Raw genomic sequence first — 72,089 nt, 5'->3', positions numbered from 1 at the left:
ATAAACATTTAGTTGTGTGTCAGTGATGAGATTGTACGAAGATCTGTGGGCGTGCGCGCGCGTGACTGAATCTACTGGAGGGCTTATTGCACGCCCACTCTATATATTTTTTTAAAGTTAACGAGTGATTACTATCGAATCTTGCGGGTGCCAAGTCGCCTGCTTGTAAATGTTGCTGACACGTGGATGCTGCCTCAGTGGGTCCCTGGAGATTATCAGATTAAGCTGAAAACAATGCCCTCCCTGTTTTCAACTCGCCTTCTCAAAACACAACAAGATTTAGGGAGAGAGAGAAAAAAAAACAGGCAGGTAACGCACACCTTTCTCTGTTTTTATGGCATAATTAAACTTTGTGATTGATTTTGTACTTGCGTTGTTTTCTTTCGACATACTCTCCTAGATCCAATGGGTTTTTTTGCTCATTTTTATTTAGCTGCCAAATTTCTATAATAATAAAGGTGTTAAAATAAATCCTTCATTGCAGTGTATTTAATTCTCCCTGCAACGAGTATGTCTGCGAATGTTAGCGGAATAGGAGGTGTTTGTCAAAGGAGGCAAAAAGACCAGCGAATGGGCAGCGACGGTGGCCACCTCTAAGGTGCAAAATAAAAAAAAACAGGACACATCATGGGAAGAGGAATATCTCACAATAACTAGAAGAGTGCAGAACTACAGTGCATGCAAAAACATTGTCTTGAGCGGTTTATTATGAAGAAACTGAAGTAAAAAAAAAACAACCTGGACTTTTCACGTCTCAAAAAAAAAAAGACTTGCATATTTTCCAGTACAGTTAAACCTCGGAAAGAGGACGATCCTGGGTAATCCAGGACAGGTGGCAACCCTAGTGGGCATTTGTTTTTCAGGAACTACGGGATGCTGCACCCCCACCCCCACCATAAGCAGACGACAGCAGACGCACACCGAGCTCTCGCCAGCCGATTGATTAAGGCCGTGCGGTTGAATGGCCACGCAAAAGGAATGGGTCCGATAGCCTCGCGAAGAACGCGACAGCGTTGCGTGTTTGTCGTGCTCTCGTAAAATCTAGCCCAATTAGGGCTTCCAGACCAAGTAATCAGTTAAAGCCGCTATCCTGAATGATGCACGTTTGACTGCCTCAAAAGTGGCCAAAGCCTCTTCAAATCATCTAATTAGTGTGACCAATGGGTGGGAAGTATGGAAGATTATCCCATGGCCTGCACACCCAGTCCTTAACCCAACGGTAATCTCTCCATTGGGCTGTTTTGCTGAGATCAGAAAATCTTTTCTTGGGCCAAACACTGCAAGTGCAAGCCCATGACATTGTTAAGCTGCCTTAGAAACGGCTTATTTGTTAGTCTTTAGACATGATGTACATTTTGAATGTAGTCAGTCTCTTGGGAGATGAAATACCTTCGCACTTAACTTTGTCTTAATTTTATTCTAAATAAGACAATGTATGCGTGTGTGTGCAATTTTATACACTAACATATACAGACTGTAAATTAAACAGGGGTTAGTTTCAAAAAGAAGGCAGATGATCAGGACAAAATACAAGTAACACGTATCAGAAACAGAATATGTCTTCATACTGGAGGAATCCACAGATGTCCAGTTATATAAATGTACTGAAAAGAGAAATATGTGTAAGTGCTCGCTGTCAAAAACGATACGTTTGAGTGGGACGTGCTTTGCGATGGACCAGCACATGCCATGTTTGCAATTGCCGTTATATGCATGATAAAAAAGGGATACAGATAACGTGAAATTGATCATGACTCACGCTATGCAACTGTAACCGTTTGAGTAAGCATGTACACATTTACAACTAGATGGCAAACATCTGTAGTGTTGGATACAATGTTCTTACATGTATCAAAACGGTACCTTCAGAATATATGCACAAAGGTGGAGTTTTACATAGTCAATCAATGCAACAATACGTTGCCATCATTGTAGCTCATATTATGGTTTGGTGTCCCTTGAGTCAATTGTTTTAATTTATATTCTACTGAGAAGGCAGTGGCTGAAGGAAAATGAAAAATATCAGTGATGTAACAAACAATTGCCTCGGAAGTAAAGCTGTTTGCGTTACTGCTGGCAGTACTGTATATACCGTATAGTTATCAGCTACAAATAATGGAATGTAAAATAATGCGCTAAGCCTGACCATATTACCTTAAAAAATATTTTAAGTACCGTATTATAATTCCTTTTGTAACATTAGAAACCTTTGAATATGCTCAAACAGAAGGCTTAATTCAAATCCAATGACCAGTTCGCATTCACATTTACTGACTGCGGGCTCCAGCACGACAGAAGACGCTGGGCGAATGGCTCTGCAGGCACTGTCGGTCGCGAGGTGCCTTGGCCAACTCAAGGCCACGTGCGTCTGACGAGAGAAAATATTGGTGGTTGAACTCGTCGTCAAAAACGTGCATTTGGCCACAACGTGCGCTTGGATCATTCGTGTATCTCACGTGAACGTGCCCTGAGTCTGCTTAAGATATTAAACATTATTCTATTACTGCACCGTTTCTTACTTTTTAGTTTTTTATTAGTTTTCGTCGCGCTTTATGAATATAACTATTACGATTGTTGCATGTTTATTTTCTGCCTCGTACTTTTGACTGAATATTTTTCGCTTCGCAGTAATTTCCTCCACTGGAAGATGAAGGCCTCCGTTCAACAAGCTGTACTTGGAGGCTGTATGATTCTACTGCGCAACGCTGTTCAGTTCAGGTGGAAGTGCGGGTTAAGAGTGAAGTGGTGGTTGCTGGTGGCGGCTAGCCTCTGTATCTCTCGCCACCAATGTCAACGGACTCGAACTGGGGGTTGTTGGGTTAACAGCAGCAGCGAGCTAATTGCTGCGTCACCTCTCCACCCCACGTGACTTGACCACGCATCGTGTTCATGACACGACAGTTTTAGGTAGGCTTAATAGAGACTTTAAAAAAAACAATTCTGTATGATATGGCGTTTTGTGACGGGTAATTGTCAACTACTCTCACCCAGAATATGTCTAACGGGCCCACCTTCTTATTGAAACACAAGGAAATGTGTTAATAGGTAAAGGTCGTACATTTTTTGATAACGCCAGGAAGCAATTGCATCCATTTGCTGAGGGTTCCACGGGATCCTAAATACACATTAGCGAGCGCGCGCGCACATTTACAGATACAGCTCCTATAACTTTCTCAGCGAGATGCAGGGGTCGGAGAGCCCTTGGCACATCGATAGACCAGCTAACAACCTAACAGCAACCCTAACTCCAGTCCACTCCACCGTCACACTTATTTTCTGCAATCACTCAGAGCGTCCGTCAGCGTTGCAGAACAAACGTTATTGCGTGCTACGAATTGCTGTCCAAAAAGCCGAGAGCCGAGCTAAGTGTAAGTGGATGTCACGATGCGACTCGTGCATGTCCCAGGTCTGGCACGTAGATCTGGTCGTGATTTTTTTTTATCGATTGCCTTTAAAAAAAATGTAGCCTGATTGAAATTTTTTTTTTAAATAATGTAAATGTCAGCGGTGACTATCCATCCGGCATAAACTGGTGGTTCAACAAACCCTCTTTGATTAAATGCAAGAGCTTAAAAAACAAATCTCGACTGCAAGCTGAGCTCCTTTTTTTTTGTTAAATCAGAGTTTGAATGATGCGGGCTACAAAACAACAAAAAAGGGGGATCCTATGAATAATAAAAGAGGGAATGACTTTATGCTTCAGGCCGGTGGTGACTTTTTTTCTCCTCCTACTCCTCCTTCGTCTTTCTGGCGACCACAAAGACGCCTCTGTCTCACGGGCAGAGGCGAGCGACGCGGATACAACATCACCCCCGCCCTCACAGTGGGGCCATTCTGTCGGCCATTGTGTGTCTGCAAAACCTTCTGACCCCCACGATTGAATAAACGTCGTGCCCCCCCCCCCCAGGCTAAAAAAAAACCTTTCTAAGGTGGGGGTTTGGTTTTTGGGGGGCGGGCGGGCAGGCGGGCGGTGGAGGGGGGTAGACTTTCCTTAGCACCGTTTCTCTTTTTTGTTGTTTTCTGTTCGGGGGCTTGATAAAGATCCTTTTCTCTTATTCAACACAGGATTGAGTCAACTGCATTATAGACCATGAGCAGACTTTTTTTTGCTCTGCCCCCCCATCCTCCCAACCCTATGCCCCCCCCCCCCACCTGCCAAACATGCATAATTCATTGAGCTCTTCTGTGTGTGTGTTTTTTTTTTAAGTCCCACCTTCTGCTCCTCCTGTAGTTTCTTACGTTGCTGGCTGCGGCATAACTAGTCATGTCATGATTGTGGGAAACGTTGGCAAATGGCGAGCTTCCCCCAAGGACTGCCCCTGAGCCCGTCTCTGTACGCTTAAGCATGTGGGCTCAATTAGTACAGAGCGCCATGTGGCTGTGACCGTGAGATTGCTACAGTCGGTCCGAATCTACTGCAGATCGTGACACCGGTTGCCTTTGTGTGTTTCTGGGGTATTTTGAAAAAAAAAACGGCCAAAATTTCACCGCTTTAAATGCACATCCTTCGTAAAAAAAAAAGTGTGGAAATAAATAAAGAAATATATGTGATTGCAAAAAAAAAGCATCAAAGTGATTTCCTGCTCAAATGAGCGTTGAGGCATTGGCCGTCGCCTATTTACAGCGCTGAGCCGCTGAGTGGTGGAGGTTCCACGCTCTTCTGGCGAGGGTGCAAATTGATCCATAGGACAACAACCACAACTGTTGGCTTCCCTTCCCGGTGCTGTGGATTGTATCAACCCCAGAGAGTTGATGCGGCCGAGTCAAGCCCCAACCAGGGTTTGAACCCACAACCTTCTGACTTTGAAGGGCTAACTCAACCACTGACCCATCTGGCCAGTTATTTAGTTCACGTACAGCATACCACAAGAGGTGGTTTAATGCGTTGAAAAGGTCAACATTTATTATTTATACTGGCTCATAGTATTAATTTACATTCGCAGTATCAAACCCTAACACTCTACACTCGTTTTATATGGCTTGGGTATATATATTTAGCCGTGAGCAATACATACCTTTTTGGCCATGCTAACTTTTTAGCAAACATGTTTTATCATCATATACACGTGCAAAATAATGCAGTTAGTCGCTTATTGAAACAACAAACCCATATTCTTGGATCTTTCGGTAAAGTCACGTAGAAGGGAAATAATAAAATAATGAAAATAAAACATAACAACACAAGCAGCCGTCCTCAGGTAAAGAACAGAGCTGTAGAAAAGACAGCCGACCTAATGAAACACTGCTAAGCTTGGCAGCGTATTTTTAAGCTGGGTGGGAGGAGCAGAGCGCCTTGTCTAAACCATGAGGTTCCGTGGTGGGTGCGGTAAAATGTGTGAGCTCTCTCACCTTTTCCAAGATGTGTGGCCGGTGTAGAAGAGTAGGCCAAGTTCCGTCTGCAGTGAGCTCTCCAGAGCTGTACATCAGTGGAGGCCTCTCCGACAGGTGACAGCAGGAGCCTGAACAAATCAATTGCAGGGCCGCACGTTTCCCCTGCCTTTCTTTTCACTGACCATGGGTAGCTCTGAAGAAGGACGCTTGTGTTGCGCCCGAAACGTCGTGATTTAATTTAGTTGTTTTCATTTATTTTATTTTTTTTACCTACGTGACGTTACCGAAGAAACCAAAGAGCATGGGTGGCTCTCTAACAAATCGGAGTGGGCCATCGTTGTGCACACTTCTGATGTTAGGTGAGCAGGTGCTGTTGAAGCTGTGGAAGCTCAGGTGGAATTCAGAGAGAGCAGCACGGAGTGAGTCACACTGAAACAAGATCCCTTTTCGCCTCTGGAAAAAAAAAACTGCCTTGCCAAAAGCCTTTCCTTGTTTGCCACAGCCATAACAAGGATGTGGTTTTAGACTGAAGTTGGGATAAAACAAACAAAAAATACAGGTTGCCATATTCATATTTTTTTATACCGTCCTTTTTAATGTGATTGGGCAAATGTGTGTTCTAACTTGGAAGAAAAAAAACTGTACTTTTGTGAAATTATATTAAATGTCATTCGATTTCAGTGCCAGCCTATTATTATGAGGATATGAGAATTTACAGTGATAGGTGCGGATGCCTGGTTGAGTGTTGTGGTTGTATTGAAAACGCCAGACTTGGCACTTACATGGATACGAGTACAATAATTCCCTCTCTATAACCGTTCGTTTATTTCATAGAAACCACAAATGCAAGGAAGTAATACAAGAGATGGGGAAGTTGATACGCAGCTGAGTGAAAGGGAGGTTTGGCCAAAGTGTGCACACGTTTTACCACGCTGTACAAAATTTAATTTGCTCACTCCGAACGGTGAGAACCGTGAACCTGTACCACCGGTGCACTTTATAATTACCGTGCCGTGTGCGAAATCGGCACAAACGTGCCTTATAAACAGGTTGGGGACAGGTATTTAATGATTTGTTATTTTACAGCACCAACATACTCTAAATGCATTCATGGCACGAGATCCTGAGAAACGAGAGAGCCCTCTCTAATGCTTAGCACATTGACAGTGAACGTATCGGTCATAACAAAACCCGCCGCTGCCTTTAAATGGCCCGCAATTAGGTTTAAGTTCTAGGTGGTGAAATGTGCCTTCTGATTTGCTGCCGCCACTAATTCTGGTTAAAAGTACGCTTTCCGGTAAATTCCCCGGGTGGATTCGACCCCCGCATATGCAGTGCTACCCGCAAGCCAGCGTGTGGTGTACCGTAGCAGGAGGCGCACAAGCGCCAAGCCAAGCCGTAGCCTGATTGAACCCTTGAAATGGGAGTGCAATTATTGCGAAATATTAAACGTATTATTATAATTATTATTGTCCGGAAGTGAACAAAAAATGTTCGGAATGAAAAATACTCAACTGCTCCTCCCAGGAACGAGGGTGGAAACTTTTGGCTTATTGTTTCATTTATACAGTCGCCCAGTATTTCGACAATTCATAAAAAGGCCACGGTGGCAAATGCGTGTATTTAAACTGCCCACTTTGTGCGACGTTAACGTCTGGCCGTGGTGGGCAACGAATGGCGAAATTGAGTGGGTCATTACGTCCAGAACTGCTCCGTTGCATTGTTTCGCTCTACCGATGCATGGAGACACAGTGTACAGTTGCAACTATAAATAGATGCCATATGTCTTGAGGAATGAAAGGGGTGGTGGTGGTGGTGGTGGTGGTTTTGTTCAGGGCAGGACAGTTGCAGTTTGGCCACCCTAATTTGGGATTTGGTTTATTTACGTTTGATTCCCAGAGGGCCCCGTGAGCAATGGTCGAGCTGCACCTGGGCACTTCGCAGGAAGGACGACCCCCACGAGGGCAGCACCATCTGCATGGTCGCTAATGTGCATTGGGCATCTCACCCCACCGCAACCAACTCGACTTTGGAACCCACACAGCACAGCCTCCGTTCAGACTAGACGAGCAATGATTCCCTGTCTAAGTGATTTTATGTCACTATTCGGACTCACAATTCAATAGCAAATAAAAACAATCGTTTCGCTTTGACCGTCTTAATTTTTATTCTCGCTCTGCTGGCTTTGCACAGTTATGTTTGCTCCGTTTACCTAAATGTGTACGTATGTTGAACTTATTTTTCACCGTTTCGTAGCCAACCGTGCTTATCGAGCAAGAAAATGTATTCATATGCATGGATTCTGTAATGTTTTCCAACACGCGTTAATTGGCAACAGTGACGATACGGTGCAGGCCACACAACGAGATGATGCCACATGCTGTCCCATAGTCTGCTTAAGTTGATGTTTTTTTATCGCACCAGAAATTCGTCTAATTAGCCATCCGAGTAAGCTACCGCTGTGTGACATAGGAAAACATTTATAAACTACACAGAGAAGAAATGTTATCAGTACAGTGGGCAGCTTTCATGGTTGTATATACAACAGAGGAAATGTTGAACTTCTGAGTAATGTGTGAGACATACAGTGAACATCAGAGAGAATCGCATCATAATTAAATTAACGTCGACGGAAAAACTACTTTTGATCGTGTATGACAATAAGCACTTTGGATAATTATGAAGAAATTTCTGGACAGTCACGATACTATCATGTAAATATATTGTTCAAAACAACAGCCCCCCACAGTTAAGGGACTCTTTTTGATGATGATGATGATGATGAGTTTCTGGTCAATAATTTGTTTTATCTTCTTGGTTCTTTCGGTAAAGTCACGTAGAAGGGAAATAATAAAATAATAAAAATAAAACATAATAAAAGAATATAACATAATAATATTATTATGTTATTTTATTATATTATTCTATTATATTATTATTTTATTATGTTTTATTTTTTATTATTTTATTATTTCCCTTCTACGTGACTTTACCGAAAGAACCAAGAAGAGGAATCCCTGCAGTCACGAAAGCTTTAAATCGAAATTTGCTTTATCTTTTGTAGCAATTTTATAGCAATTGTGCTATGAGTTTCATGCCATTAGATGATGGAAGTGGATAGAATAAAACGACTTTTAAATCCCTTCAAATGATCTTTGGTCTTCATAGTAGAGGGGTGCACTTTCCCACCCACCCGACCATAGAGAGTAATGCTCGTTGCATGACAGTTTTAAATTGTCACAGCTGGAATTTATCCAAAAATTCAGGTCAGAACCAAATGTAATGTATGTACGTATGCTGAACGTACATACATTACATTTTTGCACCGTACGTAGACGACGGTGATAATTGGATGCAATGAGTGTTTATTGTTCAGTCATTGCTCACCAGGCTGAGACGATTAACTCACTACACTCGGAAGCCTGGTTAAATGATAGGTGGCTTACCTGTATTCAAAACCAAGATCGCAGTGGTGCCAGCTTCTTGACCTTTGATCCATCTGGCCACCTCTGAAGAATTTCTGGTCAATCTTAAAGTTTGAATTTGTTTTGCTGCTACACCAGCACAAGTGAGCAGCCAATATAAATAATACCAAAGTCTTTAATATACACCATACAGCAGATGCCATGCTTTAGTAAATTTACACGAAAATAATCTGCAGTTGCAGCAACAGAAGTAGCACCTTCTTCATGGAAAGTGACACAGCAGCAAGCATCATACCCACCTCGACGTGCTGACATTTGACGTTCATTTTACGTTTTTCGTTTTCTCTGTGTGCCAATGTGTGTGTCTCTGTGTTATCTCTCTGCTTATGTGTCTGTCTATGTGTCTCCGTGTCTGTGTTTTGTCTCTCTCTCTCAAATTTAGCACTCTTTGTAAGAACGTAATCAACCAGGTAGGATGTTGACTGTTGTGTTAGCCGACTCTCTGTATTGTATTGCATTATATTTCTACGTTTACTAGGTGTGTTTTCTTTTTCATTTGTACCTGATGATGATTGCTTGCGTTGCAATCGAAACGTCGTATGCTATTATTTATATTTGTTTCTTTCTAGTTGACTTTACCGAAAGAACCAACAGAGTAATAAAGAATGTTTCTATCCATGGGCTATCCCGAAAACTGTGGGGAGTTTTGCTACCCCCCCCCCCTCTCCTCTGTCTGCAGCCCGACTCTGCACTTACGTTGAGGCAGCGCGTCCGTGCGACACAATCAGCACATCTGCTAGGGCCACTGATGGGGCTCGATAAAAGGATTTATTTGGGGATTCACTCGGGACGCTAATGAATGCAAATCTCCTATAACCTACTTATCGTTTAGCAGGGGAGCCGCTGTTCCAAGCCGCGCACAGACGCGAGGGAACGGCAAAACAAATGGTTGCTGGATCGGCATATGGCGAGCTTAATTGTGAGAAAAAAATGAGTTTGTTCGAGTTTTCAACAAGCAGATTGCAAATTGATTCTCTTTCTGTTCCAGAGGTAGCCAGCAGGTTTCATATCAATAGTGTGGTGCAACAAAAGTATGTGGTTTAATGACGTTGTATGCAAACTTGTGGGAGCGTTTGTTTTTGTGTGTGTTTTGCTTGCTAGAGGTGCATGTGTGATATACAGTATGTAGACAGAAAATAGTGAGTGGTGTCCATTTTTAACATGGAATACACTATCGAAAATGCTATGTAAACTTAATTTTGGGAATTTATGTTAGCCTCTTAATTTTGTGTAAATATTTAAGTAGCACAATGCATTGCATAGATCATTATCACCAATAATTCATTCTCTGCTAGACGAAGACCTCCCCAAATTGCCACTATCTCTCGTGGTCCGGTGCTGCAACAAACCACCCAGCACCTACACATGGACGGATTTCATCGCTCCGTCTATGCAATGCACGTCCTCTTTGATGCGTTTCCTTCTGTGGCTGCCACTCAGTAATTAGTCGTCATCCCTTTAAGCAACGTGTCCTGCCCAGGCCCACTTAAATATCTGAAAAGTCTAAATTATGTCTTCAACGTGCGTATATTTATCTTATTCACATGTTCCACGTTCTGTCTCTCAGTGTAATCCCAAGCATGCATCTCGTCCATGCCTCTCCATGCCTCCTTATACACTTAATCGACCCATCTTCTTCGTCAGTGTCACTGCATACAAAAATTTGGATTGTTTGTCGAAAAATATGGATGGAACAATGGAACCATTGGTAGCTTATAGGCGCCATGAACCCAGCAACCATAGCTAGCATTGGGGGTATGTTATATATGAACTTGTTCTGATCACCCCGTTGTCTAGCATGGTGAATGATGGTGAAACAACACCCATGACTGACATGGTATGGCAGATGACTTCGTCCAGCAGTTGATTGGCAAAACGTATTACTTTTTTTACGACTGAAAAATGAAGAGCTCGCGTAGCTGCGAGTGTGCACAATGTAACGAGAGTAATCCATTCTCCAAATACTGTATTGACTTCCCTAGCATGCTTGTCTAAGGCTACAAACTGCACCTGTGTCAATGAAGTAATGTCAGAAGGGCAGTGTTAATATCAAAACTGATTAAAATAACAATCGCAACATCTCAGCCGCAAGTGTAATGGCAACCCTGGTGGCAATAGTGATTGACACTCAGTGCAGACGAGTTGTGTGTTTTTGTGATTTAATAAGCCGCAGAGTATAATATCACGGTGTCGCGTGAAGATACTCATTCAATAGCGAGACAGCACCCGAGTGGCGAAGGGCCCCGTGATCGCTGAAAGGAAGGCAGCGCGACCACCCGTATTGTTTAAGTGCGATGCTTTTGCACGGCGTTCGCGAGGGAAGGACAATGGGACCCTGCCATTTCGTTTATTATCTCATTATGCTGGCTGGCTGGCAGGCTGCTGAGAAAGGAAGGGAGTGAGTGCTGGACGGGGGGGAGGGAGGAGGCGAGGAAAACAAACTGAGGGATGAAACCAACGCTGAACAGAGGAGATTAGATAATCAAATAAAGCGGAGTCGGTTCAATGGGCCGGACAGAGTTTGCCCATCTGTCTAGCCGATGTGGGCGTCGGTTTGCAGAACACAACTGTGTTTTTTTGACAGCATATGGCATCCGTTCCGAGATTTGTATTATACTTTGAGAAAAAAGTATGTTGTTCGTTGTTATTGCTCGTCAAAGATCGTAGCTTCGAGAAAGTTAAACGCAAAGACAGATAAATTGCGTGCTAAGACAGCCTTGGGGAGTTAAACTAGTTGTGACTCATTCGAGTAATGATGCGTAAATGAGGCCAGAAATTTCATGAATGCAATTGTGCCGTTAGTCCAGTACCTACTCGCATGACCGATGCAACTATAAACAAAAAAATTGTATTTTATCAGGTAAAAGCCCAGTGAGCTATAAGGGTATTTTTCAGCAGCTGAACTGGCCACAAATTATAGCTCAACCAAGTGGCTTATCGTGTGGAAATTCTATAGCAAGCCAAATACACTAATCACATGTTAATACATGTGGATGGAAAACCTGAGGACCTGGAGAAAAATCCACGCGACCACGAGGGAGAGATACATGCAAACTCCAAATATACAGGCGTCAGAGTCAGGACCGAACTCACGACCTCCAGTATACCAGGCGAGGTAGTTAACATCTCGCCTCCGTAGCACCCTGTTTTTTTCGGCTGCTATTCAAATAGAGCGTTTCGTCTCACAGATGGCTTGAAGCTTGAAATGTTGACCAATTCTTGGGTAGACTCTCTTGCATGCATACATACATACCCCTTACAGCACAAACATGTAAGCAGGCTTGCATTTCAGACAGTTGACGTCGAAAGCTCGCATGCCTTTCTGCAACTTGCTACCAGATCTGTCATACTTTAAATGCCATACATAGAACATTACCCCGACACAAAAAATGTCCGCGGCGAAATATATATTAAAAGAAACAAGCACAAAAAAAAACGTATAGAAATTTCCGTTGATGCCAATTTTGGCTTGGAATGTCATAAATGCGCGTTCGTATATGCAATTTAAAACATTTTAAGCAACAACAAAAAAAAGTTTTCCCTCCAAATTGCTTACTTTGTTTCAACCCCTTGAGCCATTGCAGACCACTTGAAATATTGGCCGCAACCTTTTTTTTTCTTTTTTCTGGCGATGACTAAATCCATTACGGACGGGGCGGCATTCTTTTGCCACTCTTCCGAAGACACGGAATGCGGCGGGGGGGGGGGGGGAAGAAAAAAAAACATCCGGCGGGGGGGGGGGGGGGACCGCTAACTTCGCTGTGGTGCCGGGGAGTTTGCGTCGGAGTGCCGTCACTGCAGAGAGGGAAGCTCCAGGCGGCCCGTTTCTCGATTCTTGGCGCACGATGGCAGCAACGCGTTCAGGCGCTAAATGCCAACGTTTGACGTCTGCTAGCCACGACGATGAGAGAGAGGGCTTCAGAAGAAGCGAGTCCGTGTAGTTTTGCTATCCCTTCCCCTCCCCCCGTTAAAGGAGCGCAAACTCCAGTGGTTTAACTATGTGGACCAGAGTCTAGGGTTGCACGGCTAACGGTCGCACCGTGGCTTTGTGTGCGCCGACCGCTCGCCGGCGCTCTCCTCCTACCCCTGTCGATGTTGTGTTAAACCATGAAGGCTCAAGCTGGTTCATAACCATAAAAGGCGTTCTGCGTGCGTGCGTGCGTACACGTGTGTGTGTTGGGAGGGGAGGGGGAGATGGTGGTGCAGTGGTTAGCGCGCTGCGCTATGGACCCAGAGACCCGAGTTCCATTCCCACTGACGGACACAACACCAGTGGCAATTATGTGAAACGGTCCTGTGCCTCCCCTATGTCGACACAGCCCTAAATTAGTACCTGGTGCAGTATGTAAATATCAACAATGGGGAAACAAAGGCGGCCAGGCGTGGTGCTAATCATCTACCCCTCGTGTGCCGTGCCGGCCTTCATAGGTGATCGCTAACAGCACTTGCCCCAAAAGACTGTGAAGGCTATACGGGACATCTTTGTCTTGTGCATGTGTGAGAGGATCGATGGCTTAATGGGTAGCACACTGGTGCTATAATTCCAAAATTCTGGGTTTAACTCCTGTTCATATACAACGCCAGCGGTTACTCGTATCCCCCCTAGATCAACTCAGCTGTAAACGGCGCACTATATGAAATATTCAGCATTTTGTCATGCTGGCTTCAGTGGGTGCTCGCTAACTGCACTTATCCCTGCTTGTTTGTACGGCTAAACGGGACGATCTTTGCATGTGCTGGATATAGTGGAAGGTCAATGATGAGGGCACTGCCATGCGGATTGTGGCTGACCAGGTTCTCTTCCTGGCCGTGCGCATTGAAGGTAATTGGGACCTGAAACTGACCAACGCCTTAATTCCGTCGACTAGCCTTTAAACGAAGACCTGGTGCGGAATGTGAACCTTGCCTTGTGTGAGGACAAAATGCCACGAGGTGTGTGGGGTGCTAACAAAACGACCCCCGACTTCATTGTTCTGTGGTGGCCCTAGCAGGTGCGTGACAACGACAATGGACAATTTGTTGAAGATTGTATGAGATCTCCATGTGGTTGTAAAATACTCGTCAAGCACGGCGTGTGTGCGTACACGTGTAACACACGAGGGCATCTCCACGCTGTTAGAGTTGTGGAGGATTTTTTTACCATACTTCACAATCTTGGTCAGTGTGGGTTATTGAAGGAGGGGGGTGGGGGGTGGCATAGAAGTATAGTACAACGATGGATTTTACTTGATAATGTAGCTCTGCAGCAGCCCGTGTTATGAATGGTGATCGCCCATTCAAGCACTACCCAGACAATATCTACTTAGCTTCGAAATTCTGACAGATTTTATTCATTCTAGGTGATTCCGTCAATTTTATTTATTTATCTTTTAAAAAAGACATTCTAATAATGGTCTCTATCACAGCCTCAACAGACCTGTAAGGCAAACAGTTGTTGGTGAAACAATTTGTGTGCCCAAACCCTTGTGCCGCTGCAATACACACCACGTGTTTACTTGCTGCGGCAATGCCAACGGTCACCTATAAGTGGACAAAGCCAGGAATCGCGTGACCTCGCGTACCTGTGCACAAATGCTTGCCCAGTTTTTGCTCGCTTATCAAGTTAAGTTTGCGTGACTTTTCCAAACAGGCACTTTGGTCCTTGCTGTTGCATTAAATATCACCCGACACCTACTAACCACAACAACAACAATCGCCATTCGCCACTTAATTGGCGGCGACGTCACCACGGCGCTTGTGCCAGGTTATGTGCACGTTAAGGCCATGTATGTACACTCCACCGTTGCCAAGTGTGAATTTAAAGTGTGTGTGTGTAGATGTTACCGTGCTGCATTAGGTTAGCACACTAAACTTGCAATCGAGGTTTCCAATTGAACGTCCCAACAAGGCATCCTGTCTCCCCAGCAAGGTATATGGGTATACACCCCAGTTGTTGATCGGAAGGTCACGTGTGTGGTGAGGTAAAGTGTGGCTACTCTCACCTCTCCCAAGACTTCTGGCCAGCATGGAACAGGCGGCCACAAGGCCTCTCTCGAGCCCTCTCTATTTGGAGGCCATTTTACAGCAATGGCATGAGCAAGAAAAGTGCAGGATTTCACCTTTACCTTGTATATGTGTGGGCATCTTCTTGGTTCTTTCGGTAAATCACGTAAAAGGGAAATAATAAAATAATAAAATTAAAACATAATAAAATAATTCTCACGACGTTTCGCCCACAACGCAAGCAGCCGTCCTCAGGTGAAGACGCTGTCTCCCCGACAGACCTGTTCTTCACATGAGGACGGCTGCTTGCGTTGTGGCCGAAACGCCGTGAGAATTATTTTATTATGTTTCTATTTTTATTATTTTATTATTTCCCTTCTACGTGACTTTACCGAAAGAACCAAGAAGATGAATCCCTGCAGTCACGAAAGCTTTAAATCGAAATTTACGTGTGGGCAGTTTAAAACAATAACTAGACGGACTCCTCAGTAATGTGGCTTTCCCTCAACAATGCTATTTGGATGCCTTTCCACGTCTGATTATGAAATGCTTAGTAACTGTTACAATCTTGTGCGCTCAACCCACGTTATTATTTTTGTTCAAATCACAAATGAAGAAATTAAATCTAGGTTGTGCGCTTGTGTGTATGTTTACGCGTGTGACTTATTTTTGAAGTGCCGTGCCATAATAGCGTTGATTAATATGAGTTTGTATGAAGTGACCAGGTTGTTCCATCTACCTGCTTATTCTTTCCCCTTTAGCAGGTGTGTGCGCGCTTGGCCACAAAACAGCGTTTCTGTTTTTGTACAAACGCTGACGGGAGCAGCGAGTTGCTCCCTCCACATCTGCTTTACATTTTCTCGCTGTGAAGTGGAGCCTTTGCTGAAGAAGAAGAAAAAGAAAAAAGTTTTTGGTTCAGCTGAAAAAAAAGAGCCTTCCAAATACAACCGTGCTATTGTTACAGGTGGGGGATGGCGTGGCCCGTTTTTCTTTTTTTCTCCAAGCAGGTTCACTGGAGCCTTATGCAAAGCTTGGCTCACCTTGGCTGTATTATCGCACGTGGGCTTTGAGGGTTCCTGATTGACTCGGTGTAAAGATGAGACCACACCGTCGCTTGTTAAAATGCGCGGCCGCACGTATATTGTTGTTGTCGGAAATTGTTGTTGTTGTTGTTGGTTTGACGTTGTTTTTAGGACCCCCTTGCGTGAGGATTATTTTTTCCGCGGTGGTGCTGTCGACCTCCGAATTGAATGCAGTTTGCCCCGAAGCAGTTCTTTGAACACGTGGGAGCGAAACGTCAGGCATCGTGCCGAACACCACGTGGTGCCACCCCCAAAAGCGCATTCGAGAACTTACATTTTGTTCCTACTGTTATGAGTAACGGCACATAATTATAGCTAATAATACTGTAATCTATGGTATTTGTGATGTTATGTTTCGCTGTGTATGCTTATCTTTATTAGCTTTATATTAAAAAAACGCTGTGTTAAGGAAAAAAATACTTTTCTACTTTCATCAACAGTATATACTAATCTAATGTGTTACGTGGTGTCCCTGCATAATGGGTTACTTTTTTAATGTTTGGCTCTGGAAAATAATATGTAAATGATTTACGTGGCAGTGCCACTTGTGCCACCAGTCATTTCGTCCCAGTTTATGTCTTGGATGTTCGTTGACTATTTTATTTTGTGTTTCCCAGTCCCGACGACCCAGTGGACGGATCCTGAAAAAGAAGCCCAACGGTTGAAAACAAATTACGGCAGTAAAACATTTTTTGGCAGCAGTAACTCAATGTTTTAATAATTAATTGCTTGGCTCCGAATGCGATCTTGTTATATTTAATGTCTTAAAGCGCGCCGCGTTGCTGATTTTGTTGATCTCAACACACCTGCGAAAACAAGATATTCCGACGTGTTGCGAGGCTGTTATTTCTGGATGGAAATGTTAAATAAATAGGCGAGCGGGTAAACAAGGTCGTAAATAAATAAACAAATAGTTTCCTTATTTTGGACTTGAGAGGAAAAAAACAGGAATCATTTTTGCATTCGCTTCCAGCGCTGCCGCGGAGTGCGTCGAACATTCACCAGCTCTTTTGCCCCCCCCCCACCAACCCCCACCTGTGCCAATGAAAGTGAGGTTTGTGCTTGGGGCATAATGACCCAGTTTGGGCTGGGTGACGTGGGTGGCGGCTAACACGGCGCGGCAGGGTTGGCGTTCCTGTGCAAACTGTTTGTGGAGGGTCGGTCTGGCGAAGAATGGGCATGAATAATGTATGATGGAGCCCATTTCATGGCAGTTGTAGCCCCAATTGTGCCGTGGTGTTTGTACAGCGCAGACCCATTCACTCGCTTTCGGCCGGAGTAAAACAGTTCCTGATTTATACCTTTTACTGTCGGGATTAGCATCGCTCACTCTTTACACCACATGCTCCTCTCGAGGCTCCGAGCACCTGCCTCTCAGTCCCACACAAGGCTGCAGCTTCTGATTTCCATGGGACACCCTTCATTGCTTGCTCACCAAGCGGCTCCAAACGCTGTCTTCTGGATCTGCCTCCAGGCCCGGGTAGCAGCAGCACCACAGACACGTGACTTTGTGTTCAACCAAACCCTCCACCCCCCCCCCCCCCCCCCATCATCTCTATTCCTAAATTCGCACAACCTCAGTTCGCACAACCTCAGTGATACGTGATAAAAATGATTTTGTCAAGACGCTCTTCGCCCCTCCATCCCAGCATAAATAGTCGCCCCAAGCCTGGAGCGTGCCATTCAGACTCTGTCTACTTGACGGACCTGTTCTCCACCTGAGGACGGCTGCTTGCGTTGTGGCCGAAACGTCGTGAGAATTATTTTATTATGTTTTATTTTTATTATTGTATTATTTCCCTTCTACGTGACTTTACCGAAAGAACCAAGAAGATCGCACAACCTTGCTCAATTCACGAAACGTATTAGCTCTTATGTATTGCACCTTCAATCGTGCTGTTTCTTGTTGTTGTCCGATTGGCAATATGGGCCTTTTGGCCCTGTGCTCAGTGACACGTGATAAAAAAAAACAACTCAGTGACTCTACTCTGTGTAGCTGTCTAATGTGCCGATGACATTTGGCCAGAAGTGATGAGATGATAGTGCAGCTTGAGTCAGCTCACGCATTCCTCAGAAGCAAAGTGGCTTCAATGAATTCCTGTATTAAAGAGTGCCTAAGAGTCCACTAAGATGCAATTTCTTTTTTTTTGCGAGACACAAACTTGGCGAGAGGATGTGACACCAGGATTCAATTGCACAATGATCCTGACTGAGCAGCCTCGATTGAAGCACCCAGTGAGGTGCCACTCCCATTCTTGAGAAGATTTCTTTCGGCTTTAGAGGAAATTCGTTTTGGCACTTTAATGAGAAAAAAAATGACAGAGCTGCGTGGCAATGTACAGGAAAAGTATACGTAAATATACTCGCGCAAACAGTAGAGGCCCACCCACATATATATGCAATACATGCAATGTATATGTTTCATGCATATTTTAAAGTTTCCACATATTTGTACATTTCAGAGGCTCAATTGTGTTTTTAGCTGCATTTCATGGAATTCTACATTCTAACAGGCTAATGGAAACCATCTGAGGTCTCTGTGGCTCAGAGTATATAAATAGGAATTTCAGGTAAGGAATCATTCACTGCCACCTATTCTTAGATGGCTAATTGTTTATGTGGGCAATAAATAATTACAGGCATTTAAAATATATCTATATTCTCAGGACATATTTTCCGAAGATGCCCCAAAAGCAGTTACAAAAACTGTTTAAAATAATCTTTCCATTCTGAATTAAATTGGTTATAACCAGGTAAAGAGACGTTCGGTACAGCATCGGTGATGAAAATGGGACCCTAATATGACATTTGAAGTAATTCTTACTTCTTCATATTTTAAATGATGGTTACTGAGCACTGGCCCAAATAACCAAAATGCCAAGAGGCTCGCGACTCACAGCACTATTGAAGGTGTAACCAGTATTAGTTAACATATTTCTTGAATTGAGAAAGGTTATATGAATCCCATGGCTCTCACTGTAATGCATTTCTCTGGAGCAAAGTCACTCCAGGGTGATGCTGGGCAGGGGGGTGGGGATGTAGCCTTTCTTACAACCTGCATGCCCACAGCATTGCCATGTGTTTGGCATGCCTACACATGGAGCGAGCTCTCACTGGCAAAGCCAAAGGTGGAAGCACTAAAAAGAAATCTTGGAACATGCTGTCCTGCACTGGGTAAGCACAAAGTGCCAGTCGGGCCTGGTTGCTATTTATGGCAAATGAGGCGAGGCATTTCACTTATACATCTTAAGCAATTATTTGGGTAATCAAGCCCTCTGCTTACCCCTCTCTCGTCCCCCTAGCCCTCGAACCACTAACCAGCAGTGCCCCCCCCCCCCCTCCAACCATCATCAGATGCCCCGAGGAGCATAGCTACCACATGATGTTTACTCTGAGCTTTTGCAGTTCAGATTGCCTGGGTCTCCTCCCCAGACAATGTGGCAACATTGTGGAATAAAAACTTAATTTAAATTGCACAGTTAGCCATCTCCAAAGTATTAAGTCATTGTTTTTAATGCAATATACGTTGGCGTATTCTTAGGTTTTTTCGGTAACGTCACGTAGGTAAAACATCAAAATTCATAAAAAATAAAATAAAATTAAGATCACGACGTTTCGGAGGCAACACAAGTCTCCGTCATCAGGTGGGACCGTCACAGCCAGATCAGCTGCATCAAGTGAGGCAATGATTCAAGATGTAATCCCTTAAAAGCGAGTTGGGGGGGGGAGGAGAGGGGGGGGGCCCCCCTACGTGACTTTACCGAAAAAACCTAAGAATATGAATCCTTGCAGTCACGAAAGCTTCAAATCTAGAATAAATACGTTGGCGTGCTTGTTGATACGTAACAAAAAAACTATAATTTAAATAAATAAATGAAGGTTCAAGGAAGGTGGCGCATTAGCAGCCTGGAGTTAGGATGAATATCTACTTTATGAACAAATGGTGGGTTTTAATTCAGTAATTCTGATCCGAGTTCAACAGGAGGGACTCAGCATTTATTGTCGAGGCACTTCTTTACCTTATTTTACAATGTTTACGAAGGAATTTCCAACCTCGAAATCTTCAATCAACAGTTATTTATTTAGGTGTGACTTTATGTACAGGTGAAGCGTGTTACGTATTTTTAGTGTCACCACACATGGCATTATGCCACCACTAAAACATGACATTGTAATTGAGTTGTCTGAATCGCAGATGTACATGAAGAGGTTGAACAGAATAGTGAATTAAATTGTCAGAAAAAACGCTTGCAATATGCGAAATTATATAATAATTGGTAGCACGACTGACAATGGCATAGGCGACTCCATCAATGTAAGGCAGTCTCATATATTCACGAATAATAAAATACATCTAAAATTCAAGTGATAATACAACCACGCTAAGTGTGGTATAAATTCCATGTGGCTGACGTGCAGACAGGGCCACCCAGAGGTCCCTGGAGGCCTGAAGTTGGAGGCCCAGGGCAGAATTCCATGTGAGGTCCTGTTATTAATTGGTGACAATAAAATCAGCTCTGTTTTGGGGCCCTCTTTTGTGTGGGCCCAGGGGCAAAATTTTGCCCCTTTAAATCTCAAACCCCCCAAACTCTGTGCAGTCCTGCATTTAAATGATGGCGTTTTCTGCTGCTTGTTGGAAAGCCATAATTGTAAATTATATATTTCCGGAATTCCATTGTGTTTTTTTTAATGGCCACCACTGGTGGTTATGAATGGCACAAGCTATTGAGCCACTGATAACCAAACAGTGTTTGGAAATGTTTATTTTGAAAGTTTTCAAATCTGGCTAAACGTCTCAATGCAGGAACCTCCTGAAAACGAGTCTTGAGACTCAATATCGCTTTCTTGGAAAAAGGTAAAAACAAACGTTTAATTCACTACAACTCAACTCTTAACCCTAAGGATAGCAGAAGCCACCAAGAAAGCCAAAAATGGCTTTCCTCCTAATATGCATCATTTTTCTCCACAATGTGGCTTTTGAAAATTAATCTTAACATTTTAGCACGCAAACTAATAATACAGATAATTTGATCTGAAGAAAATATTATATATTCATTTTAGTCGTGTATTCATAATAGAGTGTATGGAAGGTCTCACTGCCCTGAGGCTGTGGCCCAGTTATTTTTTTTGTTACAGATTTTCAGCCAAAACTAAGAAAAGTAATCTCTTTCTCGAGCAGGTGCCACGGACCACTCTGATTGGTGGAACAATTATGTCTGGCAAGAGGGACCAGTCGCATGACTTGCAGTAGCAAATCAGATTAATGTCCTATGGTTGGCAGTGAATGTACAGTAACTAGTTTTAGATTTTTTTTTTATATCTGAAGTGCTGTGACAGCTGCTTAATATGAAAAAAAGCAAATCTATTTAAATAATGCCTCAAATTGCAATGTAAAATTATAACAGAGCATTCATTTGCAGTTATAAAAATAGAGGGTCATATATTTTGGGAACAGACGCTACAGCGTATTTCGTATTTACGTAACTTTCGATGCGATTTTTCTTCTTTGTTGTTTTTTAAATTAAGTATGCCATTTTAAAGACTGTCTTTCAAAAGGCATTCGCGAGAGAAAAACATAAACAGTGATGCTTTTTTTTACAGCACTTTCCAGCGCACACGTGCATGCTTTTCCCCGGCATTAATCTCACGTTCTGCTGTTTCACGGATCAGTTCGAGCAGGGCAGGAGGGAAGGGGGGTGTGCTGTGCGTGTGCACGCGCACCTTTCGGCTCAGAAGAAGCCTCTGTGTGCGCCAGGCCGTGCTACAAAACTTGGCGAACTTTGGTGTTGTTCCTTTTGTAACCCAATCCCCGCGCAGGTGTTTTCCGTTGGGCACCGGCTAAGTTTTCAAAATTCCACGCTCACTGCCACTCGGCTCCACTGCACCAATTTTCCAAAGCCCTTAATGCAGGCAGAGCCCCCCCCATCCACCCATCCCAGTTCAAGGCACTCACACCACCCAGCCCCCCCCCCCCTCTTCGTCATCCATAGCCACGGAGCCGCAGAACCCCCCCCACCTCCCCCCATACGCACCTCCCACGATTTAACGCAACTCTGAGCTTGCAGAAACGGTCATCTGGTACCCATTCATGATTTCAAAGTTGGGGGGGGGGGGGGTGTGGAGGGAAGCGCAGCTTTGGTCGCCGCGTGGAGGGGGCGTCGTGGGCACAGTGGAGATGGGACGGTGCGGCTCGTGCGGCGGGGTAGGGATCGCGCCACGCGAGACGCCTGTGCCAGCCGCCCAGAGGTCGCAAACGGGTTTTGATTCCTTACCCGTACCCGGCCGCACCAGGGTCGCAAACGGGTACCCGTACCCGGCCGTACCCGTACCCCTACCCGTACCCGGCCGGGTACGGGTAGGGGTAGGGGTATCAGGTACCTGATTGCGACCTCTGGGATGAAGCCATGTTGCAGGCGCGGGTAGGTTGATTCTAGGAACTTGAAATGTGAGAAGAGACAAGACGTTGGGAAATGAGTGACAAACGGTTACTCACCAGTGACTCACGGCCTACCCGTACCCGTACCTGGCCGCACCAGGGTCGCAAACGGGTATCGGGTAGGGTACGGGTATGGGGTACCCGGTTGCGACCTCTGCAGCCGCCCCGCTTGTTTGCGCAGGTGTGGAGCAGCGACGACGCTGACGCCACACGTGCTCGCCTCTCTGTTTCGGTGGTTGTGATTGCACGGATTGTTCGTGCAGCCTCGCACGGGTTGTTCGTGCAGCCTTGCACGTCGCGCGCGTTCACGGGGCAGCGGTCGTTGCAGTGGTTAGAGCTGCGCTGCGAAACCTGGCGAGCCGAGTTCGATTTCCTGCCCACGGTCAACACCGGTGACGAATATTTGAATCGTGCCTGGGCGTCCCTTAGGTCGACTCAGCCTCGATTGAGTACCTAGTGCAGTGTACAAACATCGCCACCGGGGAGACAAAGGCGGCCAGGCGTGGTGCCGGCCATCCACCCCTCGTGTTGCGTTCTGGCCTTCATAGATGCTCGCTAACAGCACTCGCCCCAACAGTCTGTTAAGGCGATACGGGGGTATTCGTCTTTGTATGTTGAACTTCTTTCGCGCCGTACATTGCCAACCGTACTAATCGGAGTTGCGGAGGAAGAAGAACAACAACAACAAACTAAACACAAAACGGCAGTTCTAAAGAAAGTGCATAGCTCCAGTTGCTTCCGAATATCAGAATGAAGAGCGCTCCAGACGTGTGCAGGAGCGCATGTGAAAGCGCGTGACAGAGTGTCCGCTGTTGTTCAACGTCCAGCCAAAAGCCACTTGCATGCATCCAGCGTGTTTGTGGTGTTTTGTTTTATTCTGGGGGGGGGGCGGGGGGGCTGCTCCTTAGGGGTGACTTATAAATGGCGTTAATGTTTCGACTGCCCAATTTTTCTATTTCCCATATGTCCTCCAGCGGCGCAAAGATTTTCTTTCAAATACAAATACTTTATAGCGTACTGTATTATGAATACCTGCTAAAAATTAGCAAAATACTCTTACGTGTATATATTTTTGTATTATTATGGTAATAATTTATGGACTTTACACTTAAAGTGTTGAAACGAAATGTGGGTACAGAGCATTCCTCTCTGCATTACCCGTGTCTATTATCATCACAGAGTGGTAAGCCTGAAAACAAAAATACACAGAACTGTAATGATCATGCAGAGTATGAACCACGACACCCGCCACTCCACCCCATAGACCAGGAGTCGGCATTCAAAACAACAAGGAAGAGCCATTTTTTCGAATTTGGAACAAAAATCAATATTTCAATCAATCAATTCAACTTTTTTTCTACAGCACTGTTCGTGCAACAAAATGCAATGCATAGTGCTTCACAGGCATAAAACAATAAAAGTGAAATTGTAGGCAAAATAAAATCACGTTTCAAATTTCTAGCAGAGACATAATAAAAACATAACACGTGAAGAAAATCCTAATTTAAAAGCAAGTTTTTTTAAAAAGTAGTTTTTAGATTTGTTTTAAAAGTGCTTAATGAGCCACAATGCACGTGAATACTTTCTACATTATGTACCAAAGCAGCCCGGAAAGAGCCGCGTGCAGCTCTGGGAGGCACAGGTTACAGACCCCTGCCATAGAACATCGCATGAATTGTACATTTGAGCTGATGATGTGAATCTAATGGCTGTCGTTTAGGGTTGTTCATAGCTCGTGGTGCCGCGGCGTTTGTCTTTATTTCACCACACAAAGCGTTATCTGTTCAAGCTCGTGCAGAAAAGACGTGTGCAATTATAAAAGGGCAATCATCCAGTAACTTGTGGACACTACGATGTGCAACTGCATCACACTTTGACCCGTGACACTAGCATTGCTCCACTCGATCTTTGAAAATTGCACACCACTGTGGATGGGCAGCACACAAAGCAAATCTTTGGACATGCCAGATTAATACCATGATGATAATCGTAACTGAAACATTAAAATATTCACCCATTCAATGGTTGCCCATGCTGACACACGTACGTGTGCCAGAATGGGTAGCAGTTCATGAGTACAGTCGAACCATGGACAACATGAGCTTATCAATTCACGAGAAGCTCCAGAGCTTTCCAAAGATGCCTCTGAAATCTCGAAAGCCTTTAAGGGATTGATCTACGATTTTTAAAGTATCCTGTTTCAACCCTGAGGCACACTTCAAAGAATTATGGGATACTGTTTATGTCCCAAACAAACACCTGATTGCGAAACCCACAAAATAACTTTCAGGCTTCAGCCTAGCCTGGAAATAACGATCCTCATTCAACTGTTTCAGAACATCGCATGGCAGATGCGGGCATCGATCATTTGCCGATGGCGTCTCGGACTTACAGCCGCTTCGGAAGCGATCGGCTGGCACGTTGGGCTTGGTTATTTGAGACATGCTATTCGTCTACTTTTGCTGTGCGAAAAAAGACGCGCATGTTACGAGTTGTATTTTTCTAAGTGTATGTTTAAAAAAAACAGCCATTGGCTTAAAGAAGTATACACACGTTTTCACTCAACAAAGTAATGCATACTTCATATACGTGCATTTACACTTTATTTGCTAAATGGCAGCAGTAGCAATGTGTAATTTAATTGCTTTGCAATGTACATTTTTATTGCATCTAATTTCACATTATGTAACGCTAAAGTCCTATATGAGTAAAAGCAAGGCTGACTATTACAATGTAAAGACTGCCACGATTTATAAACGAAGCAGGCTGTGCAGGACAACAGTGTTGTGTTTGGAGAGATGGTGTACGCAGGATAGATGGCGAGTTTTTATGCAATATTCAGTCATCTGTATAGCAGGCATTCATATGGTTCAGAGATAAAGTGACACAAAGAGTGATAAAACAACGAGCTGATGGTTAAAGTTCGCAGTCTGTGTTTTATTGAGGAGTTGCAAGCTACCACTTTGTATGCACGTACTTCAATGTTGTCTTCAATCAAAGTGAGCATCTATAACAGCTATTGTTTCACGTTCAGATTTAGTCTATGACAACACAAACAGCGCTGGGTTCAATTCGTGTGTAATCACAAAATAAAATAATTCCATGGAATATATATATAATAATAGTTAAAAGGTCTTTGTAAATCCACTGCTGGATGAAGGCCTCCCAACGCCCTGTCGGTCGTCGGTGTTGTTTGACCATACTTCACCACAGTGGTCAGTGTGGCTTGGTGAAAGAGTTGGGGGGTGTAGGAATTCAATTATCACCTGCCAATTTAATTGGAATGTTGTTTCTCAATTGTTCACGTTAAACAATAACGAAATTGTCCACAAAAGATTCCCAACATTCCCCCAACACCTTTGCTGCTTTCAGCTCATCGCTGCCGTGTACAGCATCCATCTCAATACCACCAAACAACGGCTCTACCATGTGCCAAGCGCCATGTCTCTTGTATTGGTTTGCGGAGCCACATCAACACCCAGCAGAAGAGCCGATTATTATCAATGTCATCCTTGAACCCAAGTGACAGGAGGAGGATATCAGGGATGTGGATCGTACAAAATGTTGTGAAATTCCCATTCTGTGCGCATCAAGGTGCCATACCCCAGCTTCCCGGGAGAAAGCAGCACAGCAAATGTGGACTCCACATGTTACATCTGTACGAGATCGAGTGCTGCCCCCTCGCACACGTGGTTTTCTCTGGACGCTGCGGTTTCCTTCCACATGTGTAGTGTACTAATTCACGGACACTAGTAGAAGTTACTCTCTCTCTTTTATTCCGGCCTTCACTGCCTTAGGAGATAACCACATACCAGGTCGGGACAGCCAACATGCTGCCAGACCCACAGCTTGAAGAGGGCGAATATCACGACGACGACAAAGGCACAACGAGTTCCATTCCAGATTGCAACAGCCCCGACTGTGAGTCGGAACTCACCTTTTATCCTCCCCTGCGTGGCCAGGCTCCGCCCTCGGCCACGCACCCCTCTGGATCCCCCAGAGGGCTCCATGCCTTGCCCACAGGTTCAACTGGTAGAACGGGCTGCTACCCCTAATTCTATCAATGTCACTACACATGTATAACACTCATTAATTGGCGAAAACGCGTTCCTTCGGATTGGGCAGGTAGGAACTTGGTTGGACAGCGCATTCGTGAGATCCGTGTCACGCGGCGCAAGCTGCATGGGGCTGCGCGTCACGTGGTGCTGAGCCGGCCCGAAGCGCTCTATGAAATATAAATCGAGGGCGTGGCTATGCACGACAGACAGACAGACAAATAATCTCTGGTGGGCAGTGTGGAACTTGTTGTTCCTACCTGTAAAACAATTCCATATTTCAAGGGGGACTACAGAGCTTGCTTGGGCAATTGTTGGCGCTGGCTCTCACCGCCTGGTTGCTGGATTTTTCCCGTTTTGCCTGTGGGTTCCTCCTCGTGCCTCCAAGTCGTTCTCTCTCCTCACGAGAGCGAGCAAATACTGTGCAGCGCACCGCTGGTTGAAATGTATTATCAGTGCCGATCGTGAACAGGCAGCGGTGCGAACAGTCACAGCACGATAGCTGTATCAAGTGATACAGCTATCGTGCTGTGACGGTTCCACCTGAAGACGGAAGCTTGTGTTGCCTCCGAAACGTCGTGATTTTTATTTTATTTTTATTTTACTTTTATTAATTTTTATTTTTTACCTACGTGACTTTACCTAAAAAAACCTAAAAATATGAATCCTTGCAGTCACGAAAGCTTCAAATCTAGAATTAGGCAGCGGTGCGCGTTTCATTTTCTTGCAGTGGTTGAGGCTTAATCTTCGCACCCGTCTCCAGGAGCCGGTGCAGCTCATGGGCCACGTTGTGTTGTTCCGACTACGCGAAGCTCGTTAGCTGTTTGCCACTGGGTTTGGGAGCGGAATTAAAATGTAATGACCCTACTTATATAAAAAAAATTATATATTAAAAAATCTTGAATGGGGGCATTTACAGGCTTGCCTGCTATAACTTAAGAAGTTGAGAGGTGTGTTCGAAGTGGGGGGGGGGGGGGGGGTGTGAATAGCGCGTGGTTGCAGGGTGGTATGATTACAGTTGCACCCCACAAGCTCGACATTGGTGTTTAGCTTCGAGGTGTGGCTCTCCGAACGCCGTGGGTGGACACCACTCAGCTCCTAATATTATCAGCAAACAAAGACTATATACACGTGTGAAAAACTGAAAGTTCTGAATGTTTGTTTTAAACAGGCATGAGGCCAAAATAGAGGCACACGGCGTAATACGCACACGGTCATATGCCGTTCCAAATGGCTTTGCAAGCTGGAGCCTGATTTAGAAAAAAAATGATTGTATGGTTGGTGGTCAGAAGCCTCATTTTTAGAAACCCTCCTCCTTCCTTTCCAGATTACAATCACCTTTTGGCTGTTTCACCGTAGCCCGCGAAGCGCCCAAGGCGTGCGCACGCTATGAAACAAGTGGAGTTGTGTATCTCGTGATTGTGATTTGCCCGAGTGATTTGCAGGAAGCAGCTTCCAATCATGCCTTTTGTTTGGCTTCACTGATGAGCGTATTTAATCTGGCCTGTGTTTTTGCAGTACTTTTAAATTAGCGCTGAGGTTAGCATTGATTGTGTTTAATTCGTTAGCATCTGATTGCAGGCATTGGCAACTGTTTATGCGCTGCTATTTTGCTGTGTTCAGTCGTGACCATACAACACAGCACTACTATGCATAATCTGTAAGTCATTAAGGGGACATTCGATTTTTTTTCATTTTAGCAGTTAACAAAATTGCTGTGCATTCACCACAAAGCCCCACTGCGGATTGCGTTTTGGTTTTGTCGGTGGGGGGGGGGGGGGGTAATTTAAACTTTTAAAGATGCCGAGCACAGCTTTTTGCAGTCAAAAGCGTTTGCGTTATATCACAGGTGTGCATTTTGCAAGGAGTAGCAAAGCACCGCGCAAGTCCGTGATGACACAGGTGTGGCGAGCTGCAGAGAAAATTGCAGTGTATAAAATAATCTTTAGAATGTTTAAGTGAATACACATGCTGACGCTTTCTTACCTTGGCAGCTGCTTACACTGCCTTTACTCTGGAGAGCAGCTCTGTCCATGCGAAAAAAAAATTTGAGAATGTTCTATGCTGTAGAGGGGGAACGTAGTCTACTGAACAGTTTTACCTAGGATTGGTTTAAGCTACTGGCATAAATGCTATAAACAGCTTGCATGACCTAAAAAGGCTCTCTGGCGAATTGCAGATATTTTGGCAGACATTGAGGCCAGCATGACTTTGAAACCATTTCCATCCTGTTTTGTATAATTCTTTTCCTTCTGCTTCTGTACCATTGTTTTTGCGAGTAATGTCCCCTTTAGTCTTGATTTTTGTTTTGTTTCAGAAGCTAATTTTACATGCCAGGGATATTTTGTGTCATGCCAGCCACTTGGAATGTGTGTTAAAACTTTAGCATTAAATATTTAATGCTTCTTAAATGGCGATTTTTGATCTTTCGATTTCCACAAATCATATCTACTTTTAAATACGTTTTTGACCGTGCTGTGATTCCTTAATTCAACTGAACTCTTGAGCAAGACTCCTCCGAATAGCACGGTTGGCTTCGTATGGTGCGAAAGAAGTTCAACATACGTACATACATAACAATCTTACTCACCTGAGAGGTATGTGCACAGCAGATTTATATTTTTAGGGTTTTTTTGCGCTTCAAATAAATTAAGTATAGAGTTTTAATATGTCAAGATAGGAATGGCTTCAGTAAGCGCTATTTAATTATTAATTAGTGACACGTTTCTTTTAAAAATTAACTTTTCAATACAAATACTTTTAGTTTCTACAGGGACGAGAATTACATTTTTGAACATAAATATCAATACGAGCAGCAGCATTTTTACCAGAGTTTATCTGTTGTGCATGTGTAGTGAGTTCAACTGAGTCGCAGACGTACACTTGGAGGCAACACATTTATTTAACACCAACACACGGGGTAACTGCCCCTTCGCAGAAGAACAACCTATGGTGGTGACCACCAGGCTAACTACACTAATCACAATGTAACTAGCTTCAACGGATCGGACCCCAGTTTGGATCCCGGTCCACTTGTTGGAGACGCGGTAGAACGGAGACGTTGACGAAGGTTTCTTCAGGATGAACAACAACGCCGGGCCCTCTGGGGGACCCGGCTTATATCCTCTGCGGCGTGGCCGGCTCAGCCCTTGGCCACGCCCACCTTCTAGAATCCTCTAGCAGGATCTGCACCCTGACCACGTGACCACCCCTAGCCCCCACTTGGGACCCCTTTGTAGACTTAACCGGTCACGTGGCCTCGGAGTGCCACGGTCTTTAGTAACCCCGTTCCTATGGCCGGCACTCCCATACCCTATCCTGTAGGGCTGGCACTGCACGCCAAGCGTGGTGCCATCCAGCGCTATCAACGAGCGCTCACCGAGCCCCTATAGGGCCGGTACTGCACCCTCACCACAGTGACATACTGTGATGTCGCTACACATGTACCAAGCTGGATGTTATGACAGATCTTGAAACATATTCTTTGTCCATCATTAGCTGCTAGAACAACATGTTCTCCTGCATTGCTTATCTGTGAAACAATGATGTGGTTTCATATTTGCTGCAAATGTCAACGTACCACTGGAATTTGAGTATTTACCTATTTACGTTGATATCTCGTAGAAAGAGAGATTTTCATCTCTATCTTTTAGGTGGCCTGTTTTTTTTTATTGGAAACACAACCATTGAGGGACATGGAACTGTAAGAACATGGGCAAGCGGTCAATTATATGCTCTGGCATTTGCGATTACATACCATTTGTTGTAAGTAAACAACACAATACGATTACATTTCAAGCGGTATGGTTGCATGTTCATTTCTATGGGGTTGTGTAGCTTTTCGCGGTTCTACCGCATACCTCTCTCGTGTGTGTTTGAGGTTGTGCTCCGTGTTGTTCAGCGTCAAGTCCAAAAATCTCCACGTGCTGGAAACTTCTTCAGCTCCCAAGGCTCGCGGCATGAGGAGCGAACGTCAGGCATCATGCCAAACAACACGTGCCGCTTTCACCGGAACATACGTCCGAGGAATATATATATTAATTAGTGTTTAAAAATATATTTCGTTTGTATTGAAACTGATTGACTTCCTTACCACACAAACACTGCTGTGTCTGCGTGGTAAGCACGAGGCAGGTGTTAAAAGGCTGAAACAAATCTAAACATATAACACTGTGTACTCAACATATCAAGAAGCCAATATGGCCATTATTTTAAAGCAGATGAGAGCCTGTTGATAGTTAAACATACTCCATTGATAAAAAAAAATGTAAGTTGCAGAAAATATACCAGCGGCATAAACGTGGATCTTGGAGTTGACCAACATTGAGCTGACATTGTAAAATAATCAAATTAATAGGGACCAAGAATTGAGCCTTGTGAAACTCACTGAGAAATGTGGATTAATTCCAAAATTTATTATGCAATGTTTTCTTTCCTCCAGATAATGTTTGCAACCAATCCCCCACCCGTTACTTCCAATGCTAGAGGTCGGTAATCTTGAACTTGGGATATGATGATAAATTGAACCCAGTTCTTTTAAATGATCAGTACAGACAGCTGAACAAATTGTTTTATTATCCACATCACAACAAAAATAATGTAATTCTGAACAAAGATTTTCGGTTTTTCTGTCTCTCCTTCCGACCATAGGAATGTGGAATTTCTACCACTGGATCAGATATTAATGTCACCCAATGAATAGATGAATATGTGTGTATGTCTGAGAATGACATTTTGCATCGCTATTGGCTGCAAGCAGCACCCAGGCAGCCTCAGGGCAATCATCGCAGCGCACATCCCAGACTGCGTGAAGATGGCCCTCGCAAATCAACCAGGATGCCTCGCAGCGTGCCTACTCATGATGACGCGTCCCCTGTAACAGATGTCTGCCACGTATAGTGAGTGCTTCCTGTATGTGCTCCGGTTACCTGCCCTGTACGGCTGTCCAAAAATCGGATAGGGTGTCAGACCTGAGGCTGCGCTTTGACGTATCGCATTTAACTCCTGGCAGCGCCGCCGTGGTCTTGACAGACCTCTGCGAGCAGCATCAGTCCTGCAGCTCCGAGCTGTCGTCTACGCCGCATCGCTCATGGCACGCAGGCGATGTTGCACGCTCCGTTTTACACCGCCAGCGCAGTCGCGTCTGCTGCTACAGCCTCGCTAGTTGAGCGACGTCACCACCTCTGCCTGACTTTCTCTCATCTCTCTGTGCACCCCTTTGCTCTCTGTTGGAGGTCGCTGCTTCTCCTCTGCTGTCACCACAGTCTAGAATGTGCTCTGCTCGTGTCATCGGTGCTGTTGACTCCCTGCCCCTCTGAAAATCGAGTGGCGAGGCTTTCAGCACTTCCGCGGACGAATCTCTCTCTCTCTCTTTAAAATTGGATTGTAAATATCTCCTTTTGCACGTGATGCACATCTTTGGCCGTAACGTACGCCAATAATGTATTTTCCGACACCTCTGCATACGAGAGGCGTTTCACTGCTTTAAGGCAGTTTAACGTAGCTACTGCACAGCACATTTTTCAGATACATACAAAAAATAGACATATAGACAGGAGTTGCTGAAATTAAATAAAAGCTGGGCGAACTACAATGCCAGCTTAAACGGTTAAAGTGGCAACCAGGTGACTGTGGAGTTTTGTTTAAAAAAAACTAAACAAAGAGAGAGAGAGAGAAAAAAAAATATCCCTAAAACGGTTTCTGTGTCTGGAGTTGGGTGGGGGAGAGGAGGGTGGGTGGGTGGCGGTGGGGAGGCGATTGCGATCGCGAAGTTAATTGAGGTATCGTTGACCCGTGACTGCACAGTGAAACGTCTCGGTGACCTCCATGATTCAGCAACACCTGTCCCTGGTGTGCTTCGGCCAGCAGCTGAAACCCGAGATTGCTTTATCGGCACGGCCGCAGAGCAGTAGACCTCTCTCTCATTGTCCCCATGGCCATCCGGCTTTGAGGTGGTGGGTGATGGGTGGTTGGGGGGGGGGGATGAGCCGAGTTTCAATTAACGGCCAATTTATTGGAGTTACCGAACCCTCGCAGCTGTGCAGTGTTTCGTTATCTGAGGTCCTGTCCAGAATTTTGGACGAATTATTTGATGAACAATTTTTTTCAAGGGTTGTTATACATCGAATGCACTTTGTGGCGTGACCTTTCACCTTTCGATCAGTAGTTCCTAGTCGTTTGCTCACCGTGTACCGCTACCAGGGCTACACGCTCTACGCATACCCCTACCAGCACTAAAAACTGTCCGTGTACCCATATCCGCATATAGGATTTATATAGAATAAAACAAAGGACATGTATTGCATTCTTGTTACATTTACACGTATATAACACCTAAGACGTGTAATTTACACTTAATAACAGATCACTGAATACGGTAACTTTATAATGTAATACTTAAATATTAATACAACTTTTAAAAAAATCCCTACGCTACAGTTTAATTCATGTCACTAACTAGCACCAGGGTGGCACAGTGGTAACGGCCTGAGCCTCGCAGGAAGAAGGGCTTGAGTTTGATTCCCAACTTGGGTGCCTTTCTGCGTGTAATGTGCATGTTGTCGCCCTGTTCTGCGTGGGTTTAGTCCAGGGTCTCCAATTTCCCTGTATAGCAAAACAAAACCATACAAAGTAACTGGTATTTACAAAATATCCCAATGCTCAAACATAACCTGTAAATTGCTCAATTGGGATTACACAGCGGCAACATCACCCCCTAATGCGAAAACTTGGCATGGACCCTTTTGAAAAAGTGTATTTCAACCCAGCGAGGCTTTCGTGTGTAAACAAGTCGAATAATAACTGAATAAACAAAAACAAACACAAAACACGACACAGAGGTGGTTGGCTGAAACTTACTGAATGTGGACGGCTGAAGAGATTTTCAGATGGTCTTGAATGAATTCATACTCTGCATTTTTTTTTTAGTAAAACATCATTGATAGATGAGAGACCTAACATAGATGAGGCATTCAGGAGCACAGGTTCACCACCAACTTCCAGCCAACGTGCAAGCATAAGGCCATACAATAACGCGTGCACACAAGCAAACCAGCACTAAATTTCGATTTAAAGCTTTCGTGACTGCAGGGATTCATCTTCTTGGTTCTTTCGGTAAAGTCACGTAGAAGGGAAATAATAAAATAATAATAATAAAACATAATAAAATAATTCTCACGACGTTTCGGCCACAACGCAAGCAGCCGTCCTCAGGTGAAGACCAGGTCTGTCGGGGAGACAGCATCTTCAGACGCTGTCTCCCCGACAGACGTTGTGGCCGAAACGTCGTGAGAATTATCTTATTATGTTTAATTTTTATTATTTTATTATTTCCCTTCTACGTGACTTTACCGAAAGAACCAATAAGATAAACCAGCACTGCTTCATAGCCCCACGTGAACGCCACTGTTTCGTGAATTGTCCCGCGTACCCCCTGCGGACGTGACGAGGGGACGTGTCACGTGCCATGGGTTCGTACCCCACTGCCTTGGGTCATTCGTACGACTCTCCCCAATGGGTGCATGCAGCGTCGTGTGATTCAGCGGAGCCAATGGCACGAGTAAGAACCATCGCGTTTGTCACCTTGTGGAGAAACAGCAACGATGCAACAACGTCGAATGTCGTGGTCAACTGGGGACGTTGCTCTCCTTTTGGAAACTCTCAACTGTGTCGCAACACTTCGAGAGGAGCTCGTTGAGAAGACGCCGGGGAGACTCAAGCGGACGCGACCGGCAAGTGAGAGACTTCTCCGCTGAAGACTGCCACGACTGCTGCCTGAAGCCGTGCCATCGCTGGCAGCGATTGCATCAGTAAGGAAGGAGGCTTTATTCAAAATAAGCGCGGGCAAATGTCAAAGTGATTTCCTGCCTCGAAAAAGCATTGAGGCAGTGCTCATCTCACGTATGGAGAGCCCTGCCTGAGCCAGCGGTGAGAACTCTTCGTGACTACGTCTTGCCCTCAAAGCTGAACTTGTATTGACCACAGAGGGATGATGGGCTGAGTAATGCTCCAACTAGGAATTGGAACTCGCAGTCTTCCAGTTGTGAGCCGCTCACTCAAACGCTGTGCCACCTATGTTGGAGATGCCAAATATAAACTCCGTAAAAAATGTTTTTGACTAGATCTCGTTGTGCGGTTAAGTAAAACGCTCATGGATGCCTCGTGTTGCATCATCGGTTGTGCATCTGCGAGGCAATTCATCACATGAAAACAGGCCCCCTGTGGAATTCCGCACACTGCCGTAAATTGAAATTGCAATTCCCAGCCATGATTGTATGGCTCATGTGAATGTACGGGGGCCAAGTAAACATCGTGTTTTCCTACAACTACTGCAAAATCACTGTACCAACTCGCACTGACCAGTGCGGTAAAGTACTGTATGGTTACACAATCCAGACGACTTACATGTATGAGGAGCCCGTAATCCAGCAGTGGATTTACAATGAACTGAACTTGTAATGCTGTAAATGAGAAATCCGCAAACGGGCACTGGGTTGTCTTCATAACCCTGGAAGATTCAAAACCGGCGAAGAAACCACCATTATCTCAGGACCGAGACACAACTCTTCTTACAACAGCCGTCGTTGACCCCCTTGCCAAGCGGCGTCATCTCACCACGTGGTACCTATTTTACAGACCACAAATGGATGATGTAGCTGGGTTGATCCTCGAGCTTAAACGCAAGAAAGAGAGCCACAGTCAAACGGTCCGGACGGCAGCGCATCTCACTTTGTTCTCAGTAGTACGGTTTTATCAAACCTCCTGCAACTCCCTTGCCCCGGCCATTAGTACTAGTCCCCTGCCTTCCGCTGTTCAATTCCAGGCTCAGATTTTCCTTTTAATTCTTTGCCCACGACTGATGGTTCTGAGCACACATTGCAAGTAACCTCTCTGACCGTTATCATCGACCTATGCCAACACCGTGATAGCCTAGACACGTAGGCCGAGAATTGTGATCAGAAGCAACTCTTGCAGCGAAGGTACCAAGCAGAAAGCTATTCTCACTTGGTGGAATGAATTCGATTATCTTAAACGGTGTCATAGACCTTTTCTGTGTCTTCATGGTTTCACGCTATGAAATAAACATGCCCACAGTTGATGTACAGTCTCTTGAGATGCAGTCACGGTCAGGCGCTACACTGCAGTGTGGACACGATGTATATATGTGCTGCAGTGGCTTTAGCATGTGCATACATCCAAATTGTATTGCATTGTATTTAGGTAGAGTGTTTTTTTGCCGGAGGTAAATAAGCCATCATAAACAGAGGTGTTCCCACACCATGAGTTCAAGAGTTATGCCAGTGGCAAGTGCATGCCATCACATTCACAAAGGTGGAATAATATACATTTAGATACAATCCCAAGCGGTTCTTCACTTTAACGCACAATCCCAGGCAGCCACTTTTGATGATGGTTGTCTCAGGGATTGACTCATCCCAGCCATAGGCCTATAACATGTCCACCACTAAATAGGAAATGACCACTGCCCCATTCTCATCTGAGCAGGAAGTGTCTTTGTTGATTGTTTTACCTTCAACGACCCCTTCTTATGAATAAAACGCTGGTTTAGCTTACACGCATATGCTGGTGGTGTTACTGTTTCATAATGCACATGTTCAGCCCTTTGTCAATCCACCGGTCGATGCAGGCCTCCCCATGCCATAGAGAGTGTGATGGTTAGTTGCTTATTTGATAATAAATCTTGGCTTAAAGCTTTCGTTACTGCAGGAATACAAATCTTTATTTTCTTTTTTACCTATCTACGTGACCTTACCGAAAGACCCAAAGAATATTTGATAATACTTCATCACAGAGGTCGGTGCAGGTTGGTGAAGCTTGGGGCGCATAGATGTCAAAGCAAGTAACTACATTAATGTACAACAAATGGGTTTGGCTGCACTTCCCTCTGCTGCCCACAACGTAGCACCCCATCAAACCTAAAACACCTGTTATGCACAGTGGTTAAAACGTCTGTTAGGCACAGTGGTTAAAACACCTGTTATGCACTATGCAGGCTCAAATCCCTGCTTAGCTTCTGAGAGCTGATTAAATCGGGTGCATTCCAGGTGATTTTTTTTTATATTAATGGGTGGTAATGTAATCGCGGAGCATTACGAGCCTTCATCCCATAGGCCAGCCTGCTGAACACTTAGCCACCCAGCCAACCCCTAAGTGTGCCAAATGAAGGTAAATGCTCACGGTGGATGACAAGGAAGTCGCATCCTTTGGGCTCTGTGTGTTAATAAAAAACGGAACATTTCACGAAAATTACTCGGCGAGCAATCCTTGCGATTTGCACGAGAGTCGTGAGTAATGTGCACCGCCGAGAAGACTGAAGCAGCCCTTTGGATGGTGCGTTTTGGAAAGCTGCCCTGACTGATGGGTTCCGAGCAGAGCCAAATGGATGGAATTACCATTCCAGCCTGAAGCCCGTTGGACTTTCTCGGGTCAGAAATCTGACATTTTAATATACACGAGCAGCGTGTAAACAGAAACTAAATACAGACGAGAGAGGGCAACAAGACCTGCTTTGTGTGACGTGGAGCAAAGCTCTTCAGAGAGGTCCCTGGCCCATTTGGTTTCAGCCCCTTTCGCGATTATTTTTCGTTAATTTACTTGGGATCTCGTAGATAGACGCGTAGTATCGAGGCGCAGGAACATAGGTTTTGCGAGGTTATTTTGGATCGTTTAAATAAATGAGCAATGTTGAACCAGACAGTTTATAATGAAAACGCTTAAAATCACGGTGTGATTTGGGGACGGATTGTAATTGCCGGCGAAACGTCATCCTCGGATTGTAAATGTTGTGGGCAGAGGTGGGACAAAGTCATTGTTATGCAAGTCCAAGTCGAGTCTGAAGTCATCAAATTCATGACTCGAGTCTGACTCGAGTCCAAGTCACATGACTCGAGTCCACACCTCAGAGGTGGGACAAAGTCATTGTTATGCAAGTCCAAGTCGAGTCTGAAGTCATCAAATTCATGACTCGAGTCTGACTCGAGTCCAAGTCACATGACTCGAGTCCACACCTCAGAGGTGGGACAAAGTCATTGTTATGCAAGTCCAAGTCGAGTCTGAAGTCATCAAATTCATGACTCGAGTCTGACTCCAGTCCAAGTCACATGACTCGAGTCCACACCTCAGAGGTGGGACAAAGTCATTGTTATGCAAGTCCAAGTCGAGTCTGAAGTCATCAAATTCATGACTCGAGTCTGACTCGAGTCCAAGTCACATGACTCGAGTCCACACCTCAGAGGTGGGACAAAGTCATTGTTATGCAAGTCCAAGTCGAGTCTGAAGTCATCAAATTCATGACTCGAGTCTGACTCGAGTCCAAGTCACATGACTCGAGTCCACACCTCAGAGGTGGGACAAAGTCATTGTTATGCAAGTCCAAGTCGAGTCTGAAGTCATCAAATTCATGACTCGAGTCTGACTCGAGTCCAAGTCACATGACTCGAGTCCACACCTCAGAGGTGGGACAAAGTCATTGTTATGCAAGTCCAAGTCGAGTCTGAAGTCATCAAATTCATGACTCGAGTCTGACTCGAGTCCAAGTCACATGACTCGAGTCCACACCTCAGAGGTGGGACAAAGTCATTGTTATGCAAGTCCAAGTCGAGTCTGAAGTCATCAAATTCATGACTCGAGTCTGACTCGAGTCCAAGTCACATGACTCGAGTCCACACCTCAGAGGTGGGACAAAGTCATTGTTATGCAAGTCCAAGTCGAGTCTGAAGTCATCAAATTCATGACTCGAGTCTGACTCGAGTCCAAGTCACATGACTCGAGTCCACACCTCAGAGGTGGGACAAAGTTATTGTTATGCAAGTCCAAGTCGAGTCTGAAGTCATCAAATTCATGACTCGAGTCTGACTCGAGTCCAAGTCACATGACTCGAGTCCACACCTCAGAGGTGGGACAAAGTCATTGTTATGCAAGTCCAAGTCGAGTCTGAAGTCATCAAATTCATGACTCGAGTCTGACTCCAGTCCAAGTCACATGACTCGAGTCCACACCTCAGAGGTGGGACAAAGTCATTGTTATGCAAGTCCAAGTCGAGTCTGAAGTCATCAAATTCATGACTCGAGTCTGACTCGAGTCCAAGTCACATGACTCGAGTCCACACCTCAGAGGTGGGACAAAGTCATTGTTATGCAAGTCCAAGTCGAGTCTGAAGTCATCAAATTCATGACTTGAGTCTGACTCGAGTCCAAGTCACATGACTCGAGTCCACACCTCAGAGGTGGGACAAAGTCATTGTTATGCAAGTCCAAGTCGAGTCTGAAGTCATCAAATTCATGACTCGAGTCTGACTCGAGTCCAAGTCACATGACTCGAGTCCACACCTCTGGTTGTGGGTTTACTCTCCTACTAGTAACGAATTGGCATGTTTTGTTTAGGTGACAAACCTTACTAATTGTCTGTGTCGGGCCGTGGCAAGTTTAACGACACATATTTATGCGATCTAACCCAACAACATCTGTTATGGACAGCGTAATTTACGATATAATTTGATCTGTTTTGTTTTTTTAATAATGCAACAATAGTGGCCAACCCGAATAGGCGTATCTTGGCTTTTCGTCAATACGTGGAAGCAAGTTACCGCAAATCAAGAAGAGATTCATGCCAACGATACATTTATGTTTTTGCTGTGTGTGTGTGTGTTGGTACGCATCTTTGTCTATGCATGTTCGTAATTTTTGTTGTAGGTAAGTCGAACTCTGTTTTATATATAGCCCCATTCACAAAAGGCATCACAGCGCTTTACAATTCAATCCCAGTAAAAACCCGAAACATTGAAACTAAGAGGCAAACAACCACACACAGATGGATACGCGAGAGAAAATGAATGCTGCTATGTTTCAAAACACCAAAAACAGGGGTTTGTTTAAAACGTTGCAAGAAATATTTCCAAGCAATGCAGCAGTGAATTATCTTGTGCATTTTAGGAAGTTTATATGAATATACTGCCCATAAATACACAAAAGGGAAGAACCCTGAATTGTTAGTGCACAAACAGCAAATGTTTAGTTACAACCAGACCCCGTTAATAAAACATGGCGCTGAACGCCAGCCTTCCTTGCCTACGGCTAAAATCACCCAAAGCCTGCCTGATCTCAGAAGCGAATCAGGGTTGAGTCTGATTCGTGCCTTGGTTGGGTGACCACCAGGGCTTGCCACGTGCTGTAGGTATAAGGAGGCAAGGCATGGCCAGCAGGTGGCAGTGCTGTACGTTATGTTCTCATATACGTAGCTTTTCTCTGAGTACTCTCGTTTCCTCCCATTATGATAGGATGCACTTTGATAAATTTTTCCTTCCCGGTAAATGCGTGTATACACACTATGCCATTCTGTGTACATCCACTACAAATGTATCCATATATATTGAAACAAATATATGCACGGGGACATCGCATTCATGCACACAGCAAAGGTCATGAGAGCAGATTCGCTGCCCTGCAGTCAGAGGAATAAATGAAAAGACAGCGACGTGTCAAAGTGAGGACACTGGTCTGGTGTTCGCTGCAAAAAAAAAAAAGCAGCAGCAGCGTTAGCACATCGGCCGCCCCCACTCCCACACACAACACCCACAGCCGTGCTGTGGCCAAACTCAATAACAGGCGCATTCTGATTACACGCTTTCATGGCGACGCGCACGAGGCAAATTAATTTTCATCGTACAATGCCTCATATTCATCTGACCTCGTACATGTGACTTTTCTTTCTTCTATGGGTGCTCTTGGACCCATAGTACAGAGTCGCGGCCTGGGATGTCAGACAGAATGAACAAAAAAATTGGGAGGCCTCAATTCCTATTTTTTTTATAATTATTTTTGGTCCTGATTTTACCACCACCACTCCCACCCCCGCAACCCTCACCAGCCTTATACATTTTTTTTGCATCGAGAAAAGAAATGGGATTGTGACTGCAGGTGACCGTGCGATGGCAACGGTGACCTTCGCCTAAGTTTGATTCATCTCGATTCACTTGGCCAGCCCTCTCGCTGCCCCCCCCCCGGACCCCGACCTCTCACCCCGCGTGTCTCCCTTTGGAAGGTGGGCGCAAGCAGCATTGGCCTTGAAGGGAACAAGGGGTGGTAGGGGAGAGGCGGGGGTGGGGACACAATAACAGAGCGATGCATCTGCAAAAAAAAAACCCACAGAAACGCGCCGATTCAAAGAGCCGTCGTCTGGCCGGCACAATTCGTGAGTGATAGCCAAATAAATAACGCTGGCAGAGCGTATGCAGGTGCGTTTTATTAGGAGGTTTTTTTTTTTACGGCTGCACGTTTATGCGTACACGTGAAACATCCAGTTTACAACAAGGTTCTTTATGTCTGGTTGGTATCATGTTTGCAATAATGTCGCTTGGATTTTAGCGTAAAAGGTCTGAAAATTTGAATTGAATGTGGAAACACAAGCGGGGATTCGCTTTTGGACGGTTTGAATTTTTTGTCCGAGAGGGTTCACGTTTTTTCAATTTAAATCACACACGTGCGTGAAGCTGGGCCTGTCGAATAACGCGTTATCTTCAGCAGCCCATCACTTTCATGCGCAGTATGCGCAGTTTGGACTAAAATTAAATAAATATAAATAAGTCACCGCAGGAGGTGCATCGAACAGAGACAAAAGAGACAGCTGCTCTAACTGAAACAGAAAGGGAGAGATTAGGAGGATGGCTGCGAAAGGCTGTCACTAGGCCAACATGCAAAGGGCTAATTCTGCCTTAATCCCTGCTACCCCGCTGCTTTCCTTTCGTGTGCATTGTAATTTCCATACAACTGTCCCATGCTCCAGAATCACAATTTGGGCCACATGTGACAGCAATGGGTGAGGTCGCACATGCACACACACGTGCACACACAAACACGTGCACACACACACATATGCACAAGCGCGCGCACATACACACATACATACAAAGACAAATAATCTCTATGTAGCCTCAAGAGACTGTAGGGGCAAGTGCTGTTAGCGAGCATCTATGAAGGCCGTAACAATACATGAGGGGGTGGGTGGTTAGCGCCACGCCACACTACCGTTGTCTGCCCAGTGGCGATGCTTACATCACATCAGGTACTCATGTGAGGCTGAGTCGACCTAGGGGAGGCCCAGGACCGGTTCGGATAAACGTCACTGATGTTGGCCCTGAGTGGGAATTCAACTCGGATAACCGGGTACGTAGCACAGTGCGCTATCAACTAAACTACCGCTCCCAATATAAATACAAAGACAAAATACACATACAGTACATGTATACATACACACATGCACTCGCAGATAAACACGCACGTGCACACACATTAACAAAAAAAAAGTTGCAAATACGCACAGATGGGCACAGGCGGAAAAGACAAAGATTTCCATTGAGCCTTATAGACTATTGGGGCAAGGGCTATTTGCAAGTGCCTATTAAGGCAGGCCATGGCACACAGGGGGAGGTAGGACCACACCCGGTCGCCTTTGTCCGTTCATCACTAATGTCCACACAGCTGCAGCAGCTACTTATTTTAGACTACGTAGAGCGAGGGTGAGAGGCAGGCGAGGTTTTGATTCCAGTTGCGTTGTGCATCATGGCCAGAAATGCATTCCGGGTCACTGTGACTTAGTGGAGTGTGCCAACCATTACACCACCGCTCTCCAACACACAACAACAATTTCCATTTTCCACTAAGTGGTGTTGATATCACAGCACTTGCATCAGACCAAGTGCACTTTGAGTCCATGACTAGTATCAAAGGTTCACTGGCAGGAGGTCACAGGGCCGACTGATAAGTTATGGGTCAACTGAGTGAGATGACTGTCAGGTGGACAACCTGTGCTCCCCATTGTACCAATCTTCTGTGTTTTAGCCGCCTGACACTTTGTGCATTGTTGTGTCATTCCGCCATCCCCCATTGTTGCTGGAGGGCCGCTGCCTATAACTGCCTGTGAGCGTCATTTTCTAGCATCCACCACAGAGGCCAATCTTGACACCAATGGTATTTGTCATCGGCAAATTAACTCAGATCCAAGTTTTACTGTAATACATCAGACCATCTTTTCTCGAGACCATGCCTTGCTCATTTCGCTCCCCCTATCAAGCCCAAACATAAGCTTCTTAGACATACAGTGCTTGGATATGACCAAGCCATGCCAGCCTCGCCTGCCAAAAGAGATCACTGATGGAACTGTCCACATCTTTCAATATTTTGTGATGTCCTCATGCTATTTAGTTTTGTTAAACTCAAGGTGGATCATAGGCAGGCCAGTCTGAATGTTCCAAGCTGCAGCACGTGTTCCTATAGATTAGTCCATAGAGAATAGAGAGCATGATTGTAGTTTAGAGAACCTGGGGCTTTGTGTGAAGTGACATGCCAGGAATTTTCCACATTGTGTTATGTAGCCGATAGTGCAGTCTTCACACTTTGTAACAAGATGCAATAGAATCTCCAGCTTCTCGGAGGAATTGCCAATTCATCAGCATGAATCATTTTGTTGACCAAAACATGTCAACTAGTCTAGGAGCCAGAGGACATCCCTGTCACACCCCAAAGTGAACAGGGAATGGCTTTGACTCCCTTGCCATGCAACATTAAATGGGTCTGGCTATCATCATGGAGGTCCTTAACCATCACAAGCAGCGACTCGGGGACCACAGAAGTAAAAAAAAAAACTGCCCTCTTAATGGCATCATAGGCCTTAACCAGGTCTATAAATCAGAACTGTAGGCCCTGTTGACATTTCCTGCACCTCTAATATAGCAGACAGAGAATATGGGGTCTGTGCAGAACCGCCCTTTCCTGAAACCACTCGAGGGTTCCACAAGCTTCCCCACACACATAGAGGCACACACAAACACAAAGATCCCCTGTTTAACCATACAGACTGCTGGACAAGTGCTGTTAGTGAGCAACTACTAAGGGTGACTTGGCACACACGGGGATGGTGTGGTCAGCATCACACCTGGCTGCCTTTGACTCCAAATTGCTCATTTGTAGACCTCACAGAAGGTAAAGTAGCTATTTTACAGCCATATAAACCTAGGGGAGGTCCATGACATACTCAGATACCACTTGCCACTGTGTGCTATTCTTGGCTGGGACTTGAACTCGGGTCACCAAATTCTAACACAGTCTTCTAACCATTGCACCACCACTCCAAAAAAACAAAGACAAAGATCCCTTCATATATGAATAGCCTTCAAAAACGGTTGGGGCAAGTGCTGTTGGTGAGCATCTATGAAGGCTGGCACAGTACACACGAGGGTGGGTGGCCGCAAAGCCCAATGTTTACACACCGCACCAGGTACGCGTGTAAGGCTGAGGCGTCATAGGGGAGGCAAAAGCTGTTAAGATAATTGTTACGGATCTAGGTCGTGAGCGGGAATCGAACTCGGTAGTTTGGTTTGTAGCGCAGTGCGCTAACCACGACACTACGACTCAACCATTCCACATGCGCACACATAACACATTCTGTGTGGTCAGATTTTACATCTCTTAATGGCAGTATCTTTAGTGCCCTTAAGCAAGCTTAAATAGCTCGGGGCAAAGACCATCAATGAATATGGAATTGACACTATGTCTAGACATTGTAGATAGTATTCGGGTTCTATGTGAAAACTACACCGGCATTGCACACTTGGCTTTACTGTAGATGACAGCAGATTTTTTTTTCATATGTTAAACTGTTGTTGGGCATCGGATATGTAATCCCATTATCAAGAACATCAACCCACTTTATTGTGTAGTTACTGAAGAGCTGTAGTCTGATAAAATTCTATCCAGGTCTTCCATCGTTTGTTACTCAGCATCGATAATGGATGTATGCAAAGAGGCACATTCAACAGCAAACATAACAAGAATCTCAGCATAGCTTGCATACAAAGATGGCATCTCCGATTCTTGAACGCATTTCTGCACGTAATCTTTTTTATGCGCAGTCTTGGCTCCAATGCGTATGACCTCAGCATCGTTTATCCGCTGGATGGTGTTTCTTCTTTAGACCAGAGGTTCTCAACCGCGAGTCCACTGACACCCAGGGGGAGAATAGCTAGTATCTGCCCTCTAGCAAGGGTGGAGCGGGTGGGGCGGCTGCCATGGGTGCCCCCTTTGCATTCTTGGAAGCGAAGCAGAGAGTGGTGGCTGGTGGTTGAAATGTTTGGTGGGGCGGACCCAACGTCGCAATAGCTGGGGGAAGGGGGTGCGGGATACGAGGATGGCACCTTGCCTCGAGCACCCACACGTCAAGCTACGGCTCTGAGAACTGGTATCATTACAAGTCGACTTAAGGCGAAGAAGAGGTTGGTTTATGGAGTCTGCAAAAAGAAAGGCGAAGTCTGTTGCGCGCAGATTTGCACGCCACTGCTTCGCACAACCTCCTGCAACCTCTGATCTGGTGTTCAACCATCTGTATCGACCTTGAATGTGTAGAATTACTTCTGCATTTGAGACTCCTCTAAACAAATACAGCACTTGCTGTATTTGAGACCCCCTCCCCCGACATTTTAATGGCGGCTGTAAAGAGTCCTCGGTTATAAAACATTGAAACTCCAGCTCTCACATTTTTATTGATTGTAACCCTGATCTCATCATTTTGGGGATTTTTGTTGTCGTTGGGATTTTTTTTACCTATTTTCTCCATACTCTCTGGTTCTTTCGGTAAAGTCCCGTAGATAGAAAAAATAATAAAAGAAAACACGACGTTTCTCTCTTCTCCAGTTTTCACCTTCATTTGATCCTTTGTGTGGTTTTGGGTTTTTCTTTTGTGAGAAACCCGATTTCCGATCCATGTGTAATAGCTGACAGTATTCATTGCCCGAAGACGAGAGGCACAAACCCATCAGCATCACACTTAGCAGCGCCGACGACATGAGGATGATGTCGTAAGTAATACTTATGGTCTTAATAATTATAGGCTTAGCGTGTTATGTCCTAACGACCTGTCATTCCTGTTATAGTGCCTCAACTCTGGCTCTAGGCTCGAATCCTAGCCCTGGCTGACGATCTTCAGAAATACACTAATAGCACTACATTACACCCATACTGGCATGCACTTGTTTTTCCTGCAGGCAATGCATGGCCTGCAGCAATAGCGCAGCAGGTAGCAATTATGCGACGGCGCTGCTCACTCCGCTCGTGTTTCAACGACTCGTTAGAATCGAGGGTCATGGTTTTATTCAAGTATTAGTCAATCTTTTTTTTTTACATTGTGATGAAAATAGCAGCGTCTAGTGGCTGCGGGGGTCACGTGAACTCATTAAATAGAATATTTAATAATACAAAATAATCTACAACCCTTTGTCAATAAACTTGCTGGACAAAGGCCCATTCATTCAACATCGTGTCAGTCATGGAGGCTGTTTGGCTATACTTCACCACACTGCTCTGTGTGGGATGGTAAAGGGAGGGCCAGGGACCAGTTCATACATCACCAACCACTGATGTTAGCCCTGGCTGGGAATGGAACTCAGTCCGCCACGTCCATAGCACTGTGCACTCGCCAGTTACTCGCTGGATCACTTCCAACATACGTGGAGCAAAATCTAAAAAAAGAACATCCTTTCTCGTACATGTAGTCTTATGATTCTACTGTGAGCTAAAGAGCAATGTTAATGTATTACTCGGTAAATCGTTAAAGACCTAATATATACGGTTAAATGTTGAAGTTGTCTATGAAATAGTTTTGTTACGAGCTGCGTTCGTGTTAAATCACAAGCCATGTTTGGATACCGTGACGTAGAAGTTGTTTTTGCAGCTGGTTAATGTAATTGTGACAAAACACGTAAGGGTCCAACTCTGAGACGCCTTTGACATTGGCCAGCGTTCGTGCTTTCTGAATCTCCATCAGCAGCAAATCCCAACAGCCTAGACGTGGTCTATAGCAGGCACACTTTAGACCTGGAGGCAATCGCATTGGCTGTCTCGACTTCCAAGCAGAACCCGTGGCAAAGTCATTGCTTCAATTGTAATTTGTGCTTTATGACAAAGCGTATATATGTTAGTTTCACGGCCACGTGTGGACCCATTGCAGCGTTAAGGCCTCCCCATGCTGTGTCAATCTTGGAAGTCTGTTTGACCACACTTAACTAAGTTGGTCAGTGCAGGTTTGATGAAGGGAAGGGCCCAGGATCAGTTAAAAATCACTCACGGCCAGGAATCGAACTCAGATTGCCGGGTTCAAAGTGCAGTGCACTCACCACTGTGCTCACTACCCTCCCTCCCCCGTGTAGAAATATTCCTTTATTTATATAATGGTAAAATGATACCCTAATTGACTGAGTTAAATAGCCTTATCACTTTCATTTGACAAACTGTTTGTCAAATATTTACCCGAACCCTTTTAACCCAATGGCTCTTAAGGCAGAGCTTTGCCTACACAAAGTGTTTGCCACGAAAATGTTTAAACGCCTTTGAAAGGCTATTTTTAAAAAGCAAATCTACAAGCTTGTTTGGAAAAAAAGGCAATTTTTCATTTTAATTTGTAATTATTTTTCTTCTTTGTTGTGAAAACGGCCCTCCGTTGCTCGCAAGGATCTGCTTTCAGTAACTACCTCGTTTGTGGAATAAACAATGGAACCTCCCTGGACCTAAAAGAAATATACGAGTATATGTTTCACTAGTTTACCTTTCCCTGATGGAGAAAGACTTCCTTCCAAGCCAAATGTTATAATTTTGAATGAGCGTGCATTTGATGGCAATAACGAATATATGTGCTGCACTATGACACACTAAGAACCTTGCTTCTCTGTTAGTTTGTGTTTTTTATGTAATCACTGTTGGCATTGCAAGAGTATTCTAGGACATTGCTTCTTAATAGATTTACAAAATCTCAACACACTCGTCAAAAACATTGCGCTAAAATAATATATAACATGCGACGTTTCGGGCAATGTCCCTTCTTCATATGATACAAACTAAATTATGTGTTTATTTTACCAGGTAAGGCCCATTGAGCTGTGTAGCTCTTTTTCAGATGCGACCTGGCCACAAATTTATTGCAACCAAATGCTCTAAACGCATTGTCCTAAACTTAGAGGGAAAAACCAAGAGGATCCGGGGGGAAATCCACGCAACCACGGGGAGAAAATGAAACTTCAAATATACAGGCGTCAAGGTTGGGATCGAACCCACCGCCTCCTGTATATCAGGTGAGGTCGTTAACATCTCGCCACCGTGGCGAGATGCCATGTATATGCATTGACTTGTTTTTGTTCATTATTCCCGTTGCCTCGGCATCTTGCCTATTTAAAAACTTGTCCACTATTTGTTTTCAATGTAATTCTCATTAGGCATCGTGGTGTTAAGTGTATTCTCCTACCATTGTGAACTCAGTCTCTCTGGCCCCTCAGTTTATGTACCACGAAATAGGACCAAGTTTCAGATTACATTTTTTATTTGCCTGCTGTAAATTTCCACCTGATAAGCCAGGTCGCTTCTGAAAAAGAGCTCAGATGGCCTTACTTGGTAAAATAAAAAATAGTTTAGTTCGGTTGTATTTCTCTTAATGCCACAATGTTATTGACGCCACAGTGTTGAGTTTGTTTGTTCATTGATCTTGGGATTTGGTTCGGGTCTCTGCAGTGCACAACCGAAATGAACACATGCATTGCCATTCACATTGCGAATGTCATTGACAGACGTGTGTAAATCCAAGCCTAAAGCATGTTCAAGTGCATGGGCACACACACACACACGAGACACACCCATTCCACACGGAGGCACAAGACAATGTAGGGTTTGTCGCTTTCTAATGTGTTCTCGGGTTGTCCAGCTCGTTACCAAAAGAACGTTAAGCACGCCACGGTGACAGCCTAGCTCGCAGTAAGTAATGTTTGTACTTACTGCCAGCTAGGTTGTATTGTTTATACATTTTGGTCAGCGCCTGTAATGCACATGAACAAGGTACACACTGGCAAACATGCAGTCTCTTTTGCAAACGCAAACACAGCAAACACATTGCGCAGGCAAACCTAGACGGTGCCTTTGTACACAGACAAAGGTCCCCCGTATACCCTAAGGCAGACTGTTGGGGCAAGTGCTGTTAGCGCGCACCTATGCCCAACATCACCCCCGACCGCATTTGTCTCCCCATTTGTGATTTTTACACACTGCGCCAGTATATGCATTTAAGGCTGAGTCGCCCTAGGGGAGGTCCAGGACCTGTTCTCAGATATTCATAACTGATGTTGGCCATGGGCCGGTAATCGGGTCGCCGGGTTCACAGCACAGTGCGCTAACCACTACACGACCGCTCCTCACAGGCACAAAGACAAAGATCCTCCGAATAGCCTTAACAGACTGTTGGGGCAAGTGCTGTTAGCGAGCACCTACCGAGGCTGGCACGACATACGGGGGGACGGCTGGTCAGCACCACGCCCGACCGCCTTTGTCTCCCTAGTGGCGATGCGTACACACTGCACCAGGTACTCATTTGAGGCCGAATCGACCTAGGGGAGACCCAGGACCGGTTCAGATAATCGCCATTGGTGTTGGCCCTGAGCGGGAATCGAACTCGGGTAGCCAGATTCGTATCGCAGCGCTCTAACCGCGACACCACTATTCCCTCTAGACACATGCGCACACACACATGCAGAGACGCACACACACACACGCAGAGACGCACACACGCACACACAAGCAAGTGTGGCCAAAAGAAAACGATACAAGTCTAACCCTGTTCGACTTACAGCCCGCAACAGCAGCCTGTCTCGAACGAGATACGTGTACAAGTTTTATCTCGTGACATCTACTTCGGGACATGTCACAACAAACGTTGTTTGCATTTTTTGGGACGTTCGCCTTCTAAATAGGCATTGCAGCAGCACACTCGATCTAGTACACATCGGATGAATCGTCATCACATTTGATTAGAAAGTACTTTAAAACAACACAAGTCAGATCATAAAGATGGTTTTCAGCTGTTGGCAATGATTACTGTATTTAACTTGATAGTCTGTAATGGAAAAACTCTGCAAAGCATGCTGGAAGCCACGTGTATTGTTTTTGGATTGCATTTAAAACAATTATTTACGACTTATTTCCTGGTAGAAAAAACGCCAGTTAGTTTTTTCTTGGTGCGTGTGCGTGTGTATTAATTAATGTAGAACAGTGGCGCAGCGATTAGCACACCGCGGCATGAATCCGACGGCCTGAGTTCGATTCCCGCTCACGATCAACAACAGCAGCGAATATTTAAACTTGTCCTAGGCCTCCCCTAGGTCGCCTGAGCCTTAAATAAGTTGCCGGTGTAGTGTTGTAAGCATCAGCACTGGGGAAACAAAGGCGGCCGGCCGTGGTGTTGGCCACCCACACCCGTGTGTGTGTACCGTGCCGACCTTTAAAGGTGCTCGCGAACAGCACTCGCCCCACCAACAGTCTGCTTTGAGGGGGGGGATTGTGGAATCTTTGTTTAAACGTGAAAGTGTTCTCCTAGAGCCTGCAGCATACGACGACGACGACGATGATAATCGCCGCAGATTGCGCCACGGAAATTTCGTTCCTCGTTCCACTCGCCCCGGGGCAGCACGCGGGTCTCGCACGCCCATTGGCGCTTTGTGCGCGCACAAGATAAAGCATTTCTCTGCGGTGTAGATCTTTACACAAAGGCACCAGTTGGGGACTTTTACCCTGTCTGCTTCCTCGTCTCGATGTAATCGGTGGTGGCTTGCACACCAAACAACTTCCAGAGGCGCTCGCTCACGCCACTTTTGAAAAGGCCCCTTAAATCTACTGAGGATGTGTCGCCTCCTCTTCCACGCTGGCCAGAGAAGCCTGTGAAGAAGTGGACGTCACCCACACTTTATCCGACCACACGTGATCTGCCAATCGACTAACTGGTGTGTCCATTTGTACTGCTGCGTTGACAGAGGCGGAGGGGATTTAAGAAACCTGCCCCTATTGAATTTCGATTTAAAGCTTTCGTGACTGCAGGGATTCATCTTCTTGGTTCTTTCGGTAAAGTCACGTAGAAGGGAGATAATAAAATAATAAAAATAAAACATAATAAAATAATTCTCAAAGACAGCGTCTGTCTTTCCGACAGACCTGTTCTTCACATGAGGACGGCTGTCTGCATTGTGGCCGAAACGTTGTGAGAATAATTTTATTATGTTATATTTTTATTCTTTTATTATTACCCTTCTATGTGACTTTACCGAAAGAACCAAGAAGAAGGCTGCCCCCATTGGTTCGACTACCGCGCCTGTAGATCGAACCAGATAACCCAGTGAACTAAGCATCGCACCGCTGCGACAAATTTCTTGGAAAGTAGCACGAACAATGTTATGTTGATATCATGTCACGACAAAACAGGCTCACGAAAATACGTATTTTTTTCATTTTGGTGTAAACGCTTACGGGACTATTGTATCTTATTATTGTTCCAACTCTTGTACAGAATTAAGCCGTCGGAGGAGCGAGCGTGCTGTCAGAAGAGTGAGCGTGCTGTCGTGTGAGCGGCTGCGCAAGGCGTGCAACGAGCAGGTCACGTTGACACGTGCAAAATCACCCGGCACATCCACAGCGTGAAATGACAAAACTAACCCTAACCAATTGCAGGTGCCTCAGCCAACATTCCTCATATTACCGTACTAAAAAAAGAATGGGCCAAAAACTAATAATTATTGTATTCTTAACACCGCATTGCAGATGCACTTAGGTGCAAACTTTATTTCCTTGCACGTGCAATGTTTACAAGTTAAAAGTGAACCCGTTGTCCTATAGTGTCCTCTTTTACTACATTCACGTTACGGACAGATTTAAAGACTCTTAACAGACAATACAACAAACGTAACTTGGCTTCACATGATGCCATTACATATTGACCAGCCACATAATCATTGCTCAGATGCCGTGAACTTGTCGGCGATTGCTTTATATGTCCAGCTGTTGAGCAATGCCCTCCGAGTTTGACCCGAGACTCCGACGCGACGGATTGCCACGGGTTGTTTGTTTGGGGATTTTTTTTTGGCATTTAACCTTTGAAGGCCCTCCAACGTAGCACGTGCATTTGAAAGCAAGGAGCTTTTGAATTTCGGGGCCGACGGTGAGCAATCGTCAGACGGGGGAGAGAGGGGAGTAAACGGGGGGAGGGGGGGGCACATAAAGCAAAGCATTGAAAGAAAAAAAACGAAATGATGAACGAAGCAAAGTGCCGACTACACCGAGCATCTTCTTGTTTCCTCTGATCGTAAACAAAGAGAACGAGAGAGGAGAGGGGAGAGCGATATACTTTTAAACAACTTTTGGAGGCGATTTCGATATGAAATACACAAAGTCACCAGCAAACAAATGAAAATAAACGCTACAAATCCACGCGCTTGTGGTGCTAAAAGCACCGCGCACAACACGAAAGAAAAGTCACGTGGTGGTGGTGGTCATCGCGCACGCCACGGTGACGAGCGAGCGCTTCAGAAGGTGAACACGAGGGTGCCGTCCACGCTGGTACAGAGAGGGGCTTGTCCGGCTCCCCAGCGTTCGAAGAAGCCGTGCACATCACCGACATGAGAAAGGGGAGAGAGAGAGAGAGTTCCTGAGCTGACATTCAAAGAGCCTGAATTTGAAGAGGAACCCGAGAAATGAAGTGTCTGAAATTGGAAACATTGGATGTGTTGGAGTTAATATTTGTTTATCGGAAATTTGTCTACATATGACTACGTGAATAAACGATGTAAACCATTTTTTTAAAAGAGGAGAAAGAGGGGAGATCGAGAGGAGAGAGAGGAGAAGAGCCGCTTCGCCAGCAGAGGAGGCCAAGAACAAGAGCTGTGCAAAGTGAAGAAGGTTTCGCGTGGGAACGAAAGGGGGTCCCCTTCCTGGTGAGGCACGACGCTCGCAACCATCCGCTACCCTGATCCCCTAATCAAAGTCAACGACACCGCGCAGCTCGACCCTGGAGGATGGCAAAATCACGGACTTCATCAAGTTTGACGCCGGAAACCTGCGCATGGTGGCCGGCGGCGCCAACTTGGGGCGTATTGGGGTGTTCGCGAAACACGAGCGCCACTTGGGTTCGTTCGATGTGGTGCACGTCAAGGACGCGAACGCGTTCGCCACCCGACCGGGAAACATCTTCGTCGTCGGCAAGGGCCAGAAGCCGTGGGTGTCTCTGCCGCGTGGCAAGGGTGTCCGTCTGACGATTGCCGAGGAGAGGGACTACGCGGTTGTCTGCCATGCAGGTGGCCAGCTAAACGGCCTGCTGCTGCTGCGGTATCTCTCTCTTTTTTTTTACGATCAGTGGAAACAAGAAGATGCTCGGTGTCGTCGGCACTTTGCTTCGTTCATCATTTCGTAATTTTTTTTTTACTTTTTTTTATGTAAACCCCCACCTCTCACTCACTCTTTCGCTCACTCTCTCGGTCACTCTCTCGCTCTCTCTCGTTCTGCACGCAGCCCTTCTCGCAGTCCGACGGCCTCCGACGGGTAGCTCATATCAGCATGCAGAGCTCCCCGTCATCTGCCACCGAGCACACGGCCTCCTTCATCTCCCACTGCTCCTTGAAGGCCGGCACGGCGCGGCATCTCTCTGCGTTCAGCCACCCACAACAACACTTCTTGCCATTGTCTCCTTTTTGTCGCTTGTTTTGTCGAAAGATCTTGTATAGTGCGAGAGAGAAAAAAGAGGAGAGTTCCCAAGAGAGAGAGAGGGGGTGGCGAGAGAGCGAGAGGAGAGAGGGGAGAGAGAGTTCGTGTTCATTTTGGTTTTGGTTTTTTTTTCTCTTGCTTAAAAAATAACGTTGCATACGGATTACCGTTTTGCTTAGGGGGGTTTCGCACTGGCTCGTTTTGAAGCCTGCACTGGAGGGGTTCGATGTTTCCGGCGGTAGCAGATTCTTTCTGTGTTGTTTCTCTGTGCCATTGACATGCAATATTAAAAACATTTATTGAACAAAAAGAGAGAGCGAGAGGAAGAGAGCGAACGAGAGAGCGAACGAGAGACTGAGCGAGAGAGTGAGTGAGAGAGCGAGCGAGAGGTGGGGTTTACATAAAGCAAAGTTTAAAAATTAAAATTAAAAAAAAATTACGAAATGATGAACGAAGAAAAGTGCCGAATACACCGAGCATCTTCTTGTTTCCACTGATCGTAAAAAAAAAAGGAGAGAGAGGTCAACTCGGCTTTGGAGCGCGTAGCGCTGGCGTGACTGTGCAGATGGTGTGTGGCTGGCCCCCGTGCTCTCCGCCGCCGCTCACTCACCGAGCAAAGTGTTTGTTGTGGAATTTAATCCCCATGCGCGTGTGACTGGCTCCCCTTCCCTCAATACTGCTGCCCCCCCCCCCCCCAATATCCTCCACTCCCTCCCTGCCTGCCCCCTCTCCTTGCGCAGCCCCCCTCCTCCACCACACTCCAAACCGCACGACCCCCCCCCCACCCCCACGCTCTCCACACGAACCCTCGTGGGCCGCTCCTTGCGACGTGCTGCTGTTGTTTTTCGAGAGATCGCGGCGAGGAGAGCGAAGAAGTGCCGCTGATGCCGCAGCACGAGCTGCAGGATAAGGCGCCTGCGAGTTGGTGAACGAGGTCACACGTGGGCGTGCTGGGCAGCTTGCTCCTTGATGTGACAGCGTCGTCGCTGGTTACTTTGCAGATCGATCTCTGGAGGCGTGGCCGGCTGCTTGGGCTGTCCTCAGTACACGTGGCACTGCCACAGAACGTCGTGCAGTGAGAGATGCGATTCAATGTTGCTGGGTGTATCTTTGTTAGTTCTGCCAAGGGCAGGCCAATTAGCTAATGTAGAGTACAGAATCTAAACTAATGATTAGACTTCAATGGCCAAGCATCATGATAAAACTGCCATCATTAGATAGAAGGCAATGGGCATGTTAATCTCGTTAAACTACTGAAACTTGTATTTTATTTTACAAGGTAAGGCCAACCCAGCTATATGTTTTTTTTCAGAAGCGACCTCGCGACAAATGATAATGCCATTAAGTGGCTTATCATGTGGAAATATATAGCTGCCAAATACTCCAAACGCAATGTTTCTAAATGTGGAGAGAAACCCCGGAGGGCCGTGGAGAAAAATCCACGCGACCACGGGGAGAACATGCTGACTGTATATCTTTCAATTTATCAATAAATAATATAAGCGAATATATATTGTACACATTACATAATACTCTTTGGTTCTTTCAGTAAAGTCACGTAGGTAGAAAAAATAATAGATCACGACGTTTCGATCGCAACACAAGCAATCGTCATCAGGTGAGACAACTACAGCAAGAAAACTGCTGAAGTGACTTTACCGAAAGAACGAGTATGGATTCCTGTAGTCACGAAAGCTTCAAATCAAAACATTACGTAATATATAGCATATTGTGCGCTTTAAACACATTCCTGCGGAGGGAGCTGGTAGGAACGTTGGGTTGCTCGGTCAATGGCCAGGGTCAACGGCGGCGTGGTGTATTCCGCAAATATGGCCGACTGTAAGTCGGGCACAAGCCGCCGTGAGTAGGTTAAACGTTGCGTTTTATAAGGGCACCACGGGGTGACCAGCCCCTCCCCACCCAGCCCCACCCTTCCCATCCCCCACCCAGCCTCACCCACCCCACCCAGCCCCTCCCCACCCTCCCCACCCAGCCCCTCCCCACCCAGCCCCTCCCCACCCACACCCACCCAGCCCCACCCCACCCAGCCCCTCCCCACCCAGCCCCACCCTCCCCACCCAGCCCCTCCCCACCCTCCCCACCCAGCCCTTCCCCACCCTCCCCTCTCCACCCAGCTCCACCCCTCCCATTTTGGATGCACGACGGACGGACGGATGGACACAATAATCCCCTGTGGGCTGGTGTAACCATGAGGTTCCTACCAGTATTAACAATAGTTTACACCTATTTCGATTAAGGCCTCCCCACGCCGTCTTCGTCATGGAGGTTGTTTGACCATACTTCACCACGCAGGTCAGTGTGGGTTGATGAATGTTAGTGCCAAGGACTGGTGTAGATATCACTCACCGCTGTTTTTGGCCTTGGCCAGGAATCTAACTGGGGATATCCAGGTTTCAGAGCGCAGTGCTATAACACCGCACTCACTACTTGTTGTATCAAAGCCGTGGAACTGAAGCTTTGGGAAGCCACTGTATATTTCTGAGAAGAAAAAGTCAAAATTTGTGGAAATGGAACAATTGTGGGGTGGGTTTTTTTTGTGTGTGTGTGTGTTTTGTCGAAGTTCCTTCATGATATGATTTGTGAGTGCGTAGACTTGCAGGCGTCCAGAAAAAAAAATTGCGCTCACAACAACGCGACTCCCTCGTCCGACCTGCCCTCCCCACATCCCCCTGCCCCACGGCCGTCACCGCTCGCTCCGTTGCTCCCTGCGGGCACTCGCGAACTGTTGGCTACTAATGTGGGAGCCAACGGAGCACTCCGTGCGTGATGCAAACAGCTCGGCGCATTTTACGCAAACAATGGAGTCACCGCTCAGCACTCGACGGAGTTATCTTGTCCAGTCTCCATGCTACACGTGTACAGGAAGACGTATATCTACAGCAACACGCATACACCACGTTTTACATTTATTTCTTGAAAGTTAGGTCTAAAAAATAACAATTCTAGATTTATTTAAATAGAATTTGTGCGCTGTGAACTTATATTAAACTAAAAAAAACAAATGTCCAGCATTATAGATGTTGTATATGTGGCAGAGGTGGCGCATTGGATAGAGCTTCTGCGATATCAATCCCGCTACCTGAGTTTGATTCCCGGCCACTGCCAATATCGGTAGCAAATGATATCCGAACCAGACCAGGGCATTTACCAGCATGGTCAAGTATAGTCTGACAACTCCCAGGACCTACACGGCAAGAGGAGACCTTCACTCTGCAGTGGATTGACAAAGGGCTGTAAATTCTATTTTTGACAATTTATGACCGTATTACGTGTTTCTGTCAATACAGTAATGGCAATCCAACAGATTCCTCATAAGAATGAGGAATTTCCACGACTGGCTGAGGCCTATCAACAGTGAAGAGTACATCTATTTTCTCATTTGAGAATGGAGACGCTTGGATATCTTTCATTTGTACATTTTCCCAACCAACATTAAACACGTCAACGAAAGTGTACATTATTTAACTGGAGCACACCACTGTCGGTACGATGAGATGTGACTGGAAGTGTTTTCTTTTACCATAAATGGCTTTTAAATGTTAGTTGTTAACTAATTTTAAGCAGACGATGGCCACAATCGCTTTTTGTCACCATAAAAACATAATAAAAGGGAATTTGCACTACATTACTCTTCAAAGGGGTTTGGTGTTAAATGCTCATTGCTGTGAATCTGAAACTATTTGTTGAACAACTAAATCCTGTACGTTTTTCTGATAAGTATCACCAGCCTGCAGGGTTTGAAGTGTGTGAGGAGTTGACAATGTCTATAATATCAGAGCATTATGTTCTTTACTTCATACTATTTCTCATTTAATTCAAGTATGAATATGTAATCTATGTACATCTCTTTATAATTACATATGAACAGATTACAATGAATACTTATCCAAATTATCTTTATATATATAGAGAAATAATGTTAATGTCCGGGAATAGTGGATTTTTATCCAGGTCTTACGGTTTTTTCCTCCACATTTTGAAATAAGTTTCAAGTATTTGGCTGCTATAAATTTCCACATGCTAAGCCACTTCGTTGGGCTATCATTTGTGCCGAGATCGCTTCTGCAAAAGAGCTATATAGCTCAGTGGGTCTTACCTGGTAAAATTAAATAAAAACTGTTTAGTTTAGTTTTAACGATGCAAATAAGCCTGGCAACTTAAGTTTGATTTCTGGCCATCAGTGGCGAGTGATATTCAGACCAATCCTGACTCTCCTTCACCCACCCACACTGCCTCGCATGGTGAAGAATACTCAAACGATCCCGTTGACTGGCACAGCGTGGGGGTGGACTTCATCCGCACAGTGGATTTACAAAGATCTGTACGTAATTTTATTATTTTGTAACGCCTATGTACTTATTGTGATGAAACAAAAATTCAAGTCAAGTAATGTTTTCTTTTTGTACATGAATACGCAATATAAGTGTACCCATGCTGTTTAATTTACGCATATGTTTTACACAACTACATAGCCAAGCACTACAATTAAAATGCAGTACAAAACTACGATGAAGCCAATTACAAAGTTGCTTTCAGTGGAAATAAGAAGGCGGGCAGCAGCATTCCCAAAACGCCGCGTCGCAAGTTCGCGAATATTAACGCGAGCCGCAATGCTGCCACGCGTGTTTAAAATATTTCTCGCAAGGACGCGCAGATGTAGATGCAACATTTCATCCGGCGGCGTCGCTCACGACGGCTCCTTTTTTGGTGCGATGCAACAACCGCCTGGTGATGACGCGCTGGGCACTCACAAAATAGGCCTTGAATCCCTCAATCGCAATAGCCGGGCCGAGATCTTCGAGTGGCTACCCCCCTGAGAGCCCTCCGTCAGGCGGACGTCAATAACACGTGGCGCCGAGAGGCCGAGAGGACTCGCCGTGGGGCCTCAACGCGCAGCTGAAGGCGGACAAGGGCCCCGGTCAGCGTGGCTCAGGCCGCCTTCTCCAGCGGTCTCCAGGTCCTGTTGATTGACGCAGGCGCGGCGTGCCGCAGCATCTGTTTGGCACGACATCCGGCAAGCTGTCGCCTCCCCAGCAGAAACACTCCACTTGAGCCTATTGTTTTCCCTACACAGACAATTATCCATCATTGGCTCAGCCTGCCAAGATGAGTGTTTTTTTGTGTTTCTATCATTAGCGATCGTTTTAATGTCTCGGTGTGGGTTTTTCGACATGATGGCTTACTTGACTTTTTTTCGGTGTGCATGTACTCACAATTGCTTGAATGCCACTGTCCTATGTTGTTAAATGTGTTGAATGCAACGTAAACATTTTTTCCCGAACGTTTTCTCCCCCCCCCCCCCCCCACACACAATTCATCAAAGTAATGTATTTGCTTTGAGTTTTTCTACAAATGCTCATACACAAGCAATAGTAAATAATTGTTGATGTCAACATGTTTTTCATCTTTAAATCGATATAATTACCATTATAATGTATTGCCACTGTCGTATCTCCTGATGTTGTGCCAGTCATAATGTTTGTTTGACCATACTTTACCAGACTGGTCATTGCAGGTTATTGAAGGGATTAGAGGTGGGCCCAGTTCGGATATCACTCACCACGGGTGTTAGCTACCTATATGCACTGGGTGTCCATAGTGTTTTTCCTCAATAATAATCATACACAATCCATGAAAAATGGCTCATTCCAATCAATAATGTGTAAACGTGAATGTCCACACCTACACACGTAGCAAACTAGGTGGCTGACACTCTCACACACACAAATATTGGAGTGATGATGGCTTGTCAAATGTGTTTATAAAATAAGGAGGGCATGCGTTTCAACTTGGGTGTAAAATTCCAAACCACCTAGCCAGACCTTACCTTGCATGTATGAGCAATGATTCGAGAGGAGTTTAATGTTTATGGCAGGAGTGGCCGTCACAACATCTGCACTCTATTCTCACCATTGCCCCCCCCCCCCCCCAATCTCTTGTTTCCCCTCCATCTCCAACCCCTTTCTCTCACCTTCTCTCACCTGCCTTCATGCGCCCCATGTGCAGTTTAATAGCATTTGAGGTTTCGTGATGTTGATGTTTTAAAACTGCCTTCAGCTGAAATAATAACAATAACAGTATACCTTTCAACCCTTTGCAAATCCACTGTTGGCTAAAAGCCTCCCCATGCCGTGCCAGCTGCTTGAACGTACATCACCACGTTGGTCAGCGCAGGTTAAGATTATCACTCGTCACTGGACCCCGGTATCAAACTGCAGGTCGCCTTGGTTCACAGCAAAGTGTGCTCACCACTGCACGAGCACAGACCCTCGACTCTAAAATACCTTCATCCTTTCTACCATTTGACACACTGTTTACACTTTTATTTCCTCCTTCTAAAAGTTATTTCTGCGACCTAAAATTAATAATTTAAAAAATCCAAAACATGACATTTGTGACGAAGTTCAAAGTAAAGTTCTGAGCGGAGAATTACACTTCACGCCGCTGTGTGCGTCGTGCTCACGGTCAATGCTGTATAGCTTCTCGTGGGGCGATGTCCAAGGTTTGGCCCCACGTGCTACTTTGCTCCTTCAATTCTTTGATTCGGTTTCCCGAAGAAGCTCCCAGCCAGCAACGTGGAGTAAAACGTCTGACACCGTGGGGACCAAACACGCGGCACAATTCGCAAACAGCACCGGGGAGTTGTCCACTTTATACCGCGACCTGTAGGGGGAAGCCTTACGGCGTCAGTAACCCGAGTTGATGTCTCCGGCGAGGTTCTTGTTCGAAGGCGTTTCGATGCGCGCTTCCATTGTTTGCGGCCAATGTCTCTGGATGTTCTCCATTCACAGAGTCCACGCTGCACGCGGAAGGTGAGAGAGTCCGTGACATCACGCGGCGGTCTGGTTTTTTAATTATGCTGATGCAACCTTTGCAAAATGTCACTGATCCTAGCAGGGCGCTTTGCTCAGTTTGTACACAGTGTTTGCTTTAAAGTAAGGGTGCAGCCACTGTGGATACCGGAGAGGTGTCCGAACACCCCCAACAGTTTTAGATATACTTAAGAAACTCTCAAGAATTAAGGGGATTTATATATATATAGGTTGCTTTGCCCATCAGCTCTGGGCTACAGAGAGACAATTTTAGAATGTTGCGTTCAGTTCCAGAGATAAATGCAAACGATGTAGGTTACACATAATCTATAAATAATATTATCAACCTAATGTAAGGAAATGGATAACATTTAACAAAAAAAGCAAAATATTATTACCTGACAAAATAAAAACGCAGACAATTCATCTCCTCATAATCAACGTTTTTTGGGGTTTAGATCGCGTTATTTATAAATTTGTCGTAACCCTCCACCACCCGACACGGCCAATCAGTAAAAAAGTGTCACGTTGACAAAAGACAATTAGTTCACTGCTTTAGCCCACCGGTGTGTTGAAGTGTGAAACCACAACAATTTACAATTTGAGTACTCAAATTTGAGTACTCAAATTGTAAATTGTACTCAAATTTGAGTACTCAAATTGTAAATTGTACTCAAATTTGAGTACTCAAATTGTAAATTGTTGTGGTTTCACGCTTCAACACACCAGTGGGCTAAAGCAGTGAACTAATTGTCTTTTGTCAACGTGACACTTTTTTACTGATTGGCCGTGTCGGGTGGTGTAGGGTTACGACACATTTATAAATAACGCGATCTAAACCCAAAAAACGTTGATTATGAATAATATTGGTCGCGAAAGCCTACGTGTTAAATTCATCTCCTGCCCATATCCATCTCTCCGCTTCAAAAAATAAAAGTATTCTTTACATAACCATCAGCTACACAGCCGTCTCGGAGTGCGTCATTTTAAAACGAGCAAACTCTGAACCGTTTTCGACATAGAGCGTCTCATCAGCAGCCAATCTTGCCTGAATCAATGCTGCTGACCTGCCGATCTTATGGGCAGAACTCTCTCTTTACGATATGGGTCCGATCGAGTGTGCACTCGCTGAGCATACTCATGGCTACGTATGAATGATTCAATTTTTGATACTGTGCAAAAAAATGTGCTTTTAAAAATATTGTATTATACAGGGTTATCCATTTATGAATACCCCACTGATTTCTAACGACCCCTTAGGGTACAGGTTCCCCCATGCATGAGTTTTTTTAATAAAAGGGCACTTGAAGCAAAACCGCACGAGACAGCCGCTTGCTGAGTGGCACATGCAGTACACCACAATGCTGTCCCATGTCTGACTGCATAGCTGCAAATGAATGAACTCATACCGCACAGAGCCAATGTTAGGTAGCAACAGCTTCGCCACAAATATAGGCAAACTCGCCCAAACGGAACTCGCATAAAGCAAGGGAAACATGTACTTTACTTTCAACAGGTGATTGAATTGATTGAATATTGTGAAAGCGATGCCCTTGTTGGATAACGCGTATTCTGGAAGTGTTAAAAGATGTTAAAGGGTACATTGAGTTTGGTGGGAGACTTGCAGTGGCTTTGAATTGAAATGTTGTGTTCCCTGTATCTCCCTCTTACATTGGTGGGGTATCTCTACACGGACCACGCAGTGTTTCAATTCATTATTTGGTGATGCTGCATTGTCAGTGGTGCAAAAGCACAACGTTTAGAGCAATGGCCCTTCTTAACAGCACTTCAATGGTTTTTGACAATTAAATTATATTCTTACACAGTCGCGTATTGTAAGACAATTACAATTAGATCTTCTTGGTTCTTTCGGTAGAAGGGAAGTAATGAAATAATAAAAATATTTTACGTGACTTTACCGAAAGAACCAAGAAGATGAATCCCTGCAGTCACGAAAGCTTTAAATCGAGAAATACAATTCGATCCTTCTGGAAATAAAAAAAACACGTCCGGATTCGAATGCACAAGTAAACTTAAACGACGCGTTTAACAATGGTACCTTAGCAATACAAAGAGCACAAATCAATGTAAGCTGCTCAAAAACGAGAGAGAGAGAGTGAGACGGACGCGGGAGAGAGAGAGAGAACGAGCGAGAGGGAGCGAGAAGCAAGAGAAATGAGCACAAGCCATTGATTTGCGAGGACCTCTTTCTGTTGCTTGCGCTGGATAATCCATCCATCACGCAGGGTCACGCTGACAGCGCAGCATCTGGTCTGCGCTGCGCTCACACGCGCAAGCGCGCCGGCCCGATGAGAGTCATGGCAGAAGCGGCCGCGCTCTCCGTCCTTGAGCCTGACGAACCAGCGAGGACGACCTCTTTTCCCTGCGCGCGGCGTGTGAGAGACGCATTTGCCGACTGCTCTGTAGGTGTGGGGGTTTTGTTTTCGCGTGCGGTTCTGCTGTACATCGTGCCAATGTGATTTTAGCGTTGTCCCCAGCGCACCGTTTTGGCACGATGTGTCCCCAACGCATTTACACTAACATCTGCTGCTGTAACTTCTTCTAATGCTAAACGAATTCTAAATTCCTCTTGATATGCAAATTCTTTTGTCAAGGCGCTCTTCCCCCTCCAACCCAGCTTAAATATACGCTGCCAAGCCTGGTGGTGTTCATTCAGACGCTGTCTTTCCGACAGACCTGTTTTTCACCTGAGGACGGCTGCTTGCGTTGTGGCCGAAACGTCGTGAGAATTATTTTATTATGTTTAATTGTTATTATTTTATTATTTCCATTCTACGTGACTTTACCGAAAGAACCAAGAAGATGAATCCCTGCAGTCACGAAAGCTTTAAATCGAGATGTCCCCAACGTTTCGCGCTGCACGTGCTGGGAGCTTCTTCAGGAACTAGACGGAGCGGAGGCTCACGTTCTCCCTCGGTGTATACCAGGCGTATAATTGCGTTGGGGCCGAAACGTGGTGAGAATTGTATTTTATTATGTTTTATTTTTATTATTTTCCTTCTACGTGGCTTTACCGAAAGAACCAAGAAGAGAAAATAATTATAATTTAATATTCAGCTTTTGGCCGGTGCTAGTATTTTCATGCAGGCCGTCCAGCTTGATATAATCAAGGGAGAGCATACTTATCTCCATTCAGTACCTGAAGAAGCTCCCAGCATGTGGAGCGAAACGTCAGACATCGTGCCGAACACTAGCACATCGGAGGGCTGTACAGCACAATCCGCAATAACCTACAGAGTAGTCGGCATATACATTTGTCACAGACGCAGGGAAGCGGTTTGTTAGTTGGTCACATCAACTGGGTTCCATATCAGTTGTTTTTCAAATCTGAAAAACAACTTTATTTGAACAAAAGCGGTTTTAAAAATGGATGTGTTCATGTAGAGTTGTTTGGTCAAGCCGCTGTTGAATGAAGGCCTTGCCACATCACGTGGGTACTGGGGGTTATTTGACCATACTTCACCATGCTTGGAAATATCTATACGATGGATAATATGCATATGTCCTTCCAAAATTAAATGCAGGCCAATCTTGCTCGTAAAACAGGCTATAACTCGTTATGGTCTTTTGTTAAAACAAATGCATCTAGCAAGCATTGAATACATTGAATGCATGCTAGATGGATTCCATCCAATGCAATGGATTCCATCCAATGAACTCGGAACATACTGTAAAACAACTATATCACACACACGACACCAGTAGTGGCTTTAAAAGAAAACAAAAATCATTTTGGAACACATTCAAATTCATTTGAGCATCACTCAACCGCTTAATTTGTATTCAATGTTACTTCTACATATTAATGCCAATTCACTGGCAGTCATATGCGTTCAAGTGCTCGTGACATATCATAGTCACCTGTGGCATGCTCATTAAAAGCTGGTGTTATTCATAATCGTCATCAGCCATGATCAATCCACTACTGGAAGAAGACCTCCCTAAGCAGTCACCATCTCTCCCTGTGATGCAACATTCCATCCACTATCTGCGAGTGAACCACTCTGAAATCTTCTTGCTGTGGTTTTAACACCTGATGATGATTGCTTGTGTTGCAATCGAAACGTCGTGAGAATTTTATTGTGTTTTATTTTCTTTTATTTTTTTATTTGCCTTCTACGTGACTTTACCGAAAGAACCAAGAATATGAATCCCTGCAGTCACGAAAGCTTTAAATCGAAATGTAATAATAGGGTTTTTCCCCCTTTTTTTCTGGCAACAAAACTGAAACCTTTTTACAAGGAATCATGCCTGCATTAACCACAATACTTGCGGTCAAAATGCAAACAAAAAACATATTCTGATCATATATGCATTGTCCTTGAAACTGATTGGTCCACACCAGAGACAGCTTTCTTTTGAGCCTCGTCTCAATTGGTGCTAGACCAGAGGACGCTAAAAGGCGTACAGATCAAAGACAAAGTAATGAGGGCTCGGGGTGAGCATCTACATCATTCTACCTCCTTGGTACTGGCAAAGGAGTTCTAATGATGTAGACACTCTGAACTGCTCCATCTTCATTGCGGGCGTCCTCTAGGGCGTGTTCCCTCCTTTAGCTGCCACTGAGTTGTTATTCTCGCCCACCGCCCATCGTCTCTGCCTGTGACGCGTCACTGCCCAACCGAGCCCCACTCATTTTTCTTAACAGTCAAAATGACGCCTTTCAACCTGCATATGTTGACGTTGTTAAATTTCTTAATAATGCCTTTTTTAAATTGAGATATTTTAGTCGTTTCAATGTTTTCTTTTGACGTGTACATATATGCACACTCGTAATCGCCACCTTATCGCTTTAATAATGTTTACGTCTATAACTGGATCATTTAAGATGGCCATAATTTCTATATGTATTATCGTTCCATGACCCGTGTAGAGAAGCCATCCATTCATTATATTAATGCAGCTGAGTGTTTGTTTATGCCCCTGTGAGAACCCTGCCTATATCAGTATCCATTCGTGCAAAGAGTATGCACGCTCGCTGGCCCATTCCATGCTGAGTCGGTATGCAAGTCCGAACATAAGCAAGCTATTAAATATAACCCACGTACATATATACCGTTTACATACATTAAATAATTATCATTATGCTTGTTTTATTCAGGAAAGCCGCACTGAGTCCCATGACTATTTTAGGAGGGATCTGCCAAGAGTTTGCGGGAGAGGGTCATGGTTTGCTGTGGATAAGTGCGGGGTTGGCTAAAACGCTGCAATTTGACACAGTGGCACAAGTGGTGGTGCATCTACAAGTCATCTCAGTCAGTCAAACCCATGACACCTACGTCTGCCCCGTGACCTCCTGCCAACGAGCACTTCAACATTTGGAAAAATGGCAGCAGTTGTTGTTATTATGCACATGAGAGCGTGCTTTCTAGCATGCATGTGCTATGTTATTCGCACGCGTGCGTGTGTATGCGGTTGAGATCATCGTCACGGTGTTGGCCAGTCAGCGGGAATCGAACCCGGACTCCACCTTTGTCTTTCTTTGTATGCGGAGAGCGGTAGCGGTGAGTGCTATGCTCCGCTACGAACCCGACGGTCCGAGTTCGTTTCCCACTCACGGCCAATACCGGTGACGATTGTTCTGAACAGGTACTGTGCCCTCCCCTAGGTGGACTCAGTCTCAAATGAGTACCTTGTACGGTGACAAAGGCGGCCGGGCATGGTGTTGGCCACCCACCCCCTCATGATACCGTCACTTGCTGTAAAGAAACGTCACATTTGAAGCGACTTTGCGTAATAAAATATTTAATGCAGATCGACCTTCCTCTCCACCCACTCATGAATATTAATGAGGGTAGGTGGGCCTCGTGGAGTGACGTCACGCGCGGGACGGACAGACATTTCTGGGTGATTATAGTAGGTAATCGCGGCTCCTCTCGTCTAATCACATCGTTGCCCTCACGGTCTCGAACATTTAACGCTGTAGGGGCGTTCTGTCTTCGCAAAATACAGACACTACAGCTTCGTAGTATACGCATGGTGGTTGTCAAGGCGGACTCAACCTGACTTTGGCCACTGGGGGGGTCGGCAAAGCACACCCTACCCTCACGCTATTTACGCTAATCAGATACATACATATACGAGAAGAAAAAATAAGAAAGTAAAGAAATGTTAAAGCGCAATGGTTGTTTTCACCGCAATTGCTTTGCACCGCACACCGCCCACCTAAGGGGCTGAGCGGGTGAAAAGGGGTTCATCATTTCTGAGCAAGCGATAGCACAGGATGCTTTACCTTTGAGGGCGGTAGCCGCTTATCATTAGGCAAGTAACACGGCTTCGCTGCAACATAAAAGCGTTGTAATTCTCGCGTGCATTTCCCTTGGCAGCGAAGCTCCTGGCGGCCGAGCAGCGAGCAAAATAGCGCGAAAGGTAATCTCGAACGGGCACAAAGGCCTGCTAAGCTGCGAAATGAGCAATGGAGTAATTCAGAGAGCATCTGGCTCGTCTCAAGAGTGTTTATCTTACTGTAACTGCAGATTGCTAGACTAAACTTCGCTTGCCCTGCTGAGTGATGGAGCCCACAACACCCACTCTCCTTCCACACGGTGCCACCCTCTACCAACAATCGGAGAAAGTCATATTTAAGAGACCTGGCATTCCAGAAACTTAATCATAATATAGTATATTTTGTTAATATTGTTAAATCTTGAATTTAGTGCCCCTCTGTTTAGCGAGGCTCAATGTATAAAATGCAGTTTTGTGTTTGTTTGATTTTAAGGGATTTCACACATATATATATTGGTGAACGTGATTCATCGGGTAGTTAATTTCACCGCTGAGATGTAGTGTTTGTGTGTTGCACGGTCATGATAGCTGCTGCAATAAAAATGATAAAAGTACGCGTTGGAGCACTTGGCTCAACAAGTTTCCCTGGCATGTGCGTGTGCGCGTTTAGACAACGTGTGCCAGACCGTCAATCCTGGTGTGACTGCCGTGTCCTGCAGCATATGCGTTTTGTGAGTGCTTATAGATTAGGTGTGCAGCAATGTAAGTGTTAAAACTTATTATTACAGCGGAGGCTTAGGCAACGCTCCACTCCTTAGTTTTTGTTTTATGTTCTTCCATAAACCATCGGAAATGTGCTGACTTAATCGGATTTAGCCTCTCTTTAGCGTGAATGCTTTTCCATCATCTACCGCCTCTGTCCTATTCCTGTGCGCTACCGCACCCCCACCGACCCCCTGCAAACCCAATGCCCCCCAGGAGGTCATTGCCCACCAAATAACAAAAAGCATCCCGCCTCCTTTTTTTCTCTCCTCTCATCCCACAACGGGTCTCTCCCTTGGCCCCACTGCCCCTTGTCTCCTGGGCTCCCCACCCTTAGCCAGAAACCCTTCAATTCTGCTCGTCCACCAGTGCGCCCATCCGCTCGCCTAACGGCCATGAAATCATAGCCCGACCCTGGGCAGAGTAATCCTGGGGCCCGTTGCTTGAGCACAAAGCCCATTCAGGAGAAAATTGAATTACGCCGCAGAAAGGAAGGCAGAACGAGCCAATTATTTAATGCAGTCTGGACACAACAAATTGATGTGTGCTGAAATGGAAAAGGCAACGGATGGCTGCGCATGGGGCTTCACCGGTCTGTGATTGGGTTTCTTGCTGATTTTACCAGTTTTTGGCGGGGGTAGGAATTATTCCTTTGTGGAGGCTCGTACGTGTAAAAAAACACGTACTGTTCTTAAGGTTGTACTTCGCTGTGCAAGGGAAGTTAAAAAGAAAGAGCAATATAATTGTGAAAATGTTGGAATATATATAAATAAAATAACAATTCACGTGCCTTTTCCAATCCACTTTGAGTGAAGGCCTCCCCATGCCATGTCAATAATGGAGATTGGTTGCCCAAACTTTGCTACACAGATCAGTTTGCACTGAGGAAGGGGGAAGGGCCTTCGACTGGTTCAGATATCACTCGCCAATGATGTTTGCCATGGCTGGGAATTAAACTCAGGTTGCTAGATTCATAGCAGAGCGCGCTAACCACTGCATTGCGCTCCCAGCACTGCTGAAATTTGTATATTTTTAGCATTCAATATCTGTATTATTATTATTTGAACTTTGAGCTCAAATAACAGTATTATTCATCCACTACATTTATATGTGCTAAGTATAAAAATGTATATACATATTGCATGCTTACAATTATTTGTCTCACTCCTCTTGGAAATAAAGTAATTCAACATCCGAAAATGATGAATGCGGAATAACAGCAAACAAAATATGTGAAATAAGTGAGCAAGTTGCACGGTAGAGCCAAGTTGGAATAGACCCAGCCTAACAAGCTTATATTGCCAAATGAAGCAAGCGAAACAAGGTTAATTTAATTACTCCAAATAGTGGAGCAGAAAATTTCCAGAAGTCAATACCTTAATTGGAGAAAAAAAAATATTATTATCGCCGCTCTGGATTAAATTTACAAATCAAGTCTCTTGGGACCCAAAAAACAAGCGGGTGAGGAATTGTGTTTCAGCTGGTTTGACAAGTTTTTCTGGTAGCGTGAGCACCACTCCTCTCCCCATTTAATTAAATTTGACCCGCGTTTTTTTTTTTTTGCCCAGGGCAGACACTGAGAGAGGGCTGCCAACCTGTGACCCAAAAAACACACAGCGCTGGCAAGCCGCCGTATATCTTTTACTGACGAGTCGTCCCGAGCTTCGCTCTCAATGCTTGAGGTTTTATGTTGTTTTAATGGAATGTATCTTGTGTATCGTTATGTTTTTTCACTTATACTATACTGTATACGTCTTTAAAGAGCAATTCTCTATTTAATGTTTTTATTGCAGCAGCAGCGCTTCACTTTCTTACATAATTTACAAGCAGGAATCAGTACATAAAGCCTCGCTTCATGAAATCGATACGCAAAAGAGAGTTTCACGTTGCGTGCCACTTGTTTTGTTTGGACGGAAAGAAAACTGCCAAAGAATACATTGCGATGGACAGTCCTGGTGTTTACATATTCTCATATGTTCCCGACATTGCCGAGAATCTGTCAAAACAACACCGCGCCGCTTTTTTTGAATGAGTATCCACCAGCATTTCCAGTTGTGACCAAAGAACGAGCTTACAGGTGAACACGAAACAAACCGCTTCTGTGAGGTGTATTGGCAAGGCCATCGATGCAGTATGCTGTTCCCAAGGTCTGTGTGGCATGTGCTTGTACATGTTTACAAAATGTTTATTAAAGAAATGAGACAATTGTCGTGTATGAGTTGCGCTATTTAACTTGGCTTCTTTTTATTTATCTTAAAAGTCTTGACACGCGAGGGTGCACATTATGAGTATTTTCAGAGAGGAGTGTGTTTCCCTCGAAACACTGTGTCTGGGCTGCAGTTTGGACGGTGGAATGTTTATTTTTGAACCTACCTCTTCTTTGAAACCGACACCTCTTTTATATCAGATATCATCCACCTGGTCAGCTGTTGACGTATTTTCCGGATTCTAAGACACTCCGGAAAGTAAGACGCACCCCAACCTTATGGCCTGTGTCAATCAGGTTTCACAATTCTAGTCACACATGCACACACATTCTGAATTTTAAGATGCACCCACATCTTGTAATTTCAAATACGAGTGAGGGGGGGGGGGGTGTCATAATTTAAAGCACATGGGAGTAAAATACATCATGGTATTATAATAATCACTCTCAAGGATAACTTTAGATCACAATATTGTATGAACTGGTCATTAGTACTAAACTCTTTTTCTCATATGGCCTGTTCTGCCTGCTATTTGTAGCCCGTTACATAGGATGATGTGATAACGATGCCTTCTACATCATTCTGCTTTTCCGTTTACTGCAGAGAAAGTGTTTCTGGCTGCGAATGCAGACTTCTTCCATCGCTATGTTCCGATACCTTCAGAAAGTATTGTGCGGGGTATTTGACAGGGTAAATAATAATGGAGAGAGCTACTAACTATTAAACAATTTTTATTTTACGAACTAAGGTCCACTGAGCTGTATAGCTCTTTTTCAGAAGCGACCTGACCACAAATGATAGCTCAACGAAGTGGCTTATCACGTGCAAATGTATAGCAGCCAAATACTACCAAAACATGTTGATTCTAAATGTGGAAGAAAAAACCGGAAGACCCGGAGAGAAAAAAAAACATGCGACCACGGAGAGAACATGCTGCTGCGGTGTCATGGTTAGCACACAGGACTTCCAATCCAGAAGTCATCGGTTTGGGTTCACTTTACCCAGCGTGGCAGGTGAAACAATGTGACAAGTTTCTTAAATCCTCTACCCCCCTGCCTCTATCAACCCAGCAGTATAAATGGGTACACCACTGTTAGTGGAGGTTCTTCCACCATCAGCGGCATCAGAAAGTTATTGCAGGGCTGCACCTTTCCTCTTTATGGTGCTAAAAGTGGCATGGCAGCACAAAGACGATAACGGGTTTTTAGGCAGCTCGTTTTTGTTGTTTGTAGGATAACAACTTTGCAGAACCCAAACACAAGCAGCCCACATGTGGCTTCATCTTGCTTGTTCTTGCCCACATCTATTGGTAGAAGTTACACTTTGTACTGTTTCCCCTCTGATTCAACGGAGATATTAACTCCTGGATATCGTTGAAGATATTCTTGATAATGAAATGGCAACAGCAAAGGTGGGGTTTTGGCTTACCATTTCACGCTGGTCAGACATACGTCTTGAAAGGGGTGAGAGTACCCACACTTTACCCCACCAATCACGACCTGCCAATCGACAAATGTGATGTGCCCAATTATAATGTTGGTTTTACAAAGGCAGGAGTATTAAATAAACCCGCACCTTAATATTACTGCCACGCCCAAACTGAGATCAAACTATATTGCAAGTTCAAGTGTGTTACCATTACACCAGGGCTTGTTTTAAATGCTCGAACTTTTTTTATTTTTTAAATTAACATTTATAAATCAATCCACACTGACGCATCAAGCAGCCCAAAGGTGGTTTACCCCCCCCCCCCCCCCTTATGTGCAGACCAATTAGGCCACTCGAGCTGCTCCCTCCTGCTGGGTCTTTGACAAGCAAGTGCCAATTAATCTTCGTGCTGTGGTTTTCTTCTCTCCTGTGCGAGCAGGCGACCAAGAACAAAACCTCCGGCGACTTAAAGAAAACGGAAAAATACCAAAACATAGTAACTGTTTCAACTGCCCCGAGCAAAATAGTGATTTTTTTTTCCACAGAACCATTTTGCTTTTTTTACTGATAAACTCAGCATCTGTAAATGGATGTACTGAATCTCTCTGAAATTGGTAATCAGTCATTTTTTTGGACATGACCGCTGTTATTTAACATGTTGCCTGGAATCCAGTGGAGAAGCACTGGCTCTGACGTTTGATGGTGAAATGAACTCAGCTTTGGCTGATGTTCTGTTTGTTTGAGTTGAGCGCACAACAGCCAAACTCCCGTCCGTCACGTGTGCAGCCAAAGACGATGGCTGCAAGACTTAGCATCCAATTCCAGGCACCCATGTATACTTCTTATAAAACGTGTTTGCCAAAAACACAATGACTGAATCAACGAATCAATGAGTGAATACATTTCAAGGCACATAAAACAGAAGAATATGTAAAAAAAATTACATCCTGAAAAGTGACTTATAAATTCATATAGCGTGGTTGGTATGAGCCCTGGTGCAATAACTGAAATGCTACCCCCACCACCCTCCACCCCCCTCCAGTGCCTGGGCCCCTCCAGCCTTGTGGACCTCGGTGCAGTTACACCGCCTGTACACTCAACTGCTATGTCACTGAATTTAAGGATTACATTTCCATTCGCTCCACCCCCCACCACCACCTTATCTTTTCGTTTCTGTTCGACAGTAAGGGGGGAAGCTTCCATCTGACTTAGTCTCAGCGAGCATGGGAATGGGCATATCAGGATTAACTAAACATTTGTTTTACCAGGTAAGGCCCACTGAGCTATACAGCTCTTTTTCAAAAGTGACCTGGCTCCAAATTACAGCTCAACGAATTGGCTTATCATGTGGAAATGTATGTTTCTAAACGCATGTTTCTAAACGTGTACAAAAAAGCCGGAGGACCCGGAGAATATGCAAATTCCAAATATCCAGGCATCAGGGTCGGAATCGAACCTCCTGTATACCAGGCGAGTTAGCTCACGTCTCCCCAGCGTGGCATCTCAAGTTGAGAAGCAGTGTGTGCTGGGTAAGGGCATAGCCGGTGCAGGGTGCTGTGGCCGTTCGAACACTGAATACATTTTTTTTATTTGGCTACAAATGAGATGGCCACGGATTTTTGGATGAAAATACATGGTATTTTTGGGTCAACGTTTCTCTCCCTTCGATAAAGCGACA

General features: G+C 45.0%; 1 pseudogene; it reads left to right on the top strand.

Moving 5' to 3' along the window:
- Positions 1 to 13,589: 13,589 nt before the first annotated feature.
- LOC133350427 (small ribosomal subunit protein eS4-like) lies at positions 13,590 to 52,541 on the top strand (annotated as a pseudogene).
- Positions 52,542 to 72,089: the final 19,548 nt, after the last annotated feature.

Source organism: Lethenteron reissneri, chromosome 33, assembly GCF_015708825.2.
Source record: "Lethenteron reissneri isolate LAM-NWPU_2019-01 chromosome 33, ASM1570882v1, whole genome shotgun sequence".
Taxonomy (NCBI): Eukaryota; Metazoa; Chordata; class Hyperoartia; order Petromyzontiformes; family Petromyzontidae; genus Lethenteron; species Lethenteron reissneri.
This window is presented reverse-complemented; position numbering and strand designations above follow the sequence as displayed.